The sequence below is a fragment of the Alosa sapidissima genome, chromosome 14 (genome assembly GCF_018492685.1).
Source record: "Alosa sapidissima isolate fAloSap1 chromosome 14, fAloSap1.pri, whole genome shotgun sequence".
NCBI classification, from domain to species: Eukaryota; Metazoa; Chordata; class Actinopteri; order Clupeiformes; family Clupeidae; genus Alosa; species Alosa sapidissima.
In genome coordinates this window covers 11,830,143-11,899,177 of record NC_055970.1, presented here as the reverse complement: position 1 = coordinate 11,899,177, position 69,035 = coordinate 11,830,143, and the positions used below count along the sequence as shown (strand labels likewise).

The following is a 69,035-nucleotide window of genomic DNA, read 5'->3' as shown; positions in this document are numbered from 1 at the left end:
TGCAGTGGTACTGAATAATAATATAATTAATTAGTTATCGACTCATATGCACAATTACTCCAATAATGGTATACAATCACAGCTGAAGTTAAAGGTTTACTACGCAGTTTCAAGTATTTTTAATGACTCTAGAGCTCCCCCTAGAGTCATGATATTTTACTGTGTCGTTGTAAATAGCGTATTTCTCATGGCTTGTTCCCCCTGTGCACAATGAAAATGTTTTTGTTATGGAGGCGAAGGACTAACAGGCAATAACCATCTCCAAAGAGCTATATCTACTAACAAAGTAATGTTTCACAATTCTCGCAAGATGTCTTCTGGTCGACAATTCTTGAAGTTGCATTGCTGGTTCTCTCATTAGCCACTTGCTACGGCTATGCTGCATGGCTATGCTAGGTAAACGATTCCCCTATTACAAGTTTGTTTACCATAACATTGGCTTCGTAGAGATTATATTAAAGGTACCGTTAACAGTTTTTTGACCTTAAAAAAGCACTATGCAACAATTTTAGCAAAAAACGAACATGAACTTTCTGTTTCCGGTCCGAGGAAATCTGGATGTGACTCAGCGGAAGTATCCAATCGCGCCTCGAAAATCTAGTCAGATTGTAGTTTCGAAGAAGACTGCAAAACGGACACCGACTTGGCTTTGTTGCTGTGGAAATTGTAAGTAGCCTACCCTTGGGTGAACTTCGTTTTTGTAATGTGGTTTGATAGTCTCTTGAACAATGTGTTTTATTGTGAGTGTATGTATGTGTTTAGCTTGGTTTCTTGATGGCTAGCTCGCTAGCTAGTGGGGATTTAGCATAACAGTCACTTGCTACCGAAGCTGCAGGGGGAGCTGTGTCGTGAAAAATGCGAGCCAAAATCCATCGAAAACCCAGAAACAGTGAAGGAATAACCAGACCTGCATAGTGCTTCTTTAACATAACGTTTCCAAAATGATTTTGATGGCATACATAACCTCATAACATTATGAACAGCACATTGTCTGCGTGGCCCTCAGTAGGCGATTACCGACCTAGCAACTTTCTGGTTTCGGGTAGGAACCTGCACCCCCCCCCCCCCTCCCCCATTTGATATCGAAATTCAAAAGAGCTGCTATGCTACAGGAATTCGGAGAACTTTTTCTACAGACAGCTGTCGGTGCATTCCCTCTATATTATATTGGAGTTTTGTTCATACTTTGTTTCAAAAGATGCATATTTTGTTTGTTTATTATTGTGCTTCTAATACAATGGCTGTAACCCTATTACGTCAACCCATTCTTGCACTGATATAGTTTTTCTATAGTTTGTTTTATATTATCTTGTCTACTCTCTTATATGTCCATATTTATTTATTTTATGCTGGTCTCTAGACTTTACTCTTGCACTGTTGGACTTACTCATTTGCACCATCATGACACTCACTCTTACAGAGCACCTTCCCTTACTATGCACAGAGAATCGCAGGCTCAGTCCCTGACTCAGTCATTGCAAGCGCCTCATGCTTAATCACCACTAAGCACACTATGTGGATACTGTTTTAGACTTGATTTAGATTTAGTGTTATTTAGTATAATTTGTATTTTAGTATATTCTTTATCTTCTACTGTCCTTATGAAAATCTTGCATAGTGTACCTTTAATACATTAAATGCCTAATATGCATTTTTGCTGTGAATTTTAGTTGACTTACCACTGTGATTTAATTTTGTGGGTAAGATACAATTTTAGTGTTTACCAGTATCCAAGTGTATTATTGTTTGCCTGCTTCAGAAAATGTAAAATAATGTTGAGAAACACCAACTTTGCTCAAGAAGATAGAAACTATTATGATTTACAACAGAAACATATTGCACAGTTACAGTTAATAAGTGAAAGTACAAAATTAAGATCTACACTAAAGTGAGACGTGAAAATCGTCCACAGTTTGCTTGTTTTGCATGTATATAGAAGGTAAATGTAGTCTGATTTTTTCACTTAACAAAAATCTTTGATGGACAACCAATGCCAGAGCTCGATGGTGTTTTATGCCCCCAACGCTGTCTTCCAGGCAGCGCTGCCACCGTCGACTTAAAGGCACCTTATCCTAAACCTAACCCTAACCTTAACCCATGCCTAACCATAGCGCCTTCCAGGCAGCACTGCCTTGAAGACAACGTTGGGGGCAAAAAACACCAAAAAACCAATCCCAGACAGGCGTTCTAGAAGAATGCCTGGACTCAGACAGTCAATCATGGGGACTAATCCTCATTGACCTCTCCATTCGGTCAGGGGTGCGCACACCACTGACCCTAAAAGAGGCTTTCAGATGCTAATGAAATCAGAAGACTGAAAGTGACCTAGACTGAAAGTGATCTCATTTCATTATGAAACCATAGACCTTTAACAATAAAGAATCCAGCTGCTAATTTGGATCGGACTATTTAGTTTCCTACGGTAACTGTCAGGAGAATGTCATAATTAGTTAAGAGCATATTCTTCACATTGGCAAGCAGGCGCGTCAGCAGGTGTAGGGCCGTACGCACAGTGCGTATCATCAGGCTACTCAACAACGGGAGGGAATTTTTGTCTTGTGTGTGTGTAATCACACCTATGATTCACACCAAGTTGGCCTACCATAACTTCAAAAACTCTCCAAAGTATCCTATTAACTGCATGACAGCAGGCTATTTACAATTTTCTGTAAAGTAAAGTTTGTAAACATGTTATCAAAATCAACTTAATGCAGAACTATGTGCACGCACACCTTTTGTTTGCGCAGAAGAGAGAATAACAATGCATGCACACAACAATTACAGAAATTGTAGGCTAGGCTACTTGTTGCTTTCTTTTACTATCTATAGTGCCCAGTGATATCCCATGGGCACATCAGCATTCCCATTCAGCTCTAAAGTTGACCAAAATAGTGATTTGTCCATAAAAAATGCCAATTTCATTCCCTTTTTGGAAGGACAGAATGAAATGTAAACCATTTTTTTTTCTTTTTCTTGCAATAGTATGCCACATAGTTCCCAACGTACAAGTGTGAGATGCAACTTTTCTCCTTTACTGTCATGAGCCCTCTCACTCCACCGGGTTACCACCTTAATTGGTTTCCATTATCTTCCACTCTGCTCACCACTCTCTCTACTCAGCCTAACTAGCTCCACCTGTCCCTGCTCTGCTCTGCTCTAATTACTCTGCCAGCTGCGCTGCATTACCCACTAACCTCTCCCAGTATTTAAAGCCCTGTCTTTCAGCTCTCCTTTGTCAGATCGTCTGCAAAGCTCACACCCGGAACCTGTTTGCTCGCGCTTCTGGCTCACTCTTGTTTTGTGACCCCGGACCTGCCTGAATCTTGGATACTCTTCTGCCCCAGAAAACCAGACCTGCTTTCTGCCTTGCTACTACGAATTTGGATTTCCCTTGAACTGTACTTCTGCCTTGTTTCATCCGCCCTGTTGTGCCTGTGTTCCCCCCCCAGGACTTCCGGACCACCCACCACCGGCGTCATAGGACGCATCGCTGCCACTGGGTGGGACACAGACACAGCACATTGGACGGAACCCCTGTATCCCTGTTATTCCCAGTAACCCCTGGAGCCTTCACTCACTCCCTACTTCCCTTTTCCCTTAAGTTTAATAAACTTTCTGGTGTGACGCAATTGTGGTCCTCTGGTCGTCTGTCTGAACCGTGACAGTACGATCTGACCATCATGGACTCAGCGCACACTTCCCCCGACATGGAAACCGACGAACCTGAGCAACCCACCGCCATGCAACGCCTGGAACACACTGAGAGAGGGCTAGCCCGCATGAGCGGCGACATCACCTCCCTGCTTCAGGTCGGCCACCAACAGCATCAGCAGTTCCAGCAGCACCAGCAGCAACTCGCCATGATCATCCAACTCCTCCCCAACCTTACCCCAGCCACTCCGCCCACCGGCCCAGTTCCAGGCAGTCTGCCCACCAGCCCTGCCCCTGAGTTACCTGCCCCGGTCATTGCAGCCGCTGCTCCGGAACCCAAGATTGGAGACCCCGAGCGGTTCAACGGCGATTCAACCCAGGTCCGGCCATTCCTGACTAGCTGCCGACTTCAGTTCTCCTTGCAGCCAAGGACCTTCGCCACGGAAGGGGCTAAAGTTGGGTATGCCATCACTCACCTGACGGGCCGAGCTCGACTCTGGGGAACAGCAGAGTTCGAACGTCAAACCCCCGCATGTGCAACCTTCAACCTGTTTGCTGAGGAGATGCTGAAGGTGTTTGACCTGGATTCACCAACCGCAGAGGCGTCTCGTGAACTGTTCAGTATTCGACAAGGCAGACGTACAGTCGCAGACCATTCCATCGACTTCCGAACCCTGGCAAGACGAAGTTCTTGGAACACACCATCGTTGGTGGACGCGTTCTTCCATAGCTTGGCCGACTATATCAAGGACGAGTTGGTCTCCCATGAACTGCCTTCCACTCTTGATGAAGCCATCGCACTGACTGTCCGGATCGACAGAAGGATACAGACCCGTCGTCGTGAGAGGGGGCGCCAAGGTCCACCAACTACCGGCATTCGGAGAGATCCGACGGGGCTCCTGTCATCTACTGCCACTCACCCAAGTCAGCTTGACCAGTCTGAGCCCATGGAGATTGGGCGAGCCTCTCTCACTCCTGCAGAGCGCCAGCGCCGCTTCACCTCAAACCTCTGCCTCTATTGTGGAGGTGATGGACATCGTGTGGTAACCTGCCCTTTTAAAAGCCGAAGCTCACCGGGCATAGGGGGAGTCCGGTTGAGCTCAATGACCATCCAGTCCTCCGACCGCAAACCCCTGCTGCAAGTTCACCTCCGCCTCTCTGACTCAACTCACACCCTGGCTGCTCTGGTGGATTCTGGCGCCGAAGCCAACATAATGGACATCAAACTGGCACGCCAACTGGGACTGGAGAACCACCGTTTGACACCTCCTATTCCTGCCCGGGCACTGGACGGACACTTACTCGGATCGGTCACTCATGTCACAGCCCCGGTCTCGATGGGTCTGTCCGGAAACCATCAAGAAACTATCCAGTTTCACCTGCTCCCCTCTCCAGGCCAACCCCTCATCCTGGGTTACCCATGGCTCCGCCGGCACAACCCTCAGCTCGACTGGGTGACCGGGGTGATCAGGGAGTGGGGGGAGGACTGCCACCGAACCTGCCTGCTTGCTGCCGCACTACCCCCTCGGCCAGTACCCACTAACTCCGCTCCTGACCTCTCCAATGTCCCAGAATGCTACCATGGTCTCAGAGAAGTGTTTAACAAAGCAAGAGCCACATCTCTGCCCCCTCACCGACCGTACGACTGTGCCATCGACCTCCTCCCTGGAACAGCCCCTCCAAAGGGCCGTCTTTATTCGTTGTCTGCTCCTGAAAGAAAGTCCATGGAGGACTACATCAACGACTCTCTGTCCGCAGGATTAATCCGTCCATCTTCATCTCCTGCTGGTGCTGGCTTCTTCTTTGTGGGGAAGAAGGACGGATCTCTTCGCCCCTGCATCGACTACAGGGGACTCAACGACATCACAGTGAAGAACCGTTACCCTCTGCCTCTGCTCACCTCTGCCTTTGAGTTGCTCCAGGGAGCCACTGTTTTTACCAAGTTGGATCTCAGAAACGCTTACCACCTAGTGCGGATCCGGGAGGGAGATGAATGGAAAACCGCATTCAATACACCAACAGGCCACTACGAGTATCTGGTTATGCCTTTTGGCCTCACCAATGCTCCTGCTGTGTTCCAGGCTCTAGTGAATGATGTGCTGCGGGACATGTTAAACAAGTTTGTCTTCGTTTACCTGGATGACATCTTAATCTACTCCAGAAACCTGTCTGAACACACCCGCCATGTCCAGCAAGTCCTTCATCGTCTCCTGGAGAATTCCCTCTACGCCAAGGCAGAGAAATGTGAGTTTCACGTCAAGACAGTGGCCTTCCTGGGGTACATAGTGGCAGAGGGAAGTATCCAAATGGATCCTGCCAAAATATCAGCAGTCACTTCATGGCCAGTTCCGGAGAACAGAAAGAAGCTGCAACAGTTTCTGGGGTTTGCTAACTTCTATAGAAAGTTTATCCGGAACTACAGTACCATTGCTGCCCCTCTCACTGCTCTAACCAGCACCAAGCAACCCTTCACCTGGACCCCAGCAGCCGACAAAGCCTTCAGTACCCTCAAGGTAAGGTTCACCTCCGCTCCCATCCTCCAGATGCCTGATGTGGACCGGCAATTCATTGTGGAGGTGGACGCCTCGGATGTGGGAGTTGGTGCTGTGATTTCTCAGTGGGCTGCGGAGGATAGGAAGCTACATCCCTGTGCCTTTTTCTCACGTCGGTTGTCCCCCTCTGAGTGCAATTACGACATAGGGAACCGAGAGCTGCTGGCTGTGAGGCTTGCCTTGGAGGAGTGGCGTCACTGGCTGGAGGGGTCCACCATTCCATTTCTCGTTTGGACCGATCATAAGAACTTGGAGTACATCCGCACGGCCAAACGGTTGAACTCCAGGCAGTCCCGCTGGGCCCTGTTCTTCACCAGGTTTAATTTCACTCTGTCATACCGGCCTGGATCACGCAACACCAAGCCAGACGCCCTCTCCCGTCAATTCCAGAAGGATGACACCCCCTCCAAGGATCCTGTGTCGATTCTGCCAAGTCCCTGCATCGTAGCAGCTCTGACCTGGGCTGTTGAGGAACAGGTGCTGGAAGCTCTCCGTAACCAGCCAGGTCCCAGCGCTTGCCCAGCTGACCGCCTGTTTGTCCCCGAAAACCTGAGGTCCCAGGTCATTCAGTGGGGACATGACTCCCGCCTAGCTTGTCACCCTGGCTCCACCCGCACTTACAACCTGCTCGCCCAGAGGTTCTGGTGGCCCTCTCTGAGAAGGGATGTACGGGAATTCGTCCAAGCCTGCCCCATCTGCAACCAACACAAGTCGTCCTGCCAGCCCCCAGCCGGATTGCTGCAGCCCCTGCCTGTGCCCAGACGTCCCTGGTCTCACATCGCCCTTGACTTTGTCACGGGGCTGCCCCCTTCAAGTGGCATGACCGTCATTCTGACCATAGTTGACCGATTCAGCAAGATGGCACACTTCGTTCCCCTCCCCAAGCTCCCAACCGCCAAGGAGACCGCCCAGGTGGTCCTGGAACACGTCTTCCGGATCCACGGACTGCCAAGGGATGTAGTTTCTGACCGTGGCCCACAATTCTCATCCGCCTTTTGGAAGGAGTTCTGTCACCTGCTGGGAGCCACAGTCAGTCTGACTTCCGGATTCCATCCCCAATCCAATGGGCAGTCAGAGCGGGCAAATCAGGAGCTCGAGAAGGCACTGCGATGCATGACCTCACGCAACCCCCACTCCTGGTCGCAGCAATTGACATGGGTGGAGTACGCACACAATTCTCTGACCTGCTCTGCCATCGGTATGTCCCCCTTCCAATGTGTTTATGGATACCAGCCTCCTCTATTTGCCAGCCAGGAAGGGGAGGTTACTTGCACATCTGCACTTGCTTTTGCCCGTCGATGTCGCCGCACCTGGTCACAAGCCCGAGCCACACTCCTCAGATCCGTTGCCAGCTACACTACCGGGGCCAACCGTCGGAGAATTCCTGCTCCCACCTACCATGTTGGTCAAAGGGTGTGGTTGTCATCGAGGAACCTGCCACTCAGGGTGGAGTCGCAAAAGCTGGCACCTCGGTTCCTTGGCCCATTCCCTATTGTAAGAGTGATTAGCCCAACTGCTGTCCGGCTCCAACTGCCTAATTCCATGAGGGTGCACCCCACTTTCCATGTGTCTAAGATTAAGCCCATTCATGAGAGTCCGCTGGTCCCTGCTGCGCCTTCTCCTCCTCCTCCACGGCTCGTCGATGGTGGTCTGGTTTACACCGTCCGCCGCCTGCTTCGGTCCAGACGGAGGGGTAGGGGTCTCCAGTACCTCATTGACTGGGAGGGCTATGGACCTGAGGAAAGGACCTGGGTCCCGGCTAGTCGGATTGTGGATCGGACTCTCATCACCGCCTTCCACCAACGGCATCCTGATCAACCTGCAATCCGTAGGGGCCGCCCCAGAGGGGTCCCTGACCGTCCTGCCCGCTCGGCTTCCTGTCCTGTGCCTGACCCTGTCTCGGGACCTGTCCCATCTCCCGACCACGACCCTCCGGCTTCCTCCGAGGATGAGGACGTTCACTCGGACCGTTCGGAGGAGTTCTAGCCCTCCTCCGGCTCCCCTCCTCCCGCCCGGCGTGGTGTTGCTCTTGGGACTTCTGGGGCCGTCCCTTGGGGGGGGGGTTCTGTCATGAGCCCTCTCACTCCACCGGGTTACCACCTTAATTGGTTTCCATTATCTTCCACTCTGCTCACCACTCTCTCTACTCAGCCTAACTAGCTCCACCTGTCCCTGCTCTGCTCTGCTCTAATTACTCTGCCAGCTGCGCTGCATTACCCACTAACCTCTCCCAGTATTTAAAGCCCTGTCTTTCAGCTCTCCTTTGTCAGATCGTCTGCAAAGCTCACACCCGGAACCTGTTTGCTCGCGCTTCTGGCTCACTCTTGTTTTGTGACCCCGGACCTGCCTGAATCTTGGATACTCTTCTGCCCCAGAAAACCAGACCTGCTTTCTGCCTTGCTACTACGAATTTGGATTTCCCTTGAACTGTACTTCTGCCTTGTTTCATCCGCCCTGTTGTGCCTGTGTTCCCCCCCCAGGACTTCCGGACCACCCACCACCGGCGTCATAGGACGCATCGCTGCCACTGGGTGGGACACAGACACAGCACATTGGACGGAACCCCTGTATCCCTGTTATTCCCAGTAACCCCTGGAGCCTTCACTCACTCCCTACTTCCCTTTTCCCTTAAGTTTAATAAACTTTCTGGTGTGACGCAATTGTGGTCCTCTGGTCGTCTGTCTGAACCGTGACACTTTACCATTCCCACGGGACATGTCTGAAGTTGAAAAAAAAATCACTCTTCTGCAAGGATAACATAAACTTTTTTTGTTTGTGACAATTTTACGTCACTCTGTAGACAACTTAAAAAGCATTAGATCTGTCTTTTCTGTTTTATCATCCCCTTACAACATGTCAGAAAGGTGAAAAAAAAAACAAATAAAAAAATAACTAACTTAAGGAGCTTGAATTGTCAGGTGTGTCAAGTGCTTCAGGACTAATAAAATAATGAAAATAAAATAATCTGAATATGACACAGATAAGATACTAAGGGAAAACATTAGGACATGACCCCATATGATTATGACCTTTGACCACATGACCTTGAGTACCGAATAGCTGATGTTCATTCTCACTATAGGTATTAGATTTGTTATTATATTTGTTACAGTTGATTCCACTGTTGCAAAGTCTGCTTGTTGCTAGTTCAATTGTCATTTACATTGATATGGACGGTGATTTTTTATTTTTTTTACCAGATCTACTTCATAGGAACCCCAATGTACAGAATTAATAGCCCCCTGGCAGCCAATCAGAAAATAGTATTTCTTTTCTCTTGGGGATAAGTTTTCAATAATATGCCTTGTAGTTTCTTTTAAAAGTTGGTATACCATGCTGACATCATGGTGACCATGACTATCTTGTTTTGTGTAGCTGGATGCAAGGTTTAATGTGATTTGTTAAAGTTTTTCTTTTTGTACAAGAAACTTATTTATGTCTCTCACTGAGACAGCAAGTGATAACGTTTCTACTCTATCACCCCCTTAGAATATATCCGAACTTGGATAAAGAATAGGCCAACACTTGGCAAACTGACTTACGAAAAAGTCGGAGAGAGAAAATATTTGGCAACAACACATTGTTAACCTCAACTGAGTAGTCTCCCTGTTGTTCTGTAGTCAACCCAGTTATTGTAATGCTGCCAGATTTCAAATCCAACGTTGTTCGTCCCTTGAAAGATGCATAAATGAATACGTAATATGTAAATCTAAAGGACTATGATCCGCATGAACATGCTGACCCAGTGGTCTAATAGCCTGACCATAGTCAGTCTGCACAGACGTGGGGATCTAGACAGATGCTGAGGTGTAAATATCTCTACAGAGGCCGTAAGTACAAGAGGAGGAGGTGGCCAGACGCAGTTACCGGTATTCATCAGTGCTGGACAGGTGAGTATCCATTTTACCAGACCATGTCAAACAAGCCTGAAACCACAATCTGACGGAATGTTTTAGACAATGTTTCTGCTGTTATGTTAATACCCTCTCAAAAGGTTCTTGACAAAGTCTTGCCAAATCTGAAAACTACAGCTAAGGTTGATGAAGTTCAGATAACAGGGTCTCAAGAAATGCACAATACTGATGCAATGCATGTGAACTGTTACAACTGTTGATCACAGAATCAACTAATCTCAACATCCAGGCTATAAAGAATATTCAGCGATTCCTCAACCACATAGGTGTCCACAGAACAGGCCTAATGGGTGCCCACAGAACATAATGTAGGCCTAATGGGTGCCCACGGAACATAATGTAGGCCTAATGGGTGCCCACGGAACATAATGTAAGCCTAATGGGTGCCCACAGAACATAATGTAGGCCTAATGGGTGTCCACAGAACATAATGTAGGCCTAATGGGTGCCAGTAGAACATATGTAGGCCTAATTCATGAGCACATTCCAACAGATTAATAAATATTACCAGTAATCTGCACATATCTTAAATTCCTTAATGGGAAAACAGTGACATAAGATGGGCTACAATGCCAAGGTAATCGTCTGGATATTCAGGACTACGGTGTCCTGGTTATATTTAGACAGACAAACAATCTATCAATAGCGTGCAGTCGGGGGATCTGAGCAAGTCACGCTCGCCGTCTTGGCCAAAACACCTTCGAGAGATTTGGCAGACCCTCCACTGTTTGTTTGGAGCTAAATCACCAAGCCTCTTTGAGTATTTTTAAACCAATTAGGGTATTTTAAAGGAAAAAGGAGAGAGAGAGAGAGAGAGAGAGAGAGAGAGAGAGAGAGAGAGAGAGAGAGAGAGAGAGACCCTGACCTTTCCTGCCAACCCCCCATGAACACTGAACACAAACACACACAACCCACCAACATTCTCTCTCACTCATTCACTTTCTCTGTCCTCTGTCTCACTCTACCACACACACACACACACACACACACACACACACACGGCTCAACTGGCCCTTTCCCAGGGGATAATTAGGAGCATTGTGTGTGAATGCGGGACAGTGCTGCTCTGTTTGGACCAGGCATACTTCCCCGTATACAATACAGATACCCTCTCTGCCCCATTCACACCATTCAATCTATGCCGTCATCAGCCTCAAGGGCATGCCAGGGGGGAAAACATGTGACCTAAAACTGAAAACGGTCATAAAATGTCTAAATAGTTCTAATTCATTTCGATATGCATGCATATTTTCAGCAGGCTTTGCCAATTCTACAAATTTAGGAGAATAAAACAAGCCCATAATTGATCAACTGTTTTTCATAAAGCATGCAAAGATGCAGAAACTTGTTCCACAAACACGTGAAAATGCACACATTTATTTTTGCAATTAAAGCCTACTCATAGTTTAAGACTACATATGTCTACAGTTATAAGTATCCAGACTACAGGCTTCCTTCTGTAGCCTAACAAGCGACCCCCTTCAATATTTTGTGCTGCAAAAAAAGTTTTTGCGTCGGCAGAACGTCTGCAACCTGTTGGCCAGATCCAGCACCGGAGTCTGTATGGTGAGCAAAACAATTAAGAAAAAAACGTTCTATCTAGCAACTTCAGCTCGTCTCGATTTCAGCTTGTTTTTCATATCATCCTAGTTAGCTTACAGAATGACAGAATATGGAATGAAGCTGCGTCTAGCCTACTCTTACCTGCCCCCAACAGCAGCGACACATCCCTCCAACGTCCGTGGCTTAGGAGGAGGGAGGGAAACCCCTTGATAGTCAACTAATGTTATTCATCTCGAGTCAGTCGTAAAGGAGGATGAAAAGGTTAATGTTTGGACCACGGCAGTATCTATTTCGTTGCAGGTACCATCCCTCATAGAAACGATGAAATGCATCTCTCGCCAGAAAATAAGTTTTTTTAAGAAAAAAACAAAATCTAGTGAAACCAAGCGGACAGGTGTATCGGGGAAATCAGACATCCCGGCAGGACGTTACTTAGGCTGCTTCAAAGCCGATTATTAGGCCATCAGGTTCCGTGATTGGTCCCATTGTAGGCGGGAAACAGAGAGAGAGAGAGAGAGAGAGAGAGAGAGAAAGAGAGAGAGAGAATAAAAGTCATTTGTTAGGAGTTAAACCTCTTAATGACTAAAATAGGTGCTGCCAGCTGACACAGAGCCAGTAAGACAAATTACAGCCTAAGTGAAATTGTGCGAACAAATATTTCCTTCAGTAGCCTAGCCTATGCATCTCAAATTAATTAGTATAGGTTTCATCTCCTCGTGAAATAAACAGAATGAAAAGCTCTTGGTTTCTGAACTGGGCAGAAAATTCACACAGAAATATTGGTTGTTTTTCTTCTCACAATTAAGAGGACCAAAATGACCCTGTTCAGGAATTGCGCGTTTGTGAATGCGGTTAACTTTCGCTCATTTGCCACCAGAGGTCGCTCGGAACACGAAGAAAACAGAGCTATTAGAGCTCTCTACGGCTCTGGGAGAAAACTTGTTTTTCAAAACTGAAAATCATGCACAAACAAACATGGCACTATTTCCATACAAAATCACATTTGCATATGTTGAGCAGAGGAAAGAAGAAGAGAGAGAGAGAGAAAAAAAGAAGAAAAAAAAGTCAAGAGAGCAGGGGCTCAAGTATAAGTATAAGTATAGGGATGGGCATCGTTAAGAAATTATCGATATCGATGCCAATTTCGAGTCTGCTTGTCAATGCGATTCCTTATCGATTCCCATATCGATTCCTGTACCAGTTTGCTGAACACTTATAGGATGGTTTTGAGTTGTTGGCTTTGAATGTCTAATTTAAAGTGGTTTTAGAGAATGAATATCAAGTCTGCAATAACAATACAGAATACTTTGAATACTTTAAAATTTCTTAAAAAGTAAACATTTCTAAAACAAAGCTTGAAATCGTTAGTGGAATCGTTAACGTTTGGATGTGTACGATTCCGATGGATCGGAATATTTGGAACCGGTTCCTTACCGATACCTGGAACCGATTCCCAAGCCTATATAAGTATATATACTCTTTTGATCCCGTGAGGGAAATTTGGTCTCTGCATTTATCCCAATCCGTGAATTTGTGAAACACACTGCACACAGTTAGGTGAAGCATACACTAATCCCGGCGCAGTGAGCTGCCTGCAACAACAGCGGCGCTCGGGGAGCAGTGAGGGATTAGGTGCCTTGCTCAAGGGCACTTCAGCCGTGCCTACTGGTCGGGGTTCGAACCGGCAACCCTCCGGTAACAAGTCCGAAGCGCTGTCCGTGGTTTTTTGTCACATACAGCAAACATCACCTCACCATCTTCTAGCTACCTGTGTCCTGAATACACTGAAAATAAAAACGCGGTCTCTGTGGACAGCCCAGGCTCCAAAAACGGAAACAAAAACAACTTGGTCCAACCTGGACCATAAAAACATAAACTGTTCCAGCCAATCAACGATGAAATGCACATTTAGGAGAGTTTCAATTGCACAGGAGGGAGGAAGAGGGAGTACCGAGCTAGCTCTCCGTTGTTTTTAATGTCAACAGAAGTGATGTTACCCAGCATTGCTTAGAGCACCTTTAAGTTAAACACAGTTGAAAGAGAAATAGAGAAAGAGAATTCCATAGCATACCAACAGTCAATCTCACAGTTTACACAATGGTACACCTCTACAGTTAAATAGTAACAAAACAAAGTAAATGGTCATACACACATCCAAAACACCCCCTACACACAATCACACTTATCAACCGCTGTCACGCTATCCGTAGAAATATTCTTTGGTCACCGCTATTCATGAGATTCACGGCTCCCATTGACTCTCATTCAATAACAAAACTTTTAACTTTGAAAATGTGCTCAAACTAACGCTGACTTATGCCTGCAGCAACCATTTCACTTTAAAAACTTCATTTTGGTACAAGATATATAGAGCAAGAATAACAGAAATTGGCTCAAGCAATGTGAAGAAATCTTCATCCATAAGCCCATTGCTCATGGGTTTATAATGTCGAAAGTCAGAGTAATTGCATTCAAAACTGTACCGTAATGATACACCACAATTTAGAAAGGAACAAAGTTTACAAAGAAACAAAGAGATATTAGATGGATTAGAAAAATAATTGGTAAGGAAGTACACGATTTTTTGACGACCGCTTCTTTTCTAATAAATATATTGGACTATTTTATATATTTCATGGCCACCAGATGGCGGCATGGCACTGCACTTCGGGCCTTATTTGGATGTAAGCAAACAGTGAAATGGCGTCATCTGGTGGCCGTGCAGCGCAATAGCGCTCTGAAATATTTTACAGAAATAATTTAACAGGAAATTAAACAGTAGACAATCTTGTTGTTCCTTATTCGTCTGATATTTTAAACTTTGTTCCTCTATAAATTGTGGTGTATCATTGTCAACATTAGATGACAATAAATTTGAGCAATGGGCTGTGGGCACAGTCTTAGGGGTTGACCATTTTTATTAGATTTCTTCACATTTCTTAGGCAATTTCTGTTATTCTTGCTATATCTTGTACCAAAGTTTATTATCCAAGTGAAATGGTTGCTGTCATAAGTCAGCCGCGTTATCAAAGTATTGTTTTGATGTGTTGAATGGAAGTCAATGCCGAAAATCTCACGATAGCGGTAACCAAAGAGTATTTCTCCAGATAATGTGACAGCAGTCACATTACCTTCGACCATGTCAATAGTTTCAAATACCTAGGACTCATCATAGACAATAAACTAAAATTAAACGAACACTGCCACACACAAACGTGCACAGCAAAGGCTTTGTCATACACAAACTGAAATCACTGTATGTGCCCCTGTACTGTTGTCTTTCATGCTGTCTCTGTCTACATGTTTTTCTGTGGTGAGAGGGATGTGGAAACAGGGTTTTGTTATTTGTCAAGGCGCAAGGCGACCACAATTGTGAGTGATGCAAGTCACCCCGCTCACAATTTGTTTGATCTACTGCCCTCTGGGAAGAGGTACAGAAGCCTGCGCTCCCGCACCACCAGACTCACCAACAGCTTCATACACCAGGCTGTTAGGATGCTGAACTCTCCCCCCCCCCCCCCCCCCCCTCCACCCTCAGCTACATAACATCCTGGACTCTGGACCCACAATGGCTGCCTTGCACTACTCCACTTGTACACTTGCACACTTGGCACACTTTGCAACTTGTTGTTGTCCTGCTGTCCTGAAAACACAACATTTCTGCTGCTCTTACATAACTTGCACCACTATGCCACTTAAACAGAACTACCTCAGCCATTTATTGGCCTGACTTTGCACTATTATATTGACTGTCTATATGCACAATTTCAACCCAATTTTGCTGCTCTTATTTCTTCATTGTATGTGCCTTCTTATTTACTCATTTATTGTTTACTTGAATGTTATGTTTGTAGTCCGGAAGTGGAGTCTGGTGCAGCAGCAACGAAGCAAATCCTCAAGTGTACACACTACAAGCATTCTTTGCGTGCCCATCGACTCATATGTGGCTCTGTACAAATTAGTTCTGGAGGATTTGAATGTTTGAATGTTACTTGAATGTTATGTTTGTCTGTGGACTTAATTGGTAAAATATGTCTTGTCTTCACCGTGGGATAGTGAGAAACGTAATTTCGATCTCTTTGTATGTCATGGGCATGTGAAGAAATTGACAATAAAGCAGACTTTGACTTTGTCATATGTGGAAAAGTAGCCTATGTCTGCTGATTATCATGCTGTGTCTGTCTACATGTTTTTTTCTGTGGTGAGAGGGTTATCTGTTAGGCCTATGTAGATGTAGGTCTATCCTCATGTTTAGCTCCTATGCTGCTTTGAAACCTCTGATGTGTGAAAAAGATAAGTTGGGACAATAAAGAACCTAACTAACTAACTAAATAACTAAATGCAGGGTTCTCTTATCCTTTACCAGTTGTAGGATCAGGACAACCTAATAATCCTAAAGTCTAATAATCAGGATTAGGCCTAAAACAAAAAGGCTTGACATATTTCACTTTATGTGTAATGAATCAAGCATATATGAACGTTTTGGTTTTGGAATAAGTAATGGAAATAAAATAACTTTATCATGATAGGTCTAGTCTAATTTTTTAGATTCACCTGTAGCCTACCCTATTTGTAGCCATAGACAGTAAAAGAGCCTACTTCTGCTTTGAATGTGTGTTACATGTATACCATTCCGGGTCCCAGTCAAAGGTAAGCGAACGGTCCCTTTTCCTCCCGGACTCATCAGGCAAACATGGCCGCGGAGGGAGATGTCGATTTGGACTTGGAAGCCGAAGAAAATTGTACTGGCAAGCCAGCAGAAAAGCCAAGGAAACATGATAGTGGAGCTGCTGATTTGGAAAGGGTTACTGATTATGCCGAAGAAAAAGAAATATCAAGTTCCGATTTGGAAACGGTGAGGATAGCATAAAACGTGACATGAGGCCTACCGGTCAGCTAGCTGACGTTAGCTATTAGCTCACAGTTAGTCCTTATTACTGATGCATTGCTTTCTAACTAATATTTTTTAGAAATAAAATAATATAATAAACAAGTGAAGTTTTGCTCTCCATTGCGATTCAAGCAGTGAATATGGCCAGCTAATGGTCGCGTTAGAAGAGTAATATAAGTAAAAGTTAATGTTTGCTCATTCTAGTTGGCTAACAGGCTAACGCACGTTGAATCAGCAAGTGCCTCATATGGCAGTGAGGGTGGCAAATAATCAATAGTAACCATAGACTGTGGCTAGTAATCTATCTTGTCAGATAGTACTTTTTCGCAGTCCCTTAATGTTTCTGGCTGGCTGAACTGAGAGACATTGTTTGCAGCCTATTGAAGCTGAAGTAGGTAGAGAACGCATATTACTTATAACCATAATCATAACCATAATTTATTGGATTGGTCTAGGTAATGTGATCTTTCAGCATTCAGTCTTCATTCTAATTTCTTGTAATCAGCTTGACAGATGTGACTAGCAGCTGTCAATGCTGTCTCTGGCTCATTGATATCTCGAGGAAATTGACCGTGTTTCTCTCCTCCCTGAAGGCAATGTCCGTAATTGGTGACAGAAGATCCAGAGAACAGAAAGCAAAGCAAGAACGGTGGGTTTCGTCGTATAGCATATTCCAACAATAAATGAATGTGCACCTTGTAATATGTGTTGCAAATGTATAGATTCTTACAAACTCTGCATTGTTTGTTCTTGTGTGAATGACGCAACAGCAATAATTTCACCTGCACAGTGTAAGAGGTTGCTATGGGTGTCATTGCCGTCCAGCAAAATAAAGGAATGGGGGTCTGGAAGTTCAGAGCTGGACAATATTCTGTAAACCTTATAGTTTGAGAATGATGACCGTAATGATTGTTTGCTGTATTTTACAGAGAAAAAGAACTGGCCAAAGTCACAATTAAGAAAGAGGATGTAGAACTCATTGTAAGTATCCAGTGAATAATAGGGTTTCTGTATAATATATTGTGGAATACAGATCTAAGAAACGGGATGAGCTGAAAGGTCCAGGTTGCATTTCTATTGAAATAGCTCTTTTGACATTCTGCAAATTGCTCCCCACAGCCCTCTGGTTATTCAGTGTTTGCTCTCAAAAGCTGTTTTCAGACATGTCCTCCGCACTATATGCGGATCTTTGTCAAACGGATGTCCGACCCTTCGGGTGATTCAGATACGCACATGAACAGAATCTCTGCATGTTCTTCGCTTCGTTCAGACACGAGCACATTAACATAATGTCTGTCTGAAATACTAGGAGGGGAGTAGTGTAAGAGCCAAGTAAGCCAAGTACACTACGTTTGCAGTTCCAAATGTCTGGTTATGTTCAGATATGAGACCCAACCGCTTGATATCTGCAAAACATGCAGACTTACACCTATGTCTGAAAGCAGCTAAAGAAACTCAGGCGTTCATAGTACACAACCAGTTCTGGTTCTGTAAATAGGGAAATAAATCCATTTGGTGGATCTGAATAACACCTTAACAAAAATATCAGTCAATCAACTCAGTGGTTCAGGAGTATGGAAGGTGGAAGGGTGTAATGCAAGTGCCTGTTGGCGTCTCTTCTCCTGAAACATGATCGTGGACTCGGCCTTTAACTATTTCATGTTTCATTCAGTCTATATATATATATATATATAATTTAAATCAGTATGATTTAGTTTTTGACAGACTAATTGTTTCAGAAATGGTAACTGAAGTCATTTAACAAAAACCTGACATGTTATGCAGCAACAATATGAATGTGCAACCTTATATGTTGGCTTGATGTGTTAATGTATGTCCTTTCATAAAAATGTGCAGACTGACAAATGACGTGGATGTTGTTCACAGATGGGCGAGATGGAGATTCCACGAGGCATTGCTGAGCGCAGCTTACGGGAACACATGGGCAATGTGGTTGAGGCCTTGATCGCACTGACCAATTGAGAAGCCCCACTGGATCACCATAGGAACGTTTTACAGCCTGATGGTCTCCAGTGTCCAACGGCTCTGCCCTCTCATCTCCAACATCCTCACTCAAGTGACTGAATCTCCATTCCACAGCTCACAGCCCTTGTGTTTGATCTTCTGTAATAAAAGTGACTTTTTAAGAGAAAGGATTCTTTTGAATCTTGAAACACCCATCTTGTTGGTCTCTGCCAATAATGCATTTACTTTTGCTACAGTTGTCACATGAGCACTGGAGAAGGCAACCCAATTAAGCTGCTAACTGCTGGTTGGAAAAAAAAAAAAAAAAAAAAAAAAATCAGGTGGTTGGGTAATTTATTTATTACCAGTTTGGAGCAACACATTGTACAAAGATGTTAAACAGCATGATACAAAAACCATACTCCATTAAAACAAAAAAATGGATAGAACAAAAAAAAAAAATAGCTGAAAGTAGCTATTAAAATTTCTCACTGTACAAGTCCCAAATGTAATGGGCCAACTTTCGTTTCAAGCGCTGAGGTACTAAAACCCCAATACAAAAGCGATTAGTTCAGCAGTCAACTATGATCGTCGTTGGGAAACGTGGCCCTGTCATTCCTGATAAATCCTCTATCCTCTCTGGAGGGGAGCAGTATTTACACAACTACTCCATACCCCCTTACGGAAATACAAACACATCTGTGCAGCGGCACAAATAGGAAGATGAGTTTGAAAAAAAGAGTCTGTTTGAGCTGCAAGTTTGGGGAATTTAGGTTTTCCTTTTCTGGACGGTGGGACGGTCGAACACGTCTCTCACGCCCCCGGCCTTCTGTTTAAAGAACTTTGTGTTCTGAGCGCTTTCTTGAGCCCAGGCAGAGTCGAACGATGTCGTGTCCTGATCCACCAGATGAGTGTATTTGGTACGTCCTGAACGCCCAAAGTTCTTGACCTGAAGACAAAATAGGGAACAAATTGTTTTAAAACAAAAACATTTTCAGACGTACATGTTCTAAGGTAGGATTTAAAAATCTCCTTTTACCCAAACTGACATCAGGTCATCATGAATTATGCAAAATGGAAATACAAAAAAAATGTGACTACATGAACAAGCATGCCATACCTGCATGACTTTGGGAAGAATGGTCTTGTTGAAATGGTCCTCCAAAGTAGGTGCACTGAAGTCCCTCTTGAACACATCCTCCTCTTCGTTCTGCAGACAGACAAAACACATCAGATAAATGCAGGGGAAGAGACATTTTATGCTTACAGATCTTCAGACAATTGGGGCAATTCTATGTAGCCTGATCAGTGGCCATATTGACCTTACAACACAACATGGTGCTTCTCAGTTTAGTAAGACTGAAGGATATTTCCCCAGTGTGCCCACTCACCATGAAGAAGGCTCCTCTGTGGTAGTACTTCTGCAGGAACTTGTATTTGCCCTTGCTGGCCTTGTTGGTGATGACCTTGCCGTTGTTTCGAAGCTCGGCCCTTCGCTCCTCCTCGGTCATGCTGTGGAACCTATCGATCTCCGCCTTGTCTTTCTCGATCCTGTCAGAATGCAGCGTCAACAGTCAGTTTTCATTTCAATCACATCACCCGTGCTGCTTGTTTGCCTCCTTTGGTATTGAACACTGTTGAGTGCTAACACCGTCCATCATCACAAATCACCAATTGTTAACAATAAAATATATTACCATAATACTCATATTAGTAAGTCATGCCTTCTATTGAGGGTCCAAGAAATACTATCATGTGGCAGCTATGCACTTTGATTCAAGCAATTAGTTAGTAGGCACATAGCAGCACATGATGTCATCTTTGCGGGACGTGAGAGAAAAAAAGCACTCACTGCTCTCTGGCCTCCCGGTCGCGTTTGATGCGCTTGAGCTCGCGCACTTTCCATGCTTCGTACTCCTCCTCCTCGTTCTCGCCGTCCGTGTCCAGGGCGTCCAGCGCGGCCAGTGTGCGGCGGTTCTCCTCAAACTCCTTCTTGGCCTCCTCCTCCACGATCTTGAGTGTGTAGCGCCGCCGCTCCTCCGCCACCCGTTTGGCCTCCACCTCCAGCTCCTTCTGCTTCAGCTCCTCAGCCTCGCGCTCTGCCACAGTCACACGGTCCTTTCTAACACACACACACACACACACACACAAGCCCATGCATTATACACAATTGTATCAAGCCCAATATTTTGGATTACGCTAATTTTTATCAGAATAATGACATCTGTGTTGACATTTTTGGGGAGGGAGCCAGAGTTCCACCAAGTATACACTAGTAAAATGTTATCTAGCATTAGAAAGCAGGGTTTCCTTAAGTGTCCCCAATATTTTTCACCCGATTTATTTAGTATTCTATAAGCAATCTGTAAAATATACACAACATATGGTGTGACCAAATGATGATGCTTAAATAAAAAACAAATCTTCATAGGTCAAGCTTCAAGGTTGCAGGTGTTTTGACAGAGAACATGGAGTCAATAATAAAACTTTTTTTGGATTCTGGACTAAGTACTGACTTGCGGATGAAGACTGGTTTGAGACGGGGCTCAGCTTCGTCCTCGCTGTCTGTGTACTCCTCGTACTCGGACTCGGATTCCGACTCCTCGCCAGACTTCCCCTCCTCCTCCACCTCCATCACCTCCATCTCCTCGTTTTTCCTGTCCTGAGCACGGTTGCGCATCATGGCACGACGGCGCTCAATTTCCTGAAAGATGTTATTGAAGGTTAATATTTCACAATAAGCTACACAAAGACCACACAATTTTAGGTGAATGTGTATTTTATCATCATTCAGAACAGAGACACCTATCCAATGACATATTTCCAGTGACACCAAATGGCTCCTCTTCTGCTCTCTGCCACACTCACCTCATCATCCACCTCCTCCTCCTCCTCTTCCTCCTCACTACTCTCCTCTCGTTCTGGGTGCCAGGTGCCTTCATCAGAGTCCTCGCTGCTCTCAGCCACTAGCTCAGGCTCAGCAATCTGCCTGTGTCGCGCCAATCTGGGGATCGCAAAGAAAAACATTCTCATTAAACACCAATCCCAAATATAACAGCCATGATAAGTGGCATTGCAAAAAAGTTTGTGACGAAGTCAGACAGCATTTCAAGAGACAATGAACCACACATAGAGGATGGCAAACCTTTCTTCCACATCCTCCGATACGCGGTTCAACAGACGCCTTAGACGAGGATCAGACACATCCTCCTCCTCCATTTCCATCTCTGGCTCGGCATCTTTGCCTTTCTTCAAGTACTGGAAGTCCTCCTCTTCCTCGTCAGAGGACTCCATGGGAGCGTAGTCGGGACGCTTGCCAGACACATAACGCTTCACCTTCACCTTTTCCATAGAAATCTCGCCTGAAAAAAAGAAGGTACGGCTTTGATGGAGGAAGGAAGTGTCTTCATAAGAAGGCCAACATCACTATGCTGAATTAAAATTCAATGGGACAAATACAATGGGTTGGTTCTGGCTTTTACAATGAATGTTGACATCACTAGATATTGTATTGTGGTGTTTAGTCACCTGTTTGTGTACTCTGTGATTAACGTTACTTGTACGGTAGTAATAACCAGACTGGTGAATGGTTGGCCATCAAGCTGCAAGCTGTCAGGCTTGCTTAACGTTAGTTCAGGTAACACACAACAAGGAACATATTTCTATATTCTTCCAAGAGCCAGCTCATAAGTGAATCGTTGCCTACAGCAGTCATAATCAATATTGTGTTAGAAAAATGTTCCCATGCGAGTTGTTGTCGTTGGGTTGTTGGCTACTATTAGCATCGTTAGCCATATCGCTAACAATTTAGAATTGTTTACGTTACCTTTTTCATTTCGGATGGGTACAGCCCCGGCCGTTGATTGAATCGGCGGCTGCTTCATGTTGAGAGCGTTTTGTCCAGACATCTTAAATTAATGAACAGTCGAGTTTTAAGAGGAAATAAACGTTTTCTCGAAATAGTTGGACGTTGCTACCCCGTCGTCTCGTTCTGCTCCAAGACGGGAAGTGCGTCACGTTCAAGGGACCGGATATGCCTATAATTCCTGTAAAACTGTGGCAGCATTTATTATGTTCCTTCTTCAATAACCAATGAAATTTCAGGTGTACATTACAGTGCAGTACATTTCTCGTAGGGCCTCTTTTTTATTATTAAGAATTTATATTGTAATACGTTTACAATCCAATATAAAATGTACAAAAAAACTCAGTGTCAGTGTTTTGAAGAATCTCAATTTATTCTGATACAAAAATAAATATTTCTGTAATCTGTCCAATGCAGCATAAAAGTAGGCATATACAACAAAAATGACAAAAAAAACTATGTAAAGACTGATCTATTCACAGCCTTTATGATAGCATGACAATGCTAGTTTAATTGCCTTTCACATAATTGAGTTGATTGTTATTAATTTCTTCAAAAAGACACAGGCTAACTAATATCCCATTGTTGGTTAAAGTATAACAAGAACAATTCAACCAAGAACACACACAGCTATATTAGATTCTAACAGATCTTTCCCTAAATAGTTGATCCAGTAAATCCTCCAGAGCTGAGTTGGTGCCACGGAGCCCTTTGACTACCTTCACTGCCCACTCAAAGTACTCCTGCACCCTCTCCGCTGTCCAACCTCGAAATAATGGGAGAGTAAAACATTGTTATCAGTTAAAACCAACATTCAAATGTGCAATCTTGAAATCTGTCAACTGTGACCCCCCCCCCCCCCCTCCTCCCTTTTTGATTACCCCCGAGTTACGGTTAGCTCAGTATTGTTTTTTTGTGCCACAGGAGATACCTTGGGAACGGATATAATGGTTTACATAGTTGAAGGGGTCTATACACAGTCAGCTACTCACCTTTGGGTGTACACCGGTTGAGGTCCCTAAGGTTGTAAAGCTTATCAGCTAGTTTGACCAGTTTGGCTTGTTGGCTGCAGTGAGGTGCGTGCTCCACCTGCAGACGTTTTCGCTCTTGTTTTGGTAGAGACTTGTCGTCTGTTACCTCCTGGACAATCCTGGCAACAGTTGGCCCAAAAATGGACTCCAACTCGTCGATAGTAGTGTCTGTGTCCTCCACTGTGTCATGTAGCAATGCTGCCTGTTACCAGAAACAAAAAAGAATTATTATTGATAGAAATCACATTCCTGTTTTCTTTATTGGATCACAGCCAGATGTAGCAGAAGAAATGATGTTGCAGAAGATAGGCCTACCTGCAAAACGACAATGTCTGTGATTCCTCCTTCATGGCTCAAAATTCTTGCCACACCTTAAACACACACACACACACACACACACACACACACATTAGTTTTGGACAATTCGTTAGCCCACTTGCAACTCACACCCCGGTCGAACCATAGTGACCTTGACCCATATTCGACCCTTCTTTTGTGGGCCAAAATTGACCCTGGTTGGACCTGTGTCCAATCCATTTCCAGAGGTGGGATGCAAAGCAAGCCTGACCCGTTCACCCTGGTAGCTGTAGTGGATATACTGTGATGCAGTAGTTGTAGTGGGTATACTGTGATCAACCCCAAATGTTAATACGTATCCTTGCTTATTTTAAGTGGGTATACTGAGATGGTGATGCTTTTTAAGTGGGTATACTGCGTAGTAATGCGTATCACATAGACTACACCACTGGTTAACCAAGGGGTAACATCAGAATATGACTTCAACCCGAAAATGCTATTGCTGGCCTCGACAACAGCATCGATCTACAGTGATAACAAGGAAATGTAGCCTACCAATTGGATGATTTATATATGGTGTCTCTTCATGATCTTTGCGGCGTTGATTACGATGTTTGTCAGCAGCAAAGTTGACTGTTTCCAGTAAAATGACAGCATCTGAATTCATGCTGTCGTCATTTAGAGTATGCAGCCAGCCAGCGGCAAAGTCAAGTCAAGTCTAGTATTAAAAGACGCCGAGTTACTTTTGTTGAACTGTCAATCAACCGTATAACAACCAAAACGCATGTGACACTGAACCTACACAGTCTTGGACAAACACAGTAGTAATCATCGAATGATCGATAAATCAAGGCGACCAAATGTTTAATTAATCAAAAGATGTACAGTGCCAGTTACCTTCTTCTTCTTCTTCAAGTCCCAGTTACCTTCTTTTCGAGGTTTCGAGTCATAAAGTAAGAGAACGTGTTACATAAAAAAGATTCCAGACGGATACAAATCCCTGCAAAAGGCTGGTTCTCCGTTCGTGAGATCCAGGAAGCAAGGTAGGGTGTTCATCATTGTTTACTAATAGACATTTCTGATGCATGCAATTAAAGATTAATCTTAGTTTGCATGATTTGTCACACATCAGTATGAAGGTGTTTAATATTGTGACACTATAACGTTGTTATTATCCTGACATAACAGCTGACAGCTGATACTAGCAAGCAGCTAGGCAGCTAACTTAACCTAGCCTGTTCACATAGTGTTTTGTGTCAGGATGTTATCGTATTAGAGATAAAAGTGGCAAATATCTCATGATATGTAATCATGACGTTACTTGTTAAGTGTAAGCCTCGGGTTAGCAACAAACAATCAGCAGCAAGACAGGTTGCTTTACAATGATAAGATAACATTGCCATTTCATTTCAGTAACGTTCACTGTTAGTCTGTACTTGCCATCAAGCTATTGCATTGTTCGATTGCAGTAATTTGTGGTTAAATCCCATCACATAACCAATGGCACACACGGGCTGGCGAGATGCTCCTGACCTCCCAGACTTCTCTTTGCTCAAGAGACTGGCGAGGGATCAGCTGATCTACCTGCTGGAACAGGTAGCCTTCCATTTGTCATCAGCCTACCTCCCTTGGAGCCTAACCTCAAATATGACATTACTGAATGAATGGTGTATAGACTTCACATTTAGATGTTTTTTTTACCATTTGTTCAAAGCTACCAGGCAAAAAAGACCTGTTTATTGAGGCAGACTTAATGAGCCCTTTGGATCGTATTGCTAATGTCACCACATTGAAGGTAGGTGTTCCAGTCTTACTAATGCGTACCCTGCTAAGATCATTGGTTGTTAGCTGGTGTGAAATAAGGTTAATATGGTCATTATGTTGCTTTATTGAATTACTTCTAGAGAATCCAGATTTTTATTCATTTGTATTTTCAGAAACCATTCACAACTTATCAATCACTGTTTTTTTTATGTCAAAGTTACACCCTTTTTCTTTTTTTAGCAACATGAAGTAGACAAGCTGTACAAAGTTGAACATAAGCCTATCATCAGCACTTCAGATCAGTAAGCTATATTTTCCCTATCATCTGTGTAGCATTTATAAGTCAGACTGGCATTAGCTGCTTCTCTGTGTGATGTTGCATACTCTGTCTTCACCTCATTGTCTTGCTTTCCTGTTGGCTGCAGACTATGCTTCCTCATACGGCCACGAGTGCAAACTGTTAAATGGGTTTGTGGTAAGCATTCCTCAATACTGTCTACATTTAAATGAATATTTGTTGGACCACATCATCTTCACTGTGGTTATTTATCTTATCCTTTTCAGGTATTGTCAATAAAGACAAGGCAGAAGGAAGATTTAGGAGATACAAGATCATATTTACCCCACAAAAGGTAGAAAAACACTTTGGTTTGTTAGCATTACATCACATCATTAGATTTTCCTCTTTAGTAACTAAGTGATTTTAACGGAACTGTATTGAACTTATGCTCTTGAGGCTAACTTTGTCTCCTTGTGTCATTTCTAGTTTTATGTTTGTGAAACAGTTCTTGAAGAGCAGGGGGTCTATGGTGGTAAGTGTAACTGTCACATGCTGCATGTGATACAATATGTGTGCAAGTGAAGCTGTACTGTGCATATAGAGTTGAGTTATTTGCATACTCTCTCATTTGTAGTCATCTAGCTATTGGTGTTCTGTGTATACAGTGTGAATATGAATTTATCCTGTGAATTGTAACACCCTGTCTCTTCTGTTCAGATGTGACCACAGATGAATGGGCCTTTTATCTCCTTCCCTTGGATGATGACATCATCAGTATGGAGCTTCCAGAATTCTTCAGAGACAACTTTTTGGTAGTGTAACAAACCAACAGAATATTTATATCATTAGACTTAAATAAACAAAATACAGTAAGGGCCCTAAATCATTGATAAAGTATGGCGTTACTCATCAGCCATGTTTTATTCACAGGAAGGAGACCAGCGATGGGTGACAACAGCAGGAAGTGCGCTGCACCTGTTGCACTCCCTCTATGGTCCCTTCAGCAAGGTGTATGGGATTGGCCGATGCGCTAAGGTGACTTTTGTTGATATCGAAAGCTTGTTTAGGAATTTTACTTGTTTACCCGATCTATTCAAACTAGGCTTGTTACGGTACAATTGCAAGCTGTTAAAAGAGTTTGTTATATGATATTGTGTGAGAGTATCATCTTCCATTTGCACACACTACTTGTCTCAACATTGTGGCTGAAAAAGAACAAAAGGTGTTTTTTTACTGTGTGTGTGTGTCTGTTGTAGGTGGCCTATGAGTCTTGGAGAGAATTGCTGGAGGAGGGGGAACAGAAGCCTCAGAAACCACATATTGGAAATGTTTTTCTAATTGACAGAGGTATTGTCAAGTGTAAATTAATGTAATTGTGTGTGTGTGTGTATATATATATATATATATATATATATATATATATATATATATATATATATATATATATAAATATAGTTCTGGAAAAAAATGTCTGATGTCATTCGACGGTTGCTGAGTGACATTCGAATGAGTTGACGGTCATATTCAAAATTAATTTGAATATGACTGTCAACACATTTGAATGTCACTCAGCATATATATATATATGTGTGTGTTTATTGATATGACTCTGAGCATTACCATTTTCATTTCATTCTCCCATTCTATCTTTCTATTGCAGATGTTGACTTTGTCACTCCTCTTTGCTCACAAGTAGTCTATGAAGGTCTTGTGGATGACATATTCAGAATTAAATGTGGTGAGTGATTATATGCTGGTAGATACAGTATATCAACAAATGATGAAATCAAGCAGGTTATTTTTGTCTTGATTTCCTTGATTAATGAGTAGGATGCTTTGTTTATGGGTTCTAGGAAGTGTAGAGTTTGGCCCTGATGTCACTTCCTCTGACAAAAGTATTAAAGTGATGCTGAACTCGCAAGATAAGGTTAGCAAAATGTTTGAATTTGGAAAAAGTCGAAACATTTATAGAAAATGGCCTGGTCCAATAACTCATAATTTATTCTCTAGGTGTTCAGTGAGATCAGGAATGAGCATTTCTCCAATGTGTTTGGCTTTCTAAGCCAGAAGGCACGGAACCTCCAAACTGCATATGATGTAAGTTACAGTATAAAATACTGCATGGCTCACATATCACAAGATAAATATATATATAATATATATTTATTTATATAATATATATAAGATATATATATATATATATATATAATCATCAAGCTCTTTTACAGCAATGCCCTGAGTTTACAAAACATACAACATCAATAATCAAAATAACAAAAGAAGAACAATAAAAAGATACAAATAAATAATATAATAATAATAATAATAATAATAATAATTTAAAAGATCTAAATATTAGTCAAATCAAGAACATTGTACAACAGCCATATCATCAATCATACCCTTGAATAATATTATATTATTACATTACAACCTTACTGGCCAGATTAATATAATCATCTTATTAATGCTTTGTGTGTTTTGTAGAAACGGCGTGGTATGGACATAAAACAGATGAAGACATTTGTTTCTGAGGAGCTGAAGGGCTTGAAACAGGAACATCGGCTCCTTAGTTTGCGTGAGTTTAAAAAATATTTAAAATATTTATAATAATTGTATCTATAAAATATCTATAATCATTTTATTTCATTGTGCCATTGATGATAGTAAGTGCAAATTTGTTTAAATGTATATTATGAAGGTGTTCATTTTATCATACCCATGTTGATCTCTCAAAGACTTTTAAACAATTTGTAAAATTGATGGCAACTATTTGATATTTTCTACAGATATTGGAGCTAGTGAGTCAATGATGAAAAAGAAAACGAAGCAAGATTTTCAGGAGCTCTTGAAAACAGAGCACTGTAAGGACAGAATATGCGTATTAAATATTATTCATATTTCTTCATACTTGTGTAAGGTGTGATTCATTTCCTCCTGTTATGCCGTAGCTTTACTTGAAGGTTTTGAAGTGCGTGAATGTATTGCCTTCATTGAGGAGCACATCAACAGACAGGTAAGTGTTTAGAAATGTTTGTTTCCATTCACATTGTAGCTCACTGTTTTGATGACTTAAAGGAGAATTCCGGTGTGATATTGACCTAAAGTGTATTGAAACATGATACCGAGTGTGAACGTATGTCTCATAGCCCATCTCGGCTTGTCCCCTGCACTCCAAAATCTGGCGCTAGTTAGCCGATGCTACCAACAGCTTTTTCAGTAGTGGTGCTTCGGCATCGGGCTAGCCATGCAAATAAATCACTGTTTTACACCCATTTACGAGGCTCAATGTATCTCCACACTTCATTGGTAGACTTCCGAGGGCCCTGACATTTAAAACGAGACATTGAGAACTTTGAAAAAGCACTGGTAGTTTACTTACAAGAAGATTTATACAGACAGTATATTCACGAAGTTTAACGTTTGCAGCCATCTTGAATTTAGTCACGATAAGTCGAGCAACGAGTAAGAATGAACAGGTATGATAAGGGATCAGATTCCAAAAATAATTCAGTGGAAATGCATGGATTCCAGTTTCTTCCAGTAGCAGCAACTGGAATCCATGCATTTCCACTGAATTATTTTTGGAATCTGATCCCTTATCATACCTGTTCATTCTTACTCGTTGCTCGAGTTATCGTGACTAAATTCAAGATGGCTGCAAACGCTAAACTTCGTGAAGATACTGTCTGTATAAATCGTCTTGTAAGTAAACTACCAGTGCTTTTTCAAAGTTCTCAATGTCTCGTTTTAAATGTCAGGGCCCTCGGAAGTCTACCAATGAAGTGTGGAGATACATTGAGCCTCGTAAATGGGTGTAAAACAGTGATTTATTTGCATTGCTAGCCCGATGCCGAAGCACCACTATTGAAAAAGCTGTTGGTAGCATCGGCTAACTAGCGCCAGATTTTGGAGTGCAGGGGACAAGCCGAGATGGGCTATGAGACATACTTTCACACTCGGTATCATGTTTCAATACACTTTAGGTCAATATCACACCGGAATTCACCTTTAATACAGCTCATTCATTATTATGTAATCAAGTCACTGATGCAATGTTCAGCTCAACCTATTTTTCCTTGGTTGCTGTAGGTTTCAATGATTGAAAGTCTGAGGCTTCTTTGTCTGCTGTCTATAACAGAAAATGGTAAGTTTTGTCAGTATCCAGAAAAAAATGTTGCGTTAGAAGTCAGATCAATTAAGTTTTTGGTGTTGTCTTTTTCTAGGTCTGCTTCCCAAGGATTATCGGTCACTAAAGGCCCAGTACCTTCAAGTGAGTACCGGTATAGTGGTTCAGAACACAAGTAGTTCAGGATTGCTTGACATATTGAGCAGTGTTTCACTCAGTTTCTCTCTACCCCCCCCCCCCCCATTCCTCTCAGAGTTATGGTATAGAACACTTACTGACATTTGCAAATCTGCGGCAACTGGGAATTCTGGTAGAGCAGCAACCAGGAGAGACGCTGACAGTAATGGAAAGTAAAGTGGGCAAACTGGTCAATGACAAGACTGCAGGTAATATTTATTTCTATTGTGTACACGATTTCTTTGTGTTATTCAGACCTTAATGTGTAAACTCACACTCACACTATTTGTGTAATTTCACTATCCATTGTATTCAAATGATTTTTAAATGCAGGAAAGCTCACTGAAACATTTTCGTCTTTGGCGAAGAAAAGTAATTTCCGGGCACTGAGCAAAAGACTGACTCTGGTATATAAAACTTTTTACCAGTCATATTTTTTATTTATTTATTATGAATATGATGTAATAGTTTTCCATTAATATTGACTTGCTCCATGTCCCAAGGTGCCAAAGTCAGATGAGGAATACGACCTGCGAGTACCCAAAGACATGGCCTACATCTTTAGTGGTGCTTATGTCCCTCTCAGCTGTAAACTGATTGAGCAGGTGGGTTTCAGCACAGGATTATATAAAGTCATCGTGACCACATTACGGAAATGATCGCATTCAGTGTGTGATTGTGGACAACCTTTGGTGGCCTTTCACAGGTACTGGAGCGGGATGGCTGGACAGGATTAGAAGAGGTCACTCGAATGATAAGTGGCCATGAATTTGCAGTCACTGGTGAGTGGCCAGTTCCTCAGGTTTCACAGTTGCTGTTAGGTGCCTGCTATGGATGCTCCAGTTGTCCAGTGAAAATAAATTGTACAAGATCATGAGATGCTCATAAGCTCCATATCTTCTGCTCTGATGTCTAGCCGGAAGCAATGGAGGTGAGGCCAGAATCAAGACTGATGCCCAGCGGATCATCCTGGTGATGTTTCTGGGAGGCTGCACATATTCTGAGATCGCGGCCCTGCGGTTCCTGGGGAAGGAGAGAGGTACCGAGTAAATCTGCACCTTTTCCATGACTATACGGTCAAATTGTGCTTGTCAAAGTCCTTCACATTAGTCAGTTGTATTGCAGATATATATACCACCTAAACACATACAATCTTCAGATTTCCGTCCTAAATATTACATGACATTACATTTGCATTACATAAAAAATAAACACACAGGCAAGTGTACTCTTCTGCTTCTGTTAAAAAGCCATTACCATTCACCATGACTTCTGTCTCATAGGTCTGAAGTTCATTGTGGTGACAACAGCCATAACAAACAGTGCCAGAATGCTGGAGGCACTGCTAGACCACTGAGCATCGGATGATTTCTCCTAGTCAGGGAGGGTATGTCAAAACCAGGACCAAAAGTGGAGTAGACATTTCAGGGACTCTCCAATCTTCCCAGCCCATACTGTACAGAACTCTGCACCTGTGCCGATACTGCTCAAGAATGATTCATCTGTGCCTATGCCACTGGCTACTATAGATTCATCACCTGCAGACCAGTAGTGAGAAGGCTGAAGAAATTCAGGCCTGGGTAGACGGGAAGTACTGAATGGACAGTCACTGGAAAATTCTGTAAATGTATCTGCATATTTCTGCATATTTATCTTGGCAGTAACTAATAAAGGTATTAACCTTTCCCCTTGAGTTGTCATTGAAACATGCAATTTATCAGCACCTGTGAATTTATAAACTATTTTTCTGTCTGTTTTACAACAAATCAGTGTAGCCTATGATGTGGGAAAATATGGTGAAACAGTAGCAAATATGCATAGTGTTACAAGTAATTTTCCTTAAAATTACAAAAAGCAATCTCTTTCCCAAAAAACTGGGTGGTGCACCTTGGGTGTACAGTACAGTGGTACAGTGTGTGAAACCAGAGAATGTAGACGGGCTCTGGTGAAACGTATCTGAGAAACGGTCGCTGACATTAACATGATCTCTGCGCATGCGTTGTATGACGTAATCGAAAAACTTGGTGACACATCCGCCTACTTAACCAATGAGACCAAAACATTATTTTGATGCATGATTTGAATCGGACGGAGAGCCTGAAGCACATCAGGGACTTTACAGAGAAGAACTTTTAAAACAACGTGTTGTTTGCTTGAAAAAAACGAGTTTTGAAACAGTTCTGGACTGGCGTCTTACGATGAGGAAAAGGTAGGTTAGAATACTTTCAAGTCTGAATATGAGACATTGGAAAGATTTGCACTTTGAAGCTTAGAATGCTAACGTTATGTCAGTGTAAGTTAACGTCAACGTTAGCTCTAACGTTAATTTAAGTTACTGGCAAACGTTGTGTCCATGTAAAGACATATTTTGAGGATGTTTCCAGCTTACAACGCTAACATTATCTTACTAATGTTAGACGTACGTTACATGTGTCAGTTAAATTCGGACAAAATTATAACGGTTAACATTACATAATCAGGCCCCTACCTACAAGTGTAGTTTAACGTTAACTTAACGTTAATGTTGTTTTGCCCGATTAATTTACTCATACATAACGTTAACTGGTTTCTGATGTTTACTTATTGCAACAAACGACATCGGCCATCAGAACATTTGTTTGTAACGTAGCAGTTATTAAAACATGTCTGACATAAATATGACCTAGAAGCTATCTGATTGTGCACCTGTGTGCACAATCTTCAGTTAGCATTACTGGATGTAACCAACGTTGTGTTTTTGTCACTGTCTATTTTGGGGTAGTGAGGTTCTTGCTGCAGAATCTGTGGCGTGCCTGAATAAGGCACTATGTCATCTGAAAGGTATCTGGGAGGAAATTGGTATCCCAGAGGACCAGCGACTGGAGCGAACAAATGTTGTCAAAAATCATATAAAAGTAAGTTGGATGACTTTATATCTGTATACTTCAGTGCAACAGGTGTAATCAAGTACCTTAAGCCTACTTCTATTAAAAAAAAAACTATTTTGTTTAAAAACACCGTCATCAAACGTTCATCATAAGTGCTTAAGTAATTCATTTTAAGTTTCTGTTATGCTGATATAGAAACCCTGCATCCCATCCTAAAAACTGCCATTTAGTGTTAAATCCTGTTTCTTTGCAGGGGCTGCTGGATATGATGATAACAGAGGAGGAGAGCCTGAGACAACGATTGATGGATAGCATTGCAACATGCCGCAAAGAACTGCAGAAACTCTGCCAGGAGTTGCAGTTACCTCCTTTTGAGGTAAACGTTCAGTATTGCCATGATCTGAGGATATTGATGATGTACCATGCCTGGATGTTTTAATAATTATAATGGACATTATATGCTTCGGATATTATACATAATGTCTAAAATCACAAAGTGACACATGCACTAAAAACAAAAGGTGTAAGGGAACCCACTAACAAAAACAACAGCAACGCTCAATACACTCAAGGACCTAGTACTGTAGTGTCTTTGAAGGAGAAGTGCAATCAAATCTTCATTTTGTCAAATTCAACAAATTGCTCCCTACGGTTCTCTAGCTGTCTGACCTTTTGTCAGAATCACAGACTCTGCCTTTAATGCATGTTCTGTTTCTGAAACGCAGGAAGATGAGAGCCAGACAATGCTTCATCAGGAGAAGACCATCCGCATGCGGGTGTCTGCGATGGTAGAGGAGAAGAGCCAGCGCATGAGACACCTGAAGGCCCTGACCGACCAGGACCAGGACCTGTGTGACCTGCTCTGCTCGGAGCCGTTCCCCATCGCCCCAGACCGGGTGCCCTCCACCGAACAGCTGGAGAAGTACAAACAGCACATCGCTCAACTGTCTGCAGAGAGGGTGCGTTGACTGTTATTGTTAAAGGCTTTGTATTGCAATTCCACTCCTCAGAGATAATTTAATTGTCAAGAGATGTTAATTGCTCATAGCAGTTTTATACAGCTGTAGAAATCCCTGTGTTTTAGTCCAAAAATGTCAATACTTTGTGAATTCGGTAACACTCTACTTGACCGTATCGACATAAGAGTGACATGACACTGTCATGAACATATGATTCTGTCATGACACATGAACCCTGGCCCTAACCCTAATCCTAACCCTGACTTGTTATGACAAAAACCGAATGTCACTTAATAACAGAAGCGTTATGTCATAAATGTTTATGACTTGTTTATGACATTCATGACCGTGTCATATCAGTCTTATGTCGATACTGTAAAGTAAAGTGTAACCGTGAATTCTTCTTTTTTACAGGAAAAGAGGCACAGTGAATTTGTCGGGCTGAAGAAACAAATAGTTTTCTGCATGGAGGATCTGGATCAACTGCCAGAGACCAGTTTTGAGAAGGATGTGGTTTGTGAAGACGAAGAGGCTTTCTGTCTGTCCAAAGAAAACATCAACTCTCTGAAACTTATGCTTCATCAGGTATGACCCGTTTGTTATTATTTATGATTTCCACGTGCAGTATTGAATACTTGGTATAGTAAAGTTATAATGCTCTACAACATGACTCTTCCTTGCATATTCATGGCACTTTCGCCACTTTCCACCTGAGCCATAGAAATCCACCTTGACCATTTAGGGCACAGTGTTGAACTGAATACGATCTGAGTGTGGTTGAAATGTAGGGGTCACTGGTCAGCCAGGTATACCTGAAGACCTGCATAATTAGTTAATAAGTTATAATGATACTTAATTAAGGCCATCACACTGGACTTTATATGAGGGTATTCCCACTGGTGAAAGTACAGATGGGATCATATTTTAGCTCTCTAAGTTTCTAACCCTGACCACCGTGTGCAGCTGGAGATGCGCAAGGCGGAGAACGAGGCGGTGTGTGTGGCCTACCGGGAGAAGATCCAGCAGCTGTGGGAGAGGCTGCAGACCCCGCAGGAGGAGAGGGATGCCATGTCTGTCCACATGACCCTGTCCAAGAAGAGGAACATGGACGCTGTAAGTCTACTCAGCTTGTCAATCAATCAGAATCGTTGAGTAATGTATTTCAGTGGTTGGCCGGTCCAGGTAGTTGCCTGATTTTTTTTTTCAAATGTCTTAAATTTTCTAGTGCAATAATCGGGCTGTCTTACATTTGAAATTGAAAAGATTTTTCAGATGAGGTAACAATGCTTAAATGTTGTTGTAATGTTGGCAGTTGCAAGAAGAGTTGGTCCGTGTGGAGGCACTGAAACGAAAAAATATCTGTAGCGTCGTAACATCCATCCGTGAGGAGATAGCCATCCTCTGGGACAAGTGCTTCTACAGCATGGAGCAACGGCAGGCGTTTTGGGCCTACTACGATGGTAAAGCAGAATGCTCATATTTATAATGGTCAAAAGATAATTTGGGAAAGAGAAGTGAGCTCACTCTGTAAACTTACATTTTGTGATGGCACTTAGAAAGTGACTTTCCACAGCTGCCAGTCACTTTCCACAGCTGCCAGTCACTGTGTGCCTTGTCTTGTCCTATGTCTAAGCTGTGCTCATCTTCTCTTTGCAGATGACTTCACTGAGGAGCTGCTAAGTTGTCATGACGCAGAGATAGTACTTCTGAGACAGCACTACGAGAGCCACAAGGAGCTATTTGAGGGCACTTACAGATGGGAAGAGAGCTGGAGACTTTTCTTAGATTTAGAGGTTAGATAAATGATTTCTCATTTGTTGTGCTTTGTATTCTTTTGAATTCCTCATGTGTTCATTTTCCACCGCTCTATTTTATGCCATGGGTAAAAGTGTTTTTATTGTTCTGTACCGATAGAAAAAAGCAACTGATCCCTCACGGTTCACCAATCGTGGAGGAAACCTGTTGAAGGAGGAGAAACAGCGCTCTGATTTACACAAGAGTCTTCCCAAGGTAGAGATCTGATTGCATGCCTTAAATAAGTCAATGACCCTGTTGATAAGTATGCAAATTTATATTGACACATCCATTCTTTTTAACCAAATCAATCAAGTCTCTGGCTTTATTAAATAGAAAAGTGACATTCAGCTGCCTGCTTATCAAGTGTAGGAGTCTTCAAACAAGTGTCATTAGAACTTTGTGTGTGTGTATGTGTGTGCGTGTGTGTGTGTGTGCGTGCGCGTCCGCGTCCATGTCCATCCAGCTGGAGAAGAAGCTGAAGGCCCAGATTGACCAGTGGGAGCAAGAGCAGGGTCGTGAGTTCCTGGTCAAAGGCCAGAAGTTCATGCAGTACGTGTCTGAACAGTGGGAGCTCTACAGGCTGGACAAGGAGAAGGAGAAACAAGAGAGGGTAGGTGTGTGTGTGTGTGCGTGCATGTCTGAGCTTCTGTGTTTGTGATTTCGCAGATCAGACACTTGTTTGTCTTCCTGTGTGTGTTTACTAATCTCCGTTGTTTGTTTGTCTCCCTGTGTGTGTGTGTTTACTAATCTCCGTTGACTTCACAGCATCTAAAGAAGAGCAAGCAGATAGAGGAGGACATGTTGTACGGTACCTCTGTCCGGTCGCCGTGCAAACGCAGGTTCCTGGGGTCAACCGCCACCCCTGGCAAAGCACGCAAGGTAACCACAACTAGGGATCTACATTCTTAATGGATGGGTTTGGGATCTTTTTTAAACTAGACTAAAAAACTTTACCACTTGGCTTTGGCAGATGGTTTTGGGTGAAGGCAGTACTAATCAGGGTTTTGTTTTGGTGTGTGTTTTTGTGTGTGCGTTCAGCTTAATGCAACGTCCACTCTGTCTGCTGGTACATCAAACAGCACCCGCTCCGTTTTCGGGGGCACAGTCTGCCACTCCCCTGTGTCTCGGCCTCCCATGTCTGTCAGCAAGGTCAGCTCACTCACACTCTCACACTCACACTCACAATACATACTCAGCATTGCAGGCACAGGAATGGGTCTTTGGTGCTTCTGGAATGAACATTTTGAAGTTGTACACTTAACATTTCATTGCAGAGGTGGTTTTAATATTAACCTCTAATCCAATTTTCTTGAATTTCCCCTTGGGGATCAATAAAGTATCTATCCTATCTATCTATCTATCTAAATCTTGACTTTAATACACATTATTATTCATCGATAATGACTTAATGAAGTGTTGAAAAAAAAATGTTGTTTAATTTTCTAAAGCAGTGAAGCACTTTTAAAAGTGTGTTTCCACTCGTGATCCCGAGTTGATTTGCTCTTCCTTCTCTCCTTGTTGGCTGTGCTGGAGCAGGTTAATGCCCCGCGGACCCCAGTCAGAGGCAGAGTCCCGCGCGGGGCCCTGATGGAGCGCAACAAGGAGAACCTGTGCCCTGCCCCAGCCGCCAGTGGTGCGTTGCTGGGCAAGCCAGTTAGCCCTCAGCCTAACGCCAGCATTAATTCTGTCGCCAGCACCTATTCTGAGTTTGCGGTAATTGGTCATTCTTTTCCCTCTGTAATCATATGGCTTCTTTCTTCTTATTTGTGTTTCCTTGTTTGTCTTCAGATATCAGATCTGTTCCATGCAGCAACACATAGCCTCACCTGAGGAACGTTGAAATTCTTTGAACAGAGGCCAACATTTGCAGCGAGCATGTCTTCTTTGAACAGTTAGATTTGAATGATTTTGTGTAAACATTCTATTTCAATTGTATCCCTTCGTCCAGTGCCCCTGCATGTTTGCACAGAACAACCTCCTCAGACTGTTTGGGAGTGTACAAAGAAACCGAAGAAAACTGTTCGTTGGCAAACGTTCACCTATGTTTGCAAATTTGAACGCACCTCTGGTCTGATGTAATGTAGAAAACTAATATAGGCATTGAATGCGGACCATTCAATGTGTGTAAGTGCGATTAGCAAGATAAAAAGTCAGGTTCATTGGTCCTTCTTTTTTCGTACTCGTGCAGAGAGCTGTGAGGGGAGTGCGTTGTCTTAAACACATTTTTTACTCTATTTGTTGTAGAAGGAATGGACCAGCGGTGAGTCCGGCAAATCCAGGTTTGTTGGACTTTAGAATATAGATTAAAAAATGCATAATGTTAATGATAAAATAATGCATAATGTTATCCACATTTTGACTCACTTAGTCTCATATGTAGACTTGCTACTCAACATATGTTATGGCCGGACAAAAATATCAAAACTGCTGGCAATATAGTTACTGTGTTCTAATTAGCTCAGAGTAAAAGGTGAACCTCTATGCACTATGATTTCATTCTCCCAGCAAAATGAAGTCCCATGGTCCCATCTTTTTTGATGGTTTTATGACTCGCTCTAAATGAACTTAGTCGCTAAACCACATACCTGGAATACCCTCTAGATCAGTGTTTCTCAAAGTGTGGTCCGCAAGCTATCCCAAGTGGTCCGCGGGCAGACGTGGTAAAATATAATATAGATGAGTTGTTTGCAATATTGAACCAACTTGTAAATCCAAACAGTTCTGCAACACTGTGTAAGCTACGCCAGTTTAAATCATACGAGTCCTCTGACACACTAAGCAAGGTGCCAAGACAATAAGCAAGGTTGTTCAGTGATTTGTCTATTGTGTAATATACTGTTGAAGTAGGTCTACTGTTTTTTTATTTTTTAGCTAGGTGGTCCGTGAGGTTTCTATTTATTGGTTAAGTGGTCCTTGGTCTGAAAAAGTTTGAGAAACACTGCTCTAGATCATTACCTTCTCACTAAGAAGTTCTCTGTCCATGCTGTTTTCCCAGTCATTTGTCTTGACGTTGACAGGGGGACCGGGTGTGTATGCTTTATGTTCAGATGTTCAGGGTGTGTATGCTGTTCAGGGTGTGTATGCGTTATGTTCAGATGTTCAGGGTGTGTATGCTGTTCAGGGTGTGTATGCTGTTCAGGGTGTGTATGCGTTATGTTCAGAGAGGCTGTGTGTTGCTGTTCTCTTCCACCTCCTTTCTCTGTGAATCACCTTTCTGTGGGCTGAACCTGTAGATGACTAACCTGTGTTGATCGCTTCTGTGATGTGTTTGATCTAACTCCTCCGTTTATGATCCCTCTCTGACTCTTATGAATACTGGTTACTAAGTCACATATGAGGCTGCACTTACTCCATTTTAATGGGTCATTGCAGTTTAACACGTCATTAGCAGTAATACTGACTACATGGCTATTAAGTTAATCCTTTCCTAGCCATGGAGGCTAAAAGGGCTGGTGCTTACGTCTGGTTCATGTGGTGCTAAGTGGATGAGAGTTGTAGACTGCCCACTACATGTGGCGGCAGTCCATCACACACAACCCCCACCTGGTGCCCATTTTACAGCTGGGTGGACTGAGAAACTGCAGATGAAGGGCCTTGTTCAAGGGAATGACCTACAACATAAAGTGATTTACATGGTTATACTAGTGCATATTTTGTTTGGACTTGTTGGGTCTGAGATTGCAGTTAATTTCTTCACCTATAAAGTCACAAGCGGTGTCTCCCAATGTAAAAGTATAATGTTCAGATTACATTCAATTCTCAGACATTATATTACAGCTTCTTTGGTAGAAGCATGTCTGTACATCACTGTTTCGCATATTATTTCAGGAAACATTTTGCTTCATGTTTTACAGCGAGACCTCTCGAAAATGTCCAAGTCCAAGTGTGTGGCCGAGATTTTAAACTCAACCGTCACTCACCTTTAACCTTTAACCCATGACCTTTTGAGGAAGGAAAGTAAATGAAGAGAAGATGGGGGAAAAATGCCATGCTGAGTGAGTGAAGCATTTTGATTTGAATCACCGCTCATTCCAAATAAATAAGCATTATGTACATATACCGGTATAAAGGTAATATATTAAAATATTGGGCCTGCTTGCTTTGTCACTAATTAAACACTGTATTAAGGCTAAGGCCAGAGCTATTCTGGTTAGAATGAAAACATGGTAGTACACTAAAAAGTATTAATAATACATTTTAACAAGCTAGCATTCTATCCCTTTTAATCTTGACTATTGCGAAGGGCTTTCTTATTTATCCAAGTTAAGTCAGTGCATTTGTAGAAGGATGCACATCATGAGTATTTTGCACATTGTTACTTTGGATTACATATTTAGTTTGTTCTCCCTCCGTGACACTTTGTTTTATTTAAAACTATATATTATGTATGTGTTTGGGTCAAAACATGTCTTGTTTTAAGTAGTATGGTTTCCGTTATTCAAGAAAACTGGTTACATTTTTGTCTGTTCATTTTTCAACATGGAAAAGATTTTATATTCGTTTTTATCTGTCCTGCTTTGTTAAATGAATGTTTGTTTTTCTTTGATCTGATCAAAGTGTCTTCTATTCATGTATTATAAATGTATGTAATTTTATGTAAATTTAGAACAATTCCTTTTTATAGCAAAAAAAATAAATAAATGAATGCACTTGAAATCATATAAATCTGGTGTTGGCCCTTCATTTCTTGCTCTTTTTTCAGATTTTGGTCGGTCTTGTCGATTACCCTTGCTGACACCTGATAAATGCTGCGTTCATGCGCTCTGTGAGTAATAGGAATATACCCAGTGATGACCTGGTTCTTCTGACTGCGAGCACTCTGGTGCTTTGCAGTCAACGTGGGAGAAACATATAATGGAACAAATGTTAAAACAATTGCCCCTTAATCATATATATAAACGACTCTTTTTGCTCAAAGTATGGCGTGAGGTGCTTGTGAAAGACGGATATGGCCCAGAATACTTTAAAGGACATGTCACACCCTGACAATGGACTGTTTAAAACACTGAGGCAGATGTCTGAGACAGACAGAGACTGATTGAGACAATCAGACAGATGTCTGTTCCTACAGGGCTAAAACCAAAAGATTGAGGAGTTTCTTTCCTCAAGCCATCTGCATCTACACACATAAAACTCTATGGACTTGTCATACTGCACTTACATACACTGTCGTTTTACCCCTATCTTTCTCAATATATTAAATTCTTCTAAATCTTTTTCTTCATCCTTATAAATAGACACCTATGCACACGAAAGCTAAGCAGCTACATGCTTTTCACTACAGTACATGTTTTACAACAGTATCTGTTTGTGACAAATAAAAATGCTTGAATCCTTGATATGCAGCTTTTAAGTGACAAAAACTGCAAATGGCCAAGTTCACATTAAAAGTTTTGTTCCCACTTAAAAAAAAGTTCACGAGGACTTTTCCGCTGGGAAAACAATGTTTCCCCCCATTATTCACAGAACGCAAACGCACCACAGGAGTCGACTGCACGTGATTATCTTCCACAACAACAGATGGCAGCATGCATCCTATTTTGCCTCAGCGCGTTAGATAACTCAGGAAAGAGAAAGAAAGATGTAAACGCAAACATCAGCTACCAACGTGTTCATGGCAATGTATTAGTACTACTGACGTGTTCTTGTTTACAGTAAGTTGTTGTCTTCTGTATACCTCTGGAAGGCCTAGTCTGATTCCATGCATGGAGCATTTCGAGGAGGACTTAGTGGAGGCACTGAAGGAAATAGTGAGAGACGGGAACTGGCAGTGTGTAGGGGACAAGTATAATTTCCAGGCGCCATGTACCAAGTAAGTTACTCGCTGAAGTGGCATCCTCGTCAGTGTCGTTAATGTGAATCGGTCAGTGTCACATTCCACAATGTTTCTGTATGCTCTGTAATAGTTTATAGTATTACAGACTTGACGTCCGCAAAACGGATGCTGATGAATTACAATTCTGTCACACAAACATACGGTTGTTTGTGGGCGTTTTTGGGGGTAACCAGGTACGCTCATAGACAGGGTATGCTGCTGTTGGAGGTGCACACAAACGCAGCATTGCCATAGAGATCACAGGAGCTGGCTCAAGGGTTATAAAAGTATTTTGTCGTGTTTAATTATATAATGAAAGCACATTTTGTATAGCTATCCATCATGTGTGTTCACTTCTGGCTCCTGCTATCAATTTGTTATAACGAGCTATAGATAGATAGATAGATAGATAGATAGATAGATACTTTATTGATCCCCAGGGGAAATTCAAGGACTATTTGACGTCTTTAGAACACCAAACATATCGGAGGTGTCAAATGTTGCTCCAGTCTAGATTTTTTTTTTTTTGCAATTTAAATTTTTTTATTTGCAAATATGACAAACAATAGCTCATATGGTACAGCTTACAGAAAACAAATAAGGTCAGACATTGAAGTAACAGTTCAGTCAAAGCATAAATTATCCTGGTCACAAGGAATGTGAAAATGAAAAACAAAACATGTTCAGACTAAGCAGACAAAAGCACAGTAGTATTAGTTAAGTGAAACAATCAAACAAAATATCAGCAAATTAAATAAATATGGCATGAAAATCCAGTTATAATCTCACAATCAGGCTACTAGTTGGAAGTCAGGTGGGCCATAAAGTAGTCCCAAATCCCCAATGTCCCCGGTTCTTTGCCCCTTATCCTGGCCAACATAACCTCATATGATGCTGTCTCACTCATGAGGAGTTTCCACTAGTGCATTGTTGGGTTTATGGGTGATTTCCAATGTCTCAATATAATTCTGGCAACAGAGGCTATCCCAACCATCACAACTGAATATGCACTTTTTGTCAGGGTTGGCGTTTCTGTTTTATCTCCCAAAAGGCATAATCTTGGAGATATTGGCAAGGTTACCCCTGCCCACGTCCCCAAGAACTCCAGTATGTTATGCCAAAAAGGTTTTACCATAGAGCATTCCCATATGAGATGCAAAAAGGTACCCATCTCAGTTTTACATTTCCAGCATGTGTTGGTACTTATTAGTCCTATTTTGAAAAGCCTATTTGGCGTCCAGTAGTACCGGTGCAAAATTTTATATTGAATAAATTTCCCTCTAGCTTCCTTAATATATTTACCATTCTTAGCTAAAATCTGTTTCCATGTATCCATGTCAATTGTGCACTTAAGGTCTCTCTGCCAAATTATTCTCAAGTTGTCACATATGCTACTGGTTAAATAAATTGAGTTTTTATAAAATGTTGACGCCTTATGGTTAAACGGGTTGTCAAGATAGTCAACAATTGGGTTATTTACTTCACCTGACTGAAACTTTTTCATCACACAATGTCTGATTTGTAAGTATTTCCAAAAGTCTCCTGTCTCTTCCAATTTGTACTTATGGACTAATTCAGTGAATGACATAAATATACCATCTTTATAAAGGTCACTAATTGTATTTATTCCACTGTCTAGCCACCTTCTCCAAAACACTTTCTGCTTCCCTATTTGTACTTCTGGATTGAACCATAGTGAGGCATAAGGCTGTTTGTAATGTGAGAGTTTGTGCATTTTATGAACCTTTGCCCAGACCTCACAAGAGTGCTTAACAATGGGATTGATCTCCTTTACTTTATCCTTCCAATGTTGGGATATCACATTTATAGGATGAAATGGTGTAGCAAGAGTCTTCTCTATAGTGGCCCACTCTAAGCCTGACCCCGTTCCTCTCCAATGGTTGGCAATCTTAGCCATTTCAAATGACAGACTATACAGTCTAACATCAGGCAGGCCGAGCCCTCCTTTATCTTTGGGCGCACACATTTGACTCATTTTAAATCTGGGCTTCCTCCCTGCCCAGAGAAAGTTCCTTATGTGATTATCATATTGTTTAAAAATGTGATCAGATGTGTTAAGTGGCAACATCATAGATATGTAGTTAAATTGTGGCGCTATTACCATTTTAATAACATTAACTTTACCCCACAGACTAAGATTTAATTTTCCCCATTTTCCTAGATGTGTTCAGTCTAGATTTTTTGACGTTAATGTGATGTATGATGTATTTCTATTGTCTATCCAAAGTAAAGTGCCTGTTCGAAGTTAACTGATGGTCAAATCAATCACAATGACCATGACCATCAAACTTTAATTAATTTTTTCTGTTAGTCTGACATTTCCCAAGTTGCCAATCTTGTGTATCCCTTACTTTCAATGTAAACCTTTTTGTCGTAAAATCTGGCAACCCAACCCCCCCCCCCCACCCCCCCAAAAAAAAACTCGTTTTCTGATATTGCACAAATCCGATATTGTTTGCACCTCCAAGTGGTCTGTGACATAAGTATGTGTGAAAGAATATGATGGGCTACACCAAACACTGATATTGTTTTCATAGGTTATATTCAGAGGACGGCGAGCATTTGGTGTTAGTGCACACCGAAGATGACAAATTCTGGGCAATGGATTCGTCTTGTCCTCACGAGGGTAAGCCAGTGATGAACCCTAATTGATTGACTCCACCGATACTGATGCTGTAGTAGCACTCTTGTGAGCTCGACTACTTTGTGTCAATCTCCTCTCTGCCGTCGTTCCTGCAGGGGGTCCATTGGAACTTGGTGACATTGAGGACCTTGGCGACGGTAGAATGGCACTGATCTGCCCGTGGCATCAGTTTGACTTTTGCCTGGACACAGGAGCCTCCTCTACTGGGCTGCAGGTATCACTCCAGTCATACGCTCACACATGGTGACATGCTCACTGCTCATGTGCCAAATATTTTAAGACTCAAAAACTGAACTGTGTCTCAGATAAGTTATTATGAGTGTATGTTTATCAATACAGAATCAAGTTTACAACGTGAGAGTGGTGCAAGGGAAAGTGTATGTCAACTCACAGAATGAGTTGTCTCTGAGCCCTTTTCCTGAAGCCAACAGCATAGTTGTAGGTAAGAAGCACTCAATGGATATCTAATAAAAAAACTGTCAAAGTTCCTAAATTGATGAACCCTCTTAATATCCGATGCAAGATGGTGAAGCTTGGTTGAAGATTAGTCTTGGAGTTATTTTGTATTATTCAGGTGATGCAAATATTCACATCATGTCCTGATTGAGAAACTCATTTCATTAACAGTTTCTTACATACCGGTACTCTGAATGTATTTTTTCATTCATTGTGTGATGTGTTAGAGACCGCCTTCTAATGATATTCAATTGTTGTTTTAGACCAATTATACATTGCAAATGGTAACAAACAGTCTTCAGAGAATAGCCTTTGTTACTGGGCCACAAAGATCCTGTGTACGCCTGATCCAGAGGAGAAGGTAAGGGGTGCTCACCCATAGTCTTGAGTCAAGTCAAGTCAGTTTTATTTGTATAGCTCATTTAACATGCATACCCAAAGCGCTCCACATACAAGACATTGACACATAACAAAAGACAAAAGATGCCGGACGGAGAGGCGGAGTCGGCAGCGTAGGCAGCCGTGGCCTACTGGTTAGCGCTTCGGACTTGTAACCGAAGGGTTGCCAGTTCGAACCCCTCACCTCTCCCCGAGCACCGCTGTAGCAGGTAGCTCACTGCGCCGGGATTAGTGTGTGCTTCACCTCACTGTGTTCACTGTGTGCTGAGTGTGTTTCACTAATTCACGGATTGGGATAAATGCAGAGACCAAATTTCCCTCACAGGATCAAAAGAGTATATATACTTATACTTATACATACTTACAAGACAGACAACAAGCAAAATTAACAAATAATAAAATGAATATATAATAAAAATGTAAGGTAGCTCACAAGAGTGCTGCTACAGCATCAGTATCGGTGGAGTCAATCCTCTGAATATAACCTATGAAAATAATATGATTGGTGAAGCCCATCATATTCTTTCACACATACTTATGTCACAGACCACTTGGAGGTGCAAACAATATCGGATTTGTGCATACAAAATATCAGAAAACGGGAGTTTTTATTTTTTTTGGGGGGGGGGGGGGGGGGGGTGTTGGGTTTCCAGATTTTACGACAAAAAGGTTTACATTAAAAAGTAAGTGATTGTGTATGTGTAAAAGTTGGTGTATCCTGTCATGAGAAATCTGAGATGATATCTAACAGTGTCAAAGTGAGGGGATGTTAAATAGGTTTGTGTGACTTGATGCTGTGTGTCTGTTTCCATGGAGGTGACCTTGACCCTGGAGGTGCAGAGGAAGTGGAACTCAGGGGAGATCCCAGATGTGGGCGGCGCCACACCTCCAACCCAACCCAGCAGGAAGGAGAACCTGACGGTGCTAGAGCCTGGCAAGATCAAACGGGGCAAAGGAGGAACCCTGGTGAGCTTTAGTTCACTTTATGAGCGCACGTTACCATGACGCATAACATTTTACATACAAAGAAAATATGTCTATTTGCCTTATCCATGCATTTAAATGTTAAAATAGTCATGTTGGTAATCACTGGTCATGCTGGGTTGTAACAACAGTGCTGTTCCATATAAACTGTCTCATCAAAAGTCTGATGATTTGCATTGAGGATTGCAATATACTGTAGAACTTGTATTGAAAATGTATTGAAGTACTGTAAGTACCACATACAGCGCCCTCCACATTTATTGGCACAGAAGCTGTGAGACTGCTGACACATATGTCTCCTCACCTCTGTGTGTGTGTGTGTGTGTGTGTGTGTGTGTGTGTGTCGGATACAGGCCAGCCGAGTGGCCCTTCTGCACTCTCTAGCGAACATCGAGCAGTGGGCCATCGACCTGTCCTGGGACGTCATCGCACGCTTCTCCGACACCAGGCTGACCACAGGGGCGGCGCTGCCTCGCCAGTTCTTCAGTGACTTTGTCAAAGTGGCCGGCGATGAGGCAAAGGTATGTGTGATGTAAACATTCATGCAAAAATTTTTAAATGAAATATAGAAGACAGAAAGTATGTTGATGGTTTTGCAGTAACCACATCAAAACAGCTTGAGTAAGGTACTGAAGACATGGCCATACCTGTCAACATTTAGCTTTCCAAAAACGGGAGATTTTTTTTTTTTTGGCGGGGGGGAGGGGGTGTCAGTGTTTATACCGGATCTGTGTTTGCATATTTAATACGTTTCATACACGTGTTTCAACACTGCATTTCAGTCGTTGCTTTTACCTTACCATTACCTTACGCATGCCAGTTATGTATCCACCAGCTGCCTGCCTGCAGCCTACTTCCAAAACTCCAAAGCTGCTTGCTGTCAGATTTGGTTCCGAGTTCAGTATATCAACAACACTCAATAACAGTTTATGTGATGTGTTAATCAATTAAATTCCCAACAATTTCACAACAGCTAGTTCTGGAGTAGGCCATTCAACTAGCCCGCTTGCTTACGACGAGACTCAGGCTGCGCAGTCGGCACCCGCTTCCTTATTTGGGTTTTGGGTTGCCAGGTTTTAGCCTATGATAAAACGGTTGAAATTGAAACTAAGTGATCATGTATGTGTAGGGTGTATTTCATACACAATCTGGCAACCTGAATGGATAAATGATTTTTAAAATCAACTATTAAAGTTTGATGGCCATGCAAATTACGGGAGTTTTCCGGGAGAAATAACAAAACGGGAGGGTGCTGGGAGATGACCTTGAAATACGGGAGAAACCCGGAAAAAACGGGAGTGTTGACAGGTATGGACATGGTTGTCCTCTATTCGCTTCACTTGGTAATATGGTTGGTATTCCAGTATCCTGTCAAAAGTATTTCATGTTTCGCCCACAGCACTACCACCTGCTAGAGAAGCGCATCACAGAACTTGGCAGTTACTTTGGAGCCCTGCCTGTGCATAACGGTTTGAATTTATTTTATATGTGTGGTATGACTACATATCCCAAAAATACTATCATGAATTATATCCATAATGTGATGATTGTTATTTGCATCTATGGGAATAATTTCTACAATGTTTGGCCTCCCAAGAGGCTAGAGGAGATCATCAACATGACTAAATCAGTTCTGAAAGAGCTGTTTATATCTGCACATGTGTACTGGGTAGATATATCATGTGCTGCATGTGTGTCCACAGGACTGTGGCAGTCTGCATCAGACACGGCTCATGATCTTCTGGCCAGACTGGCCATCGTTCACATGGTACATGAAGCCAGGCAAGTCCCTCCTCCCCTGTTATCCTTGAGTTTGCTTTAAACATGGGCCAGTTATTGGTCAGGTATTAACAAGCCAATATGGACAAATTTCTTTTCTCATATCAGCTATAACCCCCCCCCCCCCCCCCGCCCAAATACAAAACCACAGTATTACCGGCAGTTACTTGCTGCTACAACAGGAAAGAGATGTGAATTTGGTTACATATTGTGAAGCCATGTAGTTTTACAATTGTAATAGAAAATACTTCAAAAATGTGCCATGAAAGGCAATATTCTGACTGACTTCTGGAAAATCCCTACTGACAGTCCAGAGTTATCTTTGTGAATGAATGGTGTTGGCGTTGCTGTTACATACCGTGTCAAATCAGATAAGGCTGTTGCTGCACCGTCTCAGATTTTGTTCAAACCTTGTCATTAGTGGGTCCTAAAATCAAGGCCTGTGAAATATTTCTGTGCAAATCTTCTGTCTTCATGTTGCAAAGTATGTAATGAGGACGGGGTGTCTGTGTGACCCTCTGGTCTCTCCGTAGAGGTCTTGACGTGTGTGTCGGCCCTCTGCTCTCTCCGTAGAGGTCTTGACGTGCACCCTCAGACGCTGTCTCGCTTCGCCGCCCAGGGTGACGCCAAATCCGTGGAGGCGCTGGAGGTCATCTACTCCGACGAGATCACCCACGTGGCGGCGGGTTTGCGCTGGTTCACCTACGTGTGTGGCGAGGAGGGCAGGGTGAGAAACTGACAGATAGTGGCGCCGCGCGGCACCCTTGTGCTGGGGTTTGGTTGTGTGTGTGTGTGTGTGTGTGTGTGTGTGTGTGTGTGTGTGTGTGTGTGTGTGTGTGTGTGTGTGTGTGTGTGTGTGTGTGTGAGCTGCCACTGACTAATGCGTTCCTCCTCAGGAGTGTGTGCCCACGTTTCATGAGCTGGTGAAGTTGCACTTTAAAGGTTACCTGAAGCCTCCATTTAACACAGAGGGGAGGAAAACCGCAGGGATGACAGAGGAGGTATTGTCATGGTGGTCATTTTCTTCTTCATCTGTGTCTGTTCGACCAGCATGTGTTGTTTTCATGACACAGCTCTACCTTCATGTTTTGACTTCATGACTTCTACAGTTATTCACAGCATTTAAATCAATCTTACAAATTCTAACGCAAGCATTCAGTTAAATTTTAGAAGTCACAAACCTAAATAAATGTTTATTACAGTACATGAAAATGCACTGTTCTGTTATCCGAAGTCGTCTTCTTCTTCTTCTTCTTCTTCTTCTTCTTCTTCTTCTTCTTCAATTTCTGCGTCTAATTCAGCTTTAACCGTTTAACGTAGAAACTTCGTTCAAACTTTGTAACGTAGGTCTTGAAAAGGACAAGTGGGGAATGTATGTTTCACTTTTGTAAACTTTTTGAGATATTAATAAAAAACAAGCTTATTTTTCCCCATAGACTTAACATGGGCTGATGACATCACAATGGGCTAATTAACTTTATTTGCACCTGTATCAACTTCCAGCTGCTCACTACTAGGACCCATCAAAGGGCCAGTTAAACTGATTGCACCTGTATCAACTGCTTTCTGCTTAACTAGGCCAACTCTCTCTGTGTCTCCATTCTACAAGGATATAAGGCACATTCCATCCAACTTTCTATCCATTCATCCTCTTCAAACCATTCACTCATCCACCCATTAAACAATCTGCCTGTCAACATCCATTCAACTTTCTGTCTATCAACATCCATTACACTATCTAAATTCAACTTTTAAACTATATACTGTGTCTCAGGCTTTAAGCATACAATCTGGCTCTCTTAAGACTACAGATTATGTTCCTATTTCCTCTGCCCACAACTGTTTCAAAATAAATGTCCTCACTACAATAATTCACTATTAAATAATTTAACTATTTAAACTACTCAACTATTTAACTGTTTAGACATTTCAACTGTCAGTTGTTATCAACTATGACTCCTGCCAACTGTTTCCAAATAAAAGTTTGTTTTGCATTTTATGTTAATATACAGTATGTTTATATTTTCATGCACTGGTAATTTCCTCGAAATTACATTTTCTAGTTTGTTTTGTTTTTTTAACATGTCCTAACCCTCTTGTTGCTCATGTTCTTCTACCAGTGGTATGTTCCTTTGGTGAAACCCTCCAGCTGACTGAAGGAAAATGCACACCCTTGCGCTACAGGTGGCAGTATGAAGATAATGACTGGGGCCTGACATAGACAGGGGACCATTAAGAGACTGGTATTACCAGCCCCAGCGAAGGCAATAGGAGAGGGAACAGGCAGAGAATGGAAGATCAGCATCACCTTACTACAAAAAATAAGAGGACATAAGAAATGCTAGTCTTTCTTGCTGTGTGGGACCTGAGAGAGACGTTAAACATGTATTTATTTATGTATATGCCATGTCATTTTAGAATGTTTTCAGAATGCTTCATATTAAACATGAGGAAATTACATTTGAATTTGTAATTTGTTACTGTATTGAGTTAATTCATTGTGTTCAATATGATGGCAACTCGGTTGGTTGGATGGCCATCATTACCTACAAGAAGAGAGCAACATTGCATGATTTTTATTTATAAAGCTTTACTTGGTATGTTACCTCAATATTTGACTAGTTTGGTTTCCGTTAGATCTTGCAATCTGCGCACTCGTTCACAAAATGTCCTAACCTTGACTGTCCCTCATGTTAGAACGGAATTAGGAAAAACAGCTTTTGAATTTTATGCTGCCAAAAAATGGAATGATTTACAACATGCGCTGAAATTGGAAACTTTGGTTTCCTTGGAATGTTTTAGAAACCTTATTACCGGTGTTGTGCAGACTGTTTGTATGGTTGAACTATGATTGTTGCTTTATATCGTTGTTGTATATTGTGTATGTAATCAGGGCGTCATTGGAAAAGAGAGCTTGCTCTCAACTGACCCCCCTGAATAAATAAAGGTGAAGAACTCCTCGTGGGCCACTAAATAGGTGGAGGAAAGGTTAACTTCACCACTCGTCAGTTTGTTTGTGCTGACCAAATATGACATTGTCATGTCTGCCTGCAGATGGTGCTATTTCATTATCCAGATTCAAAGTTTTCTGTCAGGTCTCACTTTAGTTCAGCGTTTCTCAAACTGTGGGTCGCGGAGACATGCCAGGTGGGGAGCAGAACTGACGTGAAAAACAGGAGGGTTTTTTTTTGTTTTGTTTTTTTATCTGTAGCCTGGGCCCAGGTAGCACCTGATGCGCAATGGACGCACTGTGTTATTCACAGGGAAGCGCTCGATCGTGTCAAGGCAGCTTAGTTAGTCCCGACCTACATGAGATTTTGAACGTTGTTGTGAGAGTCGCTTAAAAGCACGTCAATTCTCCGCACTTTGCGAAGAGATGGTAGCTGACCAAAAGGCTGTACTGTTTCACAGCGAGGCAAGGTGACTTTCCCGAGGTAAAGTCTGTCGCGCGTGTTTGAGCTCCGAGTCGCCTCTTTTTGGAGGAAGAGCGCATGTTCGAATCTGCAAGCACGTTCACTAATGAACATTTCTTGACGAAGCTGGCATATCTTAGCGATATATTTGATATATCTTAGCGATACATTTGAGTTAAATGTCCAGTTACAAGGCAAAGACAAGCACCTACCTCACCTAGCAAATAAGATTACTGCATTCACCAAAAAAACTTGAGTATGGGACAGGCGCCTCGATCGCGACAGTATTATGCCTTTGAGACAGTAGGCCTACATCACATCCCGGCAAAGTTTATTTCAAAAATATTTCCCAACCAGCAGTGCTCAGTATGACTGGATTATGGATCCATTTAATGCAGCATGTTGGTATTTCATTGAATATATTGTACAATGCTGTAAAATGGCCTATGCTTCCTAATATGTTGCTGGAAAACAGAAATATGTGTGTTATGTATTTATTTATTATTATATCTGCAGCACCAGCTGATTTTAACTCTGTTGAAGAGGATATATTTAGAACTTGTCATTATTTCGATACATTTGACAATTTTAAGCTTGACTTACCACTTTCTTAGAGCGATGAGGGACAGGTGGGGCTCGAGAATGCCCCCTTGATCAAAGTGGGTAATGAAAGAAAAAGTTTGAGAACCACTGATCTAGTTTGTTAACTACCACAGTCACGAGTTGGGTCGCGATAGTCTGTCATTTTTAAAAAGTGGGTCCCCAGAAAAAAGGTTTAAGAAACACTGCTTTAGTTGGTTGGTCTCTGATAAAGACTTCAGCTCAATACTTTTGTCAGGCTTCATGATGATGTCCTTTTCTTGATTGTTTTTTTTCCAGTCGAGAGCCAGGAAACCAGTGGCTACTAGCCGACCAGTGGCTATCCTTACAGGCCTACATGTTCTGTTCTATCAGTAGAGAAGCTGTGGTCAACAGTTAGGGGCTAAAATGAAAAATTACGAAGGTATCTATTCCCATTGTGCATGTCTGAAACGTGTGTGTGTGTGTGTGCGTGTGTGGGAGAGAGATCCCCATTACTAGATAGCTTTGGGTGCACTGTTCTCTCACTACCCTCACATCAGGAATCTTTGAGTTTTGCGTTACACTGTCGTTGCTCTAATGCTTTTTCAAACATTTTTTCTAATTGAAACACGTCTTGATAAAAATCCCCTAAGGATTAAAGAAAGAAAATATGCAGTGTAATTGCTGTTGTGTGTCCCATAACTGCAGTTATGCATTTACATTGTATTTATTCATTTAGAAGATGCTTTGTGAGGATACATTGCCAAGGTGACCGTATGTAACAATAAATACTACTTTACAAATACGCAAGACTACCAGAGAGTGAGGTTCAAGTACTAGTCAAAAGTGTAGTCTAAGGGGACAGTGCTAGAAGGAGGAGGTAAAAGAAAGCATGTGTATCATGTTGGGTGTGTTGAGTTGTTAGATGTGTTAGGGGAGGACGTAGTCTCTGAGTTGGTTCTTCAAGAGCTTCTTGAAGATAGAGTTGTGGCGTCCCTCTAACACTTGTAGGCCACTACCGATGGGGAACAACAATTGAAAAGTCTGGATTACCATGTGTATCAAGGACCTGCAGGGGCTTCTCATGTGTGGAGGGAATGGATGGCAGTGCCAGATCATGACGTTCCTTGGAGGAACACTGGGGGAGTCGAGGGGAGAGAGACCACTGTCTGTGCCAAGAGTTGGTTGGCGTGTTGGGTTAGGTAGGCTCCGGCCTAATTGTACCAAATTGTGCAAAGCAGCATGACCGGGTGATTGAGACAGCATGGTCAGAGGTCAGCTGGTCATCGATTATGACACCCAAGTCTCTTGCAACCTTGGTGGGAACATGAAATAAGGAATCAGTTTTGATGTTGATGTTATAGTTTGTTTGGCTAGGAAGACCAGCAGTTGGATCTTAGAGAGGTTACACCAGTTTGCCTATAGCTTCCTTTTAGCTATAAGCTAGCTATAGGCAAACTGCTCTAACCCACGTCCAGTGTATTATGCCAAACAAGGCCTATCCTTTTGTCTAGCTTTGGGGTAAACAGAAAATAACCTAATTTCCCAAAAAGTTGGTGTGTTCCTTTAAAGGCGTAGTCTGCGATAGTATACAATTTGAAGCCCATAATATTTTTTGTCACATTCATCAATCATCTCCTCACAATCTGCTAGCTGCTCATTCTCGGTCTCTGTAGGCAGCCCAGGCTCCAAAAACAAGTGGGGGCAGCCTGTCCTCCAAACAAAAAATTAAACTGTTTCGTGTTTTGTTCTTGGTTAAAATATAATGTACATTGTTTTTGACAAAAGCCTCTTAATTTAAATATAAACATAAACAAACAAATGTGACTTCTTGTAAAATTGCTGACTGCACCTTTAACACAGAAGTAGATTCTTTACAGCAATCAGTACAGCTGATACATATCAAGTATACTGTACTATTCCCCACATCATCAATCTTGAACCTGTGTGTGCGTGTGCAGATGTTGCAATTCAATTCAGTTCAGTACTGTTTATTTTTTATTGATTTATATACTTACATTAACAATTACAGTTGATACACTTTACAGAGCCCAAAGCTTAAATGCTCTGGAGCAGGCACAAGAGAACAGAAAAAGGTAATCTTAGACAATCTATTATGATTATGCTACATGTTTGTGTGTCCCCCAGTAATATACATGTGTAGCAACTTCATTTCTTCCACCAGAGCTCCAGTATAACGCTGAAGTTTAGGCAACTTGTAAAGATTCCACCAAGTGCTCTGGTGTTGGAGTGATCGAGCCAAGCTTGTTGTGGTCAAACTTTGTTTGCCGTGCAGCATGAGGCTGTGTCATTGGTTTTCACTTCTGCTTTTAACTGATGTTTTTTTAAATATTTTTTTTCCATTGTACTCTGCATTGTCACAAAACTATAACCACCAACGCGAAAGTATTGGGTGCTCACCAGAAGCGTAAAAAAAAAAATCATCTTGCTACGGTAATCATTCATCTGGATTTTGCCCAGACTGTCCAGCTTCCGAGCCCTGTCCAGACCTAGGTAGAGTCTCCACCTTTTTGGACATTTGTCTGTCTTTTTGACAAATCCCCAACCAATGCACACAGTAACAATAGACATCCGAAGTTTGCCTACAGAAAAGCCCCAAAGCTGCAATCTTTGCCCATATGAGGGGATCCGGGTACCATCTTCGCCCATATAAGGAGGTCCGAGTGTCTTTATATGGGAAAAGATGGCAACTTTGGGGCCTTTTTGTAGGCGAACTTCAGAGGTCTATGCTTGTAAGTAGCAGTGACACAAGTGCTCCACAGCAAACAATGCTCATAAGTACATGTAACAATGATACAATTACCCCACTGCAAACAAGGCTTATGAGGATCATGTTCTCTGTGGTCTCACAGAGGCTACACTGTCTTCGCATTCCGAATGCATTGGTGAACCAAGACCACTGGTCTACTGGGTTGCAGACGAGCACACAAGCAGTTGCGGATACCATAGACACACATAGTTGTTCTCCATAGTGTCTCCTTTCAAGGGGGGACATGCTCAGTGTGAAATGACAGATTGGCAATGACATATTGCTACAAAATAGCTATAAACTACATGAAAATGAAAACATCTTACATTAAGTATCACACTGTTTGATGTTGTTAATGATGTGTAAAAAAGTAATGTTGACATTTTTACTGTCAGCACAGACATATAAGCAAAACTGTTGGTAATTTTGGCCCATTTTTACTCACTTTTAGACACAAGTGTCCTCCTTTTCATAGTCAACCTAGTCATCTTAGAGATGACAGACTGGATTAACAGAGTATATGACCTTGTTCACTGATGCTAACATAGAGCACACACATAACGTCTAGGTTCTTATGCTGTGAACAGAATCCTATGACATCATTATGTATGTAGAATGCTAGCTGAATGAAGGATGAGCATTTAGCAATGTAGCCTGAATAGTGAATCTGGTGCTCAGTAATGTCTATCACACTTCCTCTCATTATCTCTCTTTGTCTCTCTCACTCTCTCTCTCACTCTACAAGTACATCTTCCTTTCAATTCCGAGGTGGCCCTTCCCCAGCACTTCTCCACTAAACTGGTATGTCAGCTTCTTCTTGATCTTTTTGACCTCGCCCGTCTTGCCATAGTTGCGCAGTGCCCTTGCCATCTTCTGGTAGGTCATCTTCTTGCGGTTGCCCTTCTGAGTGCCCCAGCGGTTCGCTAGCGCCTCCTTGTGTTTGGAGGAGAACTGGAATGTGCCCTTGTCCCGATCCACCCACCAGATGCTCTCCTTCATGTCCCCGTTTCGCAAGAGGTCTAGGAGAAACTGATATAGACGGATCTTCTTCTTGTTGCCTGGCACACAGAATAAAAACATTGCGCAATTACTATGGGATCCGATCACATATTTGGTGTAATTCTAGTCTACTTTGGCCTATTTTAGGGCCACATATTGGGCAAAATTGACTTTTTCATTATTAAGGTAATTGATTTTTCCTAGATCCTGAGAACCATAAACATTATATTTATTTGATAGATTTTCCCACTGTGTGTGTGTGTGTCTGTCTGTCTGTCTGTCTGTTTGTCTGTCTCACCTGGCTCTCCACCAGTAGTGGAGCTGATGTGCTCTCTCAGGCCCTCCTCATCAGACACTTCCAGTGGAGGACTGCGGCTTCCGGGGTCATCGTCGTCGGAGATGCGCTGGATTGGCGATGTCTGGGGATAGCAGAGTTGAGGTCGGAAATACTGCACCTGAGGGGAGGGGAAGGCGACAGAGCTGTAAATGCTGGTTTGGTTTTTTCCAAGATGACAGGCATGTCTTTACTCCATTTAAACAAGTGAAAAATGTGGACAGTCTTTTTCCGAGAGAGGTGGTGATGCACAGCAACACTGTTTAAAAAAAGAGTATTAGTACTCTGTTTGTCTTTAACACCAGTCCATATTTCATGAAAGGTACAGCAGCCTATTAATGGACCTCTAGCATTGAATGTTTTTATATTGAGTTGAAACTGTTGCATGTTAAAATGTCTTCCAAAAATATATTCAACTCCAGACGACACAGCTAACCAAGGCTGATAACGAAAAATCAAAAGGGGAACTTAATAGGCAGGCGTGAATAAACTATGGGCGAGCAGAGCACCATTTCTGTTAAAATTACAGAGCACTCTCCCGCCCAACCACAGTTTCTGGGGCATAACACTATGGTTGTGACTTTATTTAACTCTTTTTTTATTTATTTTTTTTTTAAGAAAAACGGCTGGAGAGCAAAGATATCCTCTTATGTCTTGAACCACAGGGCTATTTGAAAATGCAGAACAGAAAGAAAGACTAAGAAAGCACTTTATCAGCAACTGTGGGAAGATTAAACCGGTCCCTATCGACAAGGACAAACTTTATCAGCTTATAAGGTGTGATTATATCATAAATATTTATTTTAGTTTCAGATAGGTGGAAATTCTAAAGAATACATTTTAGAGGTGGTCTACAACTGATAAGGGTTTGAGGACAGGACATGCGTGGTACTTCTATGACAACTAAATTGCATCTGTGTCACCAACCGGGCTAAACCACCATGCAAGCTGCCAATCATGTTTTGATACATGTTCAGAGGAATATTTGACGTATTGATCTTGATTCTAGTCGTGACATTGACCCGGAAATCAAGTTTTATATGAATTATTAGACGGTTTAATCAAAAAACTCCTTTTCAATGTGTACCGGTAAATAGAAATAGCCCATCAACTATGTCAGTTGAAGAACAGTTGACTCAGTCCTCAGTCAGAAACAGTAGTGTTGAAACAGCATAAAATGAGTGCTCCGTTTGACAACAGTTTGAAAATACCCCACAAGGGTCAGTGTGAAAACAGGCTAACTGACATTTACAGCATGCCCATTTATGGCAACTTGTGAATTTGCAATGTGGTTCACAAAGCCCAGTAACATAAAAAAAACCAATATAAAACAAAATATTTTTCCTTATTAGACAAAATTGTAATATCATCATGACTCAAAAACACAGTTCAGTGGTGTTTTGCATGTGTAAGTTGACTTACACATTACTTAAATTTTCTTTCAAACAAACTGAAGCCAATTTACAGAAAATCAGAAATGTAAATTAGAAAAGGGCATCAGCTTCTAACTGCTGGACACAGAGCATGTTCCGGTGAACACACTGACATGTCTGGCTGCCCCTCCTACTGTGCAAGTGTCACTGTGGTAAGAGGCCCAAGCAGCTCTGTGATCCAAAGCCTCATTAACATTGTTCAGTCCAAAAGAAGTATAGTGAAGAAGTAGATGCATTTATGCAACATTTCACTTCAATGTCTAGTGGTCCTGAAACTCAACTGGTTGAACAAGGCACGGACAAAGCCACAGTGGTGAGAACAACACAGGAAGCACACGTCATTAGAAACAAAAAATGTACTCTATAGTCAACTGTGTGAGTCTACTGTAGTCAACTGTGTGGGTTTTGTTAAATTGTGTCTTCTACATACGTAAAGTGGATTGCAAAGCCTTTTGTCTTGCAAGAAACCAAGGCACAGTCATACACATACAGTCAACACACACACACACACACACACACACTTTGTGATGCCGCCTGTGTGTGTGGCTGCAGCAGCGTGACCACAGAACAGCAGCACCCTCTGAAAATACACACACACATTGCTGCCATTTATTTTTACATTTTCTCACCACACGGGTGCTTCAATCAAAAAGTGATCCTAAGACCTGAGTGCACCTATCAGTAGCTGCTGCTTTACAGGTTCACAGTTGCCAAGTTGGAGGGCGATATTCTGGGGATTGAAGAAATAACACTGGCATGACTATGATTGTTCAGGAGTACAAGCTTTTCTGCATTATGATTTCAGTGCATGGAATGGATTGTGCTCTTGTCTGTGAAAATATATTTGGGTTAGTTTAGGCTATCCTAGATTTTATCCATCTATTTATGTGTGTGTGTGAAAAAGCTGTGTCTGTCTTTTATGTTGAGAGAAGCTCTGTGTGTGTGTGTGTGTGTGTGTGTGTGTGTGTGTGTGTGTGTGTGTGTGTGAAAAGAGGGTTGTCTATGTGTGTGAAAAGAGGGTTGTCTATCTTGTGTGGCAGTTGGTGAGTCGGCAGACTGGTATCATGGTAACAGTAGAATCCTTACAGGAAAAGGCATTGTTGAGCAACAACCTCTCCAGACAGCCACACAAACACACACACACACGCACCGATACAAGTCTGTATTCGCACATGCACGCACTCTCTGTCACACACACACGCACCGATACAAGCGTGTGTTCGCACATACACACACTCTCTGTCACACACACACATGCGCGCACACACACATCCATGCATATGAGCATGTATATCTTGAATTTCCCCTGGGGATCAATAAAGTATCTATCTATCTATCTATATCGTACATCCTGTACAGACACTGCCTTAAATCCCCTCCTTTGCCTTTCCCATTAAATGACAATCATGACAAAGGATTCCTGCTGACCATGGATCGAGATCTTGGGAGACTGAAGAATATAAGGCATGTTTGCCTGGAGCTTACCTGAGGAGAGAGGGCCAGGTGGTGTGGGTGCCCCACCAGGCTGGGGTCCAGAGGATGGCTGGGCTCGGGCTCGAAGCGCGGGTGCAGACTCGGGATGTGCACGGGCTGCACACTCTGCAGTTCTGTGAAGTGAGTATCTGGAATGTTCTCAAAGTCACTGCCATGGGCGTGGTGCGGGTAGTCCCAGACGTGGTCTAGCCGAGAGAGAACGTGGAAATAAGGCCAGAGAGAGAATGAGAGAGAGAATGAGACATGGAGAGAGAGGAAGAGAGAGAGAAAGAGAGAGAGAGGTGAGAAGTAGAACAAGAGGGACTCGTGTTCCCCTGCCATTTGCCTGGACATCGCCCAGACTGTAAGTGACACCGGATATTCAGTAGAAGCCAGATCTGAGGCCTACCTGAGAGTGATACCGCCCAGTCTTGCAAACCGAACAGGCTGACGTCCAGTTCTGGCTGACGCCTAATTTCCACAGTCTCACATGCAGCGTCCAGTGCCATACTAGACGCACATGCCACGACTTTAGTTCCTAGGGCTATATGTCTGAGCATTTTAGTAAATGCTTGGGAGGTTTTCACTTTGTGTCTTTAAAGCCTAATATAAACAAGTGTTGTTTCCTGTGGTATTCTGTTAATGTGACAAAACACATGGTTTTCCTGTTCAGCGCATGATGAAATCGTGTGAGCAGATTGTTGCTTGCACGGCCACTGTGAGTCTCATCTCTCATGCAGGAAAGTTCTTAATTAATACTGAGAATGAGATTCTAAATTGTAAAAATGGAGTTTATTTGTGAGAAATATTTTATGACGATATTTGACAGAAACTATTTTGTAAGGCCTTCACGTTAGATGACGTTCATTAACTTCCTCCACACTGTGACGGGGACTGCGATAGACTGCAATTGCCATGGTCCTCTCACGCTCCAAATCCCTGACATCGCTACATGACAACCTATGCAAATGTTGTCACAACGACTGCCTTATTAGTCTTATTAGTGACTGATGTGCACCTACGTATGTGTAGCATCATCTCCCGTCTGACTCAGAATCTCAGAAGCGCCTTCCTCATTCCTGTTGGGTCCAGTCACCTCAAATACGTCTTTCAGAGACCAGTCCCTGTCAGTGTGATCTCAAACAGGGTCAAGGAAAGCCACACTGTTCAGAACTGAAGACTCAGTAATAAACTCAGAGTACTTACAATGTCAACACAATTACAACCTGTACTGTATTTATCTTAATATTCCCTGATTATTGAGGAACTCATTAATTTTGGGACAAAATAGAGTTTGTGTCCATTCCCATATTGAGTAAATACTCCCTAATATTCCCTTATATATACTTGTCTTATTTATTAGCTGGGGCTAAATAAATGCATACTTTTGCATCAATCTTTCACACCCAGGTGTACAATCAGTTTAGCAATGTACTCATTGGTATTTGTCATCAGGGATATGATGTCATGTGACTGCCTGATCCTTACTCTCTCTGGGCCCTGTCTTGGTGATCAGAGACAAGTGGTCAGAGGTGCAAAGCTTAAGGGCGTGTTCAGTCCACATTTTGCGTGATTTTGTGATCAGACGTCGGGTGCATTGTTCGAAGGGGTTGTTCTTCTGTTTCTTTATCAGTCATGGGTATGTTTTGGGCGTAACATCTTTTAAACCAATGAGAATGACATTCAACTTCAAACAGCGCATAGGTATTTTGACAGATAGCGGAGCATTTCTGTTTGCATACGAGACATCTGTTTGTGACTAGCAGAGTATAGCCTACATGCATCTGCAATCACCTATCATTTGAACTCATAGGCAAAGTGACATTAACTTCACCGTGGACTCATAGTCAACAAAACAGTTCTACACAGTTATTTACTTTCACTATTGACTGGCAAGGGCTTACTATCGAAAACATAGCCTGAAAAAAACAATACTTACCCCAATAATGTTTGAATGACTGAATACAAATTCTAAGGATATTTATCCTGCAGGGGAGTTGTTTGGGACTGGTTGCTAAGGGCTGCTCACATCTCGTGACCGTGCATCTTCAACAGTGCTTTCACTATAGACCAGGTTTTTCTTGGTCAGTGGTGTAAAATAATTTTTAGAGGGTGTAAGATAGCGATTTTCGGATCATGCGCCAGACCACACCTTTTGTCGTTAATTGCCACACCCCTGGGCGCAAGGTTAAATAAAAGTGGAGCGAATGGCGGAAAATTCCTCCCTTTATTGAGCATAAGATGCGTTGCGTGCATGCGTGGATTATGAACTTTCGGGCCCAGATGTATTAAGGGCCCCCCACTTATTGTCGTATATGTGGGAGGGGGGGGGGGTTTGGGGGTCCTCGCCCAGAAATTTTTTAATTTGTTTGATGTGATTTCCTGTATTCCGGTGCATTTTGTGGATGGCCAATACTAAATTCAATCAGATTCATAGCCTACATCCTGATTTGTTGATATTGAGGCAATGATTCCATGCAAAGGCTTGGGCTTCAGGGCCCCCTGACCCCTTGGGCCCCTGGGCCCGGTAGGCCCGTGCAGTAATCCATCCCTGGTTGCGTGGCACTTTATTGAGCGTAAGATGCGTTGCGTGGCTCTTTCTGCTGGGTGTAAGAGACAGGGCCCTCTATGCTCTCGCCCAGTACCTTTTCTCACCTAATTGCATGAAGAGAAGCTGTTACAAACAGTTGAAGCATGCCATGCAAGCATGCGACAAGGAAATGTGTAATGGCCTTCTCTGAGAGCTTCTCTACAGGTTGTGATTGGCTCTCATGTCTCCTCTGCTACCACCACAGAAACGCCATCAATTGTGTGTGCAGGAAGTATCATAAGTCCTTTTTATTTATGTAAATTGCCACGCCTAAAGTGGAACAGCATGGGATGCATGCATGAGAACAACAGCATGGGATGCATGCATGAGAACAACATGGACCATGGTTATTATTATGTGAAGTATAATGTTGTGCATATTGCACACACTCATGGAGTGATCTGACACACTAAGAAAACAAATATGTATGTAAACAAAATATATATATAAAATAATAGCTATTCTTTATGAACCTAATGAAAAACTTTTTTATCATCGTGTTCGCTCTTTGGCCTCATTTGAATTCTAGGTTAGTTTAGTTTATTAATTAGTTTAGTTAACCATTAATTTATTACTAATATTTGTATATATTATTGCTCGATGTGGTAGCCTATTAAGCATCATTGTTCTTTATCAGGCCTTTAATGAACCATTTTTTTTATTCTTATGAGGTCAATTTTTCTTGGTAAATCCTTAATCTTGGTCTGGTTACTGGTATAGTATGGCTGAAAATAGAGTTTATAGACTCATAATACACTTAAAAATGTGCCTTATAGTGACAGAATATATATAGACAATGTAAAAGGCCATAAAGGCCATTTGATCCATGCTATATATTAATAACCTTAGAGTTGCTTATTACAAAGAATAAATTAATAAATTATTATTGGATAAAGACTTAATAAATGTGTAATTGCACTTAATATAGAACTTATTCAGCAGTAATAGAGACACATATTAGTCATGTATTAATGGCTATCATGTTTGCTAAACTAAATTGGCTAAACATAAGTCTTACTCTGCACTGGAGAGTTTCTACCAACGTTTCCTGTGTTAAAACTATCATGTGTTTGAGGAGGGTGACACACACAAACACACACACACACACACACACACACATACACATACACACACACACACACACACAGTGAAGAGCAGGGAGAAGGTGTCTGAGACCCCAGGGGACGGCCGACCGTTCTACGCCTGTAGTTCTGGGGCTTGTGTCAAAGGGGCATCTGTTTCCTGCTCTCTGTCGAACCGTTCGCTCGGTTCCACCCGCCCGCCTTCCTAACGAACGGGCGCCACGTTCACGCTACGCTGTAGGCCTATACACCTGCCTGAGTGGAAAATCGTATCTACTCTACACACACACACACACACACACACACACACACACACACACACACACACACATAAATATACACATACACATACACACACTCAAAAAATGCCAACTAACTCTCGTCGGACAAAACATTTGTCTTGGCCTCTCAACCCAACCAGCCATGTCTGATTGTTACAGAAGAGGGGCCAGAGGACAGAAGTATAGAGAATCAAAACGAAAGGAAGGAATTTCTCCTGTCAGTTTCATTAATCACAGTAATTGTTAGGGGATATAAGCAGAAGTGGTCACCTCAACAACACTAGCTCACCGACATCAGAAAGCTGTGTGTTCCTCTTATAATATGAAAGTTAACACTTTATACACTTCATACAAGGGAAGCAAATGCACAGGCTCACCTGTTTGGCCTTCATCTATGTTGATGTATGGGTAGTACTCTATCGGCGGTCGGTAGATGTCAGAGTCATAGATCATTTCTTCAGCTGCTTGCTGGAAAAGAATAACATACCATACACATTTTGTATAAATTAAAATGAAAAATTGAACACACGTACATTACAAATACAAATATTATTGTATATTTTCTAGTTTTTAGGGAGAGACGTTTTATAGGTCTCTTTTTATTAATATAGGATCTCAAAATTACTACTAATGCCCCCACTTAACTTAATTTAGTTTATTTATTTTCTGTGGTGTTATATTGATTGTATTTGCTAATTTAACTGAATTTTGAGACATATATAGTCATGTCTACATGACTCTAACAAAACCAAAAGGTTGCTCTTGATGAAATTGGTATTAAAGGAATTAGAAAATAAATTTAATGTCACAAATATAATCTCAGTTATTTATATATATATATTTTTATTTTAGACATTCATTAAAAGAGACATTAGGTCATGTAAACATGTAGATTCTTTTGATTATTTCGATTCTTTGGGTATACATTGTAACATGATATTAATAAAAGCATTGGCAAATAATAAAAGCCCATTAAACAACCAAATTATACAACAATTTTCTTTCCAAAAGGGGGTAACTTTTGTCATGTGGCAACTAACAATTATGCAACAGTTATAACAACATAGCAATTAGCATAATGCATTCAAAGTATTATGGTAGCTGTACCTCCTGATTATGACCGTATCACCATAGTTATAGAATCAATCTAATGGCAGTGTCTAGTGCAGCACATACAATATATGTTTACAGTTCATTTAGCATCTTAACACAACATTGTAACTTAAAAGTGTTATGTCCCTCAGATGGGAAATGTTAGGGAAGCATGAAGACGAGCGCATAGATCCAAAAGACACATATTGTACTTACATGTGAGGTAAGATACCCCTCCATCCTGTATGAATGTAACATGGAGGCGTCTTTCCCCAGTTTACAAGCCCTCAGCCCTCGGCTTGCTATTCTGTCTCACCGGCTTTCAAAACTTTTGTGCCATTGCACAACTTTTTCTAAATTTCCTCTCCTCAATTGAAACCAGAGATGTCTCTAACGGCCACTTCAGTCCCTGCCTAGGGCCACAAGCCTACCGTTTGGGACCCCGAAAAAAAGAGAGAGAGAAAAAAGAATGACACAACCTTGTCAAACACCAATCAAAGACCCTGTGGTCTTGGTCATGGCCCTAAGAAGAAGATGCTCAAACTTCTTTATTTTCTTTTCTCATGTGTCAAAGAGAGAGAGAGAAAGAGAATGGAGAGGTTCCTTGTTTTGGCTGGTGTATCAGGAGGAGACCTAGATATACCGCGTCAACAACCAATCACCTTTTGGCTTCTCATGAGGAGCACTTATCATCTGTGTAGGCTATACCACATTTTGAAATGGTCACATCCTAAAATATCCTGATGTTGTCTCAGTGTATCAGTAAACTTTATATCTATTTTAATTACTGAGACAGGTTCTCTCCTAACCATAGACACAAACTTTAAAGTAAGACCTTACTTTCTTTTAAGATTTAAATTAATTTGCATCTTTCACGCTATATGCTCCCAGTCATGCTGAGCACTTTCGGAACTGTTGGGTCAGTGTGTGGATTTATACTTAGTCCTTTAAAGAAGGAATTCATAATTTCAATTCAATTAACTCTATTATTAGAACACATACATACTATACCTTTCAAATATAAAACATTCCATGTACTACCAAAAACAGTGTGGCATTAAGTCTTTTATAACTGTATGCTCTACTGATAATGCTGTGTAATAATGTTTATTGCATTATTGCATAGCTTATTGCCTTATACTGTATGTTCATATCCTGATCAATGCAGTCAAGTGTCCATGTTTACTGAATCTTTCTTCATGCTGACACTCTCGCTAACAGATAAGATGAGCTGTGATAGTGCTTCTTCCTTTTCGTAATCCCCCATGTGTCCTGTTGAGAGGGGGAGATAGGTCTCCTGAGATAGTGATGAAAATAACATTTATCTTTACAAACACACTCTCTCTCTCTCTCTCTCTCTTCACACACACACACGCACACACACATACATTATGCCATAGAAAGAGAATGAGGGTGAGTTGGGTGGGGGGAATAAAGCATCATTGTCATGTTGTCATTTAATTGTGTGGAAATTTAACTTGATGATAGCAACTTGATGATAGTGTCCCAGACAGTTGCATGATAATTATGCATACTTGTTGTTGTCTCTTCTGATGAAATTCAGTGGAAGAAAACATCTCCTACAGCAACCTCCTACCTCAGCACCATGTACCAGAGGCAGAGCAAGCCCACTGCACGAGAAATTCTACAAAAAAAAAGCATGAGTTGCTGTTGCTAATGCCATTATGAATGGTGACACATAAAACGAGAAAGGCTCTCAGGGAGAAGAGACGTCCACCGAGGCCAAATGCGAAAGCAAAACAGAATTTGTGGATCTGTCCCATGATTTGGCTGAAAACATGTAATGAGTTCTTCCTTGTCCCATGAACCATTTCCATCAAATGTCATGGAAATCGGACCTGCATCCATACAGACAGAGAGAGTGCACCGAAAACAAAACCGCCTCGGCAGAGGGAGGTGAAAATCCACTGCAGATTATCAATCGCAAATAGGAAACATCATTCAACATTTGTAATGTAATATTAAAACAACAAAATGTAGTTACCTAATGGCTTTAAACTCATTTTGATGAAATGTTTATATAATAAAATTGTGTCCAGACTGCACGCCCAGAGTGCCTGGTATTGCACTAAGTAACTTTGTTATTTCGACAGTTAGTTACAGTTAATGACAAAATAGGTACCAGTATGTTACAAATTAATGGAAAGGGGAATTCAAAATACCTACATTGCGTTACTGTAATATTTATCACCAACCATCTATCTCTTCAAAATGTATAATTCTGCATTTAGTGTCAAATATAGACAGTTGGTACACAGCCTAAAAAGTGCATATATTCATAGGTCAAAGCTTGAATTGACTTTCATTATGTTGTGTTGATCCTGTCTGCTGCTAATCAGCCTCTAGACAGACAAGCATCAGACAAGCAGATAGCCTGCAGACACACGGTCAGTCTGTCAGCATGTGGCCAGGAAGGGGCTGTTGGAGTCTGATACCTGCAGTAAACTCACAGTTAGCGTCACATAAATGTGAGTTAGCTACTGATTTTACACATGGTTCACAGAACATTCAAACTGCATGTATGAGGCAAGATACCCAACCATCCTGTAGGCCTACCTATATTTATCATCTGGAGAGAAGAAATCTTTTCTGATTGGCTGGCGGGGTGACTTTTAATTCTGAATAACGGGACACCTATTAAGTAGATCTGGTAAAAAAAAAGTTTAATCGCTGTTCCATATCAATGCTTAGGCTATGAATGGTAACTATCAGAGCCATATAAAGGTATATGGCTCTGGTAACTATAACAACGATAGTAGGAGAACGGTTGAGCCTGGAGGCAGGCTTCGCAACAATGGAATCAACTGTAAACGAGCTAACTGTCCATGCTATAGCTGTTATAGGGCCAACGAAAGTTGTTCAACAAGCTGAACTAGTGAGCTTCTTTTTTCCGCTGCGTGTCGGGGAGTTCTTTGCCCCTCGCCCCGTATAACAGGACACCTCGGTGGCCGTTATCCCTTACTTAACATGAAGGCGTCTCTCCCTGGTTTACAAAGCAGCCAGGGCTGAACATTTTATCTGCAGATTTTCCTAAAATCCCTCTCCTCAGTCAAAAGTTTCTGGTGCACACCTGAAAGTTTTCAGAAACTATGGTGCTTTGAGTTTCTGGTCAACACGGAAACGTTCTGGTGAACATGCAAAGGTATCTTGTGTGCATGCTAAACTTTCTGGTGTGCACCAGAAACTTGGGGGAAAAATGTTTACATGTCCCTTTAAGGGCTCCATAATGATGAATGGGGACAGTCCAGTGTTGTGAGTGGACTCGTGTGAATGTAAGTTCCTCTGTGGAGAATGGGGTCAGTTTCACATTGAGCCTGTATTACAAGTGAATGTAGCAAACACAGATTTGTCCCAATGTGTTTACAGTAAATGAAAACCAGCATGCAGGACCTTAATACAGCAAGCCTCATGCATTGCTGCATAAGCAAATTACATTATGTAGACCAATTTTTCATCCAACAGCTTTTCAGTTTCAAACTGAGTATACATTCTCCTTGGTCATCAAACCGATAGCCTTGATGATTTAGCTACTCAGCTCCTAATTTACGTGAGCTCAGCTTAATGTGTGGGAATTAGCAGGGCTTTAGAGACTATCACAAACAGAAATACCTCTGTCTCAATTAGATTTCCTTTTCTAAAACAAATTCTATAATAATTGAATTTGACACCTGGCAGCTTAAGCAACAGTGTCCAGAACCATGAAGCCACCTCCAAAATTTAAAGTGGACATTATTTGCCTAAGCAATTTATATACTGATTTTCACAAAGCCATATGAGTCTCTGAAGCTTTCTATGTTCTTGTTAGTCTCTTGTATAACTGTGGAAAATTAAAGCAGCGACCTTTCCAGAGAGAATAATAAATCATAACATAAGGAATCATGACATGTGAATATTTCAAATAATATGTTAAACTGCAAATGGTCAAAGGACTAAAAACCAGACAGGCAATTCAAAAACATAAAATATATGAAGCAAATTATGAAGCAAAGTCTAATATTTTTATATTTTATATATATTTTAAACTTAGTTTCCCTAAGTTGATAAAAACAAGACTGGACAAGTATTTTAATCCGTAAATCCGTAATTTTGCCTTGGAAGCAGACAGCAGAAAAGCTCAACTGATTGATAGCGCACTTGCTATTTGGTGCATGTATATCAAATTGCAGTGAAAATATTTACATTTAAGTGACAGAGAAAGAGTTGCACAACCAGAACAAAGAGTTACAGGACATGAGTGAGAGTACAAACGATGCAAGAGATGTGGTGTAGTGTAGTCCATATGTAGTGTATTTATGTATTAGTTTGAGGAATGAAACGATCCCCAGAGCCATTCATTTTTTCAACATTGCAACATCTTAGAAAACCAAGAAATTGGAATCTGACACTTCCCAAGATGTAAGCATATAGCTCACATTAAATTATGAAAAGGCAAGGTGTTGTAATATCACTATGTGTTGACATGGAACTCACAGTGTTTTCTCTCTCTCTCTCTCTCTCTCTCTCTCTCTCTCTCTCTCTCTCTCTCACACACACACACTCTCTCTCTCACACACACACACTCCCCCCACCTCCTTCTCTCACACACACAAACACACAATCTCCCTGTGTATTGTTCTAAACCACAGGTGTCATTTCTGCATTCATGAGGTGTGTTAGCAGTGACTTAGCTTAGAAGTATCCTCTCTGTTGTTGATCAGAAGAAAACACTGATTGATGCGACACCGTGCATGGCAAAAAGAGGAAAGGCCTTAATACCCATGTCATGGGAAGCAATCTGTTGTCATTTCTAACACGCACACACCAATCAATCAGTCATCCTATACACATACAGTAGCTATGACTGACTACAGTCCAGGCTCAAGATGATGACCAATACAGCTGCTGGACAATTATATTTTATTCTTACTCATACATATTCATTTGGCTTACGCTTATATCTAAAGTGACTTACATATAGCAATTCTTACAAGGGCCAGCCACCTCGGAACAACTCAGCATAAAGTGCCTTGCTCAAGGGCATAACGGTGGCATCCGGGAATTGAACTTACAACTTTACTGGCTACTGCATGCTAGCCCAGCTCCTTATCCACTATGCTACCACTGCACCAAGGTAATTGATTTTTAAGGATAAATAAATTTACACTTTGGGTGTCCCGCAGGCGGGACAATTGCAGTGCCCCCCACCT

General features: G+C 42.0%; 7 protein-coding genes across 13 annotated transcripts; 4 read left to right on the top strand and 3 right to left on the bottom strand.

Annotated features, from left to right (window-relative positions):
- Positions 1–16,328: 16,328 nt before the first annotated feature.
- hypk (huntingtin interacting protein K) lies at positions 16,329–18,724 on the top strand. The gene is made up of 4 exons (XM_042062632.1): positions 16,329–16,535; positions 17,165–17,220; positions 17,501–17,552; positions 18,459–18,724. Exons 1-4 carry the CDS (start codon positions 16,374–16,376, stop codon positions 18,552–18,554), a joined length of 366 nt encoding a protein of 121 aa, XP_041918566.1. The 5' UTR covers positions 16,329–16,373; the 3' UTR covers positions 18,555–18,724.
- A 157-nt stretch (positions 18,725–18,881) lies between these two features.
- mfap1 (microfibril associated protein 1) lies at positions 18,882–22,574 on the bottom strand. Its single transcript, XM_042062606.1, has 8 exons — positions 22,363–22,574; positions 21,682–21,898; positions 21,405–21,540; positions 21,053–21,240; positions 20,389–20,658; positions 19,928–20,087; positions 19,657–19,746; positions 18,882–19,485 (listed from the first exon to the last, which is right to left on the bottom strand). The coding sequence occupies exons 1-8, from the start codon at positions 22,442–22,444 to the stop codon at positions 19,306–19,308; spliced, it is 1,323 nt and encodes a 440-aa protein (XP_041918540.1). The 5' UTR covers positions 22,445–22,574; the 3' UTR covers positions 18,882–19,305.
- Positions 22,575–22,749: 175 nt separating this feature from the next.
- hddc3 (HD domain containing 3) lies at positions 22,750–25,224 on the bottom strand. Of its 3 annotated transcripts, none has more exons than XM_042062631.1 (5): positions 25,170–25,224; positions 24,285–24,447; positions 23,748–23,803; positions 23,394–23,634; positions 22,750–23,167 (listed from the first exon to the last, which is right to left on the bottom strand). In XM_042062631.1, the coding sequence occupies exons 2-5, from the start codon at positions 24,394–24,396 to the stop codon at positions 23,037–23,039; spliced, it is 540 nt and encodes a 179-aa protein (XP_041918565.1). In that variant the 5' UTR covers positions 24,397–24,447; positions 25,170–25,224; the 3' UTR covers positions 22,750–23,036. The 3 variants fall into 3 exon arrangements, with proteins under 3 accessions (XP_041918565.1, XP_041918564.1, XP_041918563.1); XM_042062630.1 differs by lacking the exon at positions 25,170–25,224 and adding an exon at positions 24,627–24,756; XM_042062629.1 differs by lacking the exon at positions 25,170–25,224 and having other exon boundaries at positions 24,285–24,644.
- On the top strand, positions 24,688–31,764 carry vps33b (VPS33B late endosome and lysosome associated). Its single transcript, XM_042062595.1, has 24 exons — positions 24,688–24,772; positions 25,199–25,325; positions 25,444–25,524; positions 25,734–25,795; positions 25,919–25,968; positions 26,058–26,125; positions 26,260–26,305; positions 26,491–26,585; positions 26,704–26,808; positions 27,030–27,120; positions 27,434–27,511; positions 27,627–27,700; positions 27,784–27,870; positions 28,261–28,351; positions 28,563–28,637; positions 28,725–28,789; positions 29,866–29,920; positions 30,000–30,046; positions 30,156–30,288; positions 30,413–30,486; positions 30,583–30,684; positions 30,786–30,861; positions 30,996–31,118; positions 31,363–31,764. The coding sequence occupies exons 2-24, from the start codon at positions 25,230–25,232 to the stop codon at positions 31,434–31,436; spliced, it is 1,848 nt and encodes a 615-aa protein (XP_041918529.1). The 5' UTR covers positions 24,688–24,772; positions 25,199–25,229; the 3' UTR covers positions 31,437–31,764.
- A 375-nt stretch (positions 31,765–32,139) lies between these two features.
- Positions 32,140–40,435, top strand: prc1b (protein regulator of cytokinesis 1b). 5 transcript variants are annotated; one of them, XR_006022561.1, is made up of 16 exons: positions 32,140–32,288; positions 32,841–32,973; positions 33,200–33,322; positions 33,672–33,905; positions 34,320–34,490; positions 34,869–35,018; positions 35,218–35,365; positions 35,562–35,698; positions 35,820–35,915; positions 36,166–36,312; positions 36,468–36,581; positions 36,741–36,851; positions 37,239–37,415; positions 37,947–37,981; positions 39,557–39,701; positions 40,405–40,422. XR_006022561.1 is itself a non-coding variant. In XM_042062597.1 (15 exons), the coding sequence occupies exons 1-15, from the start codon at positions 32,278–32,280 to the stop codon at positions 39,603–39,605; spliced, it is 1,833 nt and encodes a 610-aa protein (XP_041918531.1). In that variant the 5' UTR covers positions 32,140–32,277; the 3' UTR covers positions 39,606–40,247. The 5 variants fall into 5 exon arrangements, 3 of the variants coding, with proteins under 3 accessions (XP_041918531.1, XP_041918530.1, XP_041918532.1); XR_006022563.1 differs by lacking the exon at positions 37,947–37,981 and having other exon boundaries at positions 40,405–40,435; XM_042062597.1 differs by lacking the exon at positions 40,405–40,422 and having other exon boundaries at positions 37,950–37,981; positions 39,557–40,247.
- A 791-nt stretch (positions 40,436–41,226) lies between these two features.
- si:ch73-314g15.3 (uncharacterized protein LOC368688 homolog) lies at positions 41,227–50,258 on the top strand. The gene is made up of 12 exons (XM_042062611.1): positions 41,227–41,514; positions 44,076–44,164; positions 44,278–44,396; positions 44,522–44,624; positions 44,902–44,999; positions 45,854–46,003; positions 46,375–46,542; positions 47,421–47,490; positions 47,725–47,803; positions 48,374–48,527; positions 48,697–48,801; positions 49,921–50,258. The coding sequence occupies exons 1-12, from the start codon at positions 41,408–41,410 to the stop codon at positions 49,951–49,953; spliced, it is 1,275 nt and encodes a 424-aa protein (XP_041918545.1). The 5' UTR covers positions 41,227–41,407; the 3' UTR covers positions 49,954–50,258.
- A 3,501-nt stretch (positions 50,259–53,759) lies between these two features.
- Positions 53,760–64,448, bottom strand: spi1b (Spi-1 proto-oncogene b). The gene is made up of 5 exons (XM_042062623.1): positions 64,045–64,448; positions 63,114–63,204; positions 58,796–58,989; positions 55,842–55,998; positions 53,760–55,602 (listed from the first exon to the last, which is right to left on the bottom strand). Exons 1-5 carry the CDS (start codon positions 64,084–64,086, stop codon positions 55,283–55,285), a joined length of 804 nt encoding a protein of 267 aa, XP_041918557.1. The 5' UTR covers positions 64,087–64,448; the 3' UTR covers positions 53,760–55,282.
- Between the last annotated feature and the right edge of the window lie 4,587 nt (positions 64,449–69,035).

What these genes read in the sequence shown, in the direction of transcription:
- hypk (XM_042062632.1), top strand. Translation starts at nt 16,374, where the DNA reads ATGGCCGCGGAGGGAGATGTCGATTTGGACTTGGAAGCCGAAGAAAAT. An exon ending in CAGAAAGCAAAGCAAGAACG is followed by an intron (nt 17,221 to 17,500) that starts GTGGGTTTCGTC and finishes TGTATTTTACAG; the next exon opens with AGAAAAAGAACTGGCCAAAG. An exon ending in AAGAGGATGTAGAACTCATT is followed by an intron (nt 17,553 to 18,458) that starts GTAAGTATCCAG and finishes TGTTGTTCACAG; the next exon opens with ATGGGCGAGATGGAGATTCC.
- mfap1 (XM_042062606.1), bottom strand. Translation starts at nt 22,444, where the DNA reads ATGTCTGGACAAAACGCTCTCAACATGAAGCAGCCGCCGATTCAATCA. An exon ending in GACCGGGAGGCCAGAGAGCA is followed by an intron (nt 20,088 to 20,388) that starts GTGAGTGCTTTT and finishes GCATTCTGACAG; the next exon opens with GATCGAGAAAGACAAGGCGG. An exon ending in ACAGAGGAGCCTTCTTCATG is followed by an intron (nt 19,747 to 19,927) that starts GTGAGTGGGCAC and finishes GTCTGTCTGCAG; the next exon opens with AACGAAGAGGAGGATGTGTT.
- hddc3 (XM_042062631.1), bottom strand. Translation starts at nt 24,396, where the DNA reads ATGAATTCAGATGCTGTCATTTTACTGGAAACAGTCAACTTTGCTGCT. An exon ending in ATATATAAATCATCCAATTG is followed by an intron (nt 23,804 to 24,284) that starts GTAGGCTACATT and finishes TGTGTGTTTAAG; the next exon opens with GTGTGGCAAGAATTTTGAGC. An exon ending in CAACCGGTGTACACCCAAAG is followed by an intron (nt 23,168 to 23,393) that starts GTGAGTAGCTGA and finishes CATTATTTCGAG; the next exon opens with GTTGGACAGCGGAGAGGGTG.
- vps33b (XM_042062595.1), top strand. Translation starts at nt 25,230, where the DNA reads ATGGCACACACGGGCTGGCGAGATGCTCCTGACCTCCCAGACTTCTCT. An exon ending in TCTTCAGAGACAACTTTTTG is followed by an intron (nt 26,586 to 26,703) that starts GTAGTGTAACAA and finishes TTTTATTCACAG; the next exon opens with GAAGGAGACCAGCGATGGGT. An exon ending in GCTGTAAACTGATTGAGCAG is followed by an intron (nt 30,685 to 30,785) that starts GTGGGTTTCAGC and finishes GGCCTTTCACAG; the next exon opens with GTACTGGAGCGGGATGGCTG.
- prc1b (XM_042062596.1), top strand. An exon ending in AGAAGAGGAACATGGACGCT is followed by an intron (nt 35,019 to 35,217) that starts GTAAGTCTACTC and finishes TAATGTTGGCAG; the next exon opens with TTGCAAGAAGAGTTGGTCCG. An exon ending in GGTGAGTCCGGCAAATCCAG is followed by an intron (nt 37,982 to 39,556) that starts GTTTGTTGGACT and finishes CATGTTTTACAG; the next exon opens with CGAGACCTCTCGAAAATGTC.
- si:ch73-314g15.3 (XM_042062611.1), top strand. Translation starts at nt 41,408, where the DNA reads ATGGAGCATTTCGAGGAGGACTTAGTGGAGGCACTGAAGGAAATAGTG. An exon ending in CGCCTGATCCAGAGGAGAAG is followed by an intron (nt 45,000 to 45,853) that starts GTAAGGGGTGCT and finishes GTTTCCATGGAG; the next exon opens with GTGACCTTGACCCTGGAGGT. An exon ending in CCGCAGGGATGACAGAGGAG is followed by an intron (nt 48,802 to 49,920) that starts GTATTGTCATGG and finishes TTCTTCTACCAG; the next exon opens with TGGTATGTTCCTTTGGTGAA.
- spi1b (XM_042062623.1), bottom strand. Translation starts at nt 64,086, where the DNA reads ATGTTACATTCATACAGGATGGAGGGGTATCTTACCTCACAT. An exon ending in AGGGGTATCTTACCTCACAT is followed by an intron (nt 63,205 to 64,044) that starts GTAAGTACAATA and finishes ATTCTTTTCCAG; the next exon opens with CAAGCAGCTGAAGAAATGAT. An exon ending in CACTACTGGTGGAGAGCCAG is followed by an intron (nt 55,603 to 55,841) that starts GTGAGACAGACA and finishes TCTGTGTGCCAG; the next exon opens with GCAACAAGAAGAAGATCCGT.